Genomic DNA, 68,947 nt, shown 5'->3' on the forward strand with positions numbered 1-68,947 from the left:
CTTGCATTTTGATGCTCTAGGAAATATGTTATGTTTGGCACTCAGTGTTTTCGAAGCCCATTAGAGCTAGAGTTTTGGGGACACAAGATACCACTATATATATATCTTGTGCCTCTTCTAAACCTAGGGGGAGAAAAAAAGAAGCTAAGCTAAGCCAAAAATTAAGAAAAGAGAAGACAAGAGGAACTCCACAAGATCTAGAGACAGAGGCAAGCAAAAGGCTCAAAGGCAGTCAAGAGGGATCTGCAGCTGAGCAAAGAGCAAGAAGGAGACAAGAGAGAAGTAGTTAGAGAGTGAGAACCAAAGACAAGAAAAGAAACAAAGTTCGAGTCTTTGTGTTCTTAGAGTGTTTTGGTATTGTACTCTCCTTCTGTAACCTCCTTTGTCATTCTCAAGGAAGTGAGAAGTGACTGGAACTTGTAAGCTTTGCTTGTTAGTGGAAGTTGTGGGAGAGAGATCCCACCCCAGAGGTACCGCAAGGGAACTGGGTGAAAAATCTTGTCTTTAAGTTTTTATTGTTCAACACAAAGATTCAAAACTTTAACACTCAAAGGGTAGGAAAGTTAGGTGTATGGGTAAACCTAACCAGTAGTATCAAAACTAGCAAGTGATAGCTGTTTGGTTGATAGAAGGCTAAGTCTGAATTTCCCTAACATAGGTCCACTAGTCATTTCTTAATAAAGCGTACCTTATTTTACTCATCTATTTATTTGATAAGTATGAAAAACTTGAATTGAGTACGTAGTAGTTTATATGATGATGTGCTTATATAACAATACAAACACTTTAACTAATGCATCAAACATAAGGATGTTTTTGATAAAGTAATTAAAAATTTAAGGGGGTGTAAGACTTCCATGGTGTCTAAAATTCGTTCAAAAATATATAAGAAAAAGAGAAGCAAAAGTTAAGTTTCTACAAGAAATCTATCAGTCTCGCTTTTTCTTTTCCTTTTCAAATGCTTTTGCTTTCCTCCATTTAGAGTCTTTGGTGAATCTATAATTGAACAATCTGTTACGTAACTAAGGGCATCATTATCCATTGTCCTTAGAATGGTGTCGTAATGATTTTTTATTGTTATTTTTAGCTTATGACATTTGTAAGAACTTTTTGTTGAAATGATGATTATTGGTGGGACTTAATCTTGGTCCTTAGGAATTTTTTTTTTTAAATAACTAGTAACATATATATAAGATAAAACTTATTTCCATTTTACATTTAATATAACACACAAATTATCGAAATATATTAAATTTAATAGAAAATTACAAAGTTCTTATTACATTACATTGTAAATAAAAACATACAGAGAGAATTAAAAGCAAACACACGTTTTATTCAATTCATAGAAACTTTAAAATTACATTGGGAGATGTCCAAATTTATCCCATATATTTTCAACCAAATCTGCTTTTAATTGGTGATGGCAGATGGTTGTTTCCTTGTTGTGTATCACTGGCTCTCTTTAGACGAGCCTCACCTCACCTAGTTACCTCAGAAGCAAAGGAACACACATCAGAAAAAGAACACACATATCACCCCAAAGAACACATTTCACTAAATATACACGATAACAACAGAACATGAAATATAATTTAAAACCATAAATCAACACCAGTAACTACAATTAAAATTTTATGATGGATTAATCAAGTAATCAAAGCAATGAACGAGTACAAAATTTATTTCAGATTAATCAAGTAATCAAAGCAACCGTCGGGTAAATCTTTCTATCAGATTAATCAACTAATCAAAGCAATGAACGAGTAAAAATTTCTATCATCAGAGTTTAAACACAAACCGAAAACAATAAAATTTCCAACCAAGTTTATCGAGAACCAACTACATGCAAATACTGAATACAGAGGAGGAACACCCACCCTTCCACCTTCGAATCGCAGAATATGATGTTGATGAGAGGGGAGAACCGTCAACAGAACCGTGGAGAGATCCGTCGGGAGAAGCGTTGAGAGACCGGTCGAGAGATCCGTCAAAGAAATCCGGTGGAGAAGAGAGGAGAAGCCTCGGGAGGAGATCCGTCGAGAAGAGAAACCTCGGGAGGAGATCCGTCGGTGGAGAAGACAGGAGAACCGTCGGGAGGAGATCGAAGAGAGGAGATTCGTCGGTCGAGAAGAGAGGAGATCGAAGAGAGGCGATTCGTCGGTCGAGAAGAAGAAAAGACGAGAAAATCAAATCACAACACTTACCCAAATCGATTATCCCCTCCCCGGTTTCATCGCCCAATCACACCAAGCCACGTATCACCTAACGACGACAACAAAAACATCTTAAGTTAGATATGTCCTTAGATAATTCTCTCTTTTTGATTTAAATTAAATGTCATTTATGCTAAGGACATCCCATTAGGACGCCGTTAATCTTGCCCTAAGTGCTTGTGAGTTGTGATAAACTTAACGACTAGTCGTCGACCTATAAACATTATAACAATCAGACCAAATATAAATGAATCGTTTTGTTTGCTAATTAAGAAAACAGCAAGATAATTAAGTATAGGCTAATATAAATCAAACTAGGGTTGAAATGTTAACTTGTATGGTTCTGCGGAAAATCTCGTCTTGCACATGTTTTTGGCTATTTTTGTTTGCAAGCCATCCAATCACCGTACGTGTCTCTTTGTTCCAATGCTTTGTAGAAAAACAACATGAAGAAGACTCAAGAAAAGAGGATGCTTTTAAGTTATAACCAACAAAAGGATGTAAAAGCTACCTACCGTTTTTAAAAATTTTCAATTCAAGAAGGGATTTACGTGATACTATGAATCTTTTGAAACTTAAATTTTACGAATGCAGATCATAACAAAATTATTTGATGGCGAGTAAGAAAAGGAGGAACTTGGTTTGTCAACTAATTAAATCCAGTTACTGTGGTCTTCGAATTGTTTTTAGTGTCAAAAAGTTCAACAATGCAAAGTTACTTTTATTTGATCATGATAAGACGCATTTGAAAATGTTTATAGCGTACGTTTTTATAAAAAAATCACATAATTATATAATACACATGACGTGCACATATTCCAAACTGAGTGTGACATACTTGAGACTAAACAGTAAATTAAAACACGAGAATGGTTTAAACCAAAAAAAACACGAGAATGGAATTATGGAGCATGTTAGGGCGAGGCCTTTCATCACAATTATTATACCAGTTAAATAACCCAATGAAACCCTAGCTTAGTAGCTTTAGAAGACTCTGCTACCACCGGCGGTATATAAATACTAAACACTTTCGTCTCCATAACTAGCCATCTCTTTTATTTGTTCTACGTTTGTCACTTATTCTCATTCAGTTTACGTGATTTTAATTCATGGTTTTCATTGCTGAGCCATTTTTAATGTCACTGCAAATATTTTCTTTTGTTTTTACGGTGATTTGTTTTTTCAAATTAGATCGGAGAAGAGAGCAGTGATTATAAAATACAAGAATCAAAAATTTCTGATCTGCTCATTAACTGGGCATGATAGACTCATTATACACCCATAGAATATGAGCTCTCTTCTCTGAACATATTTTCTTCATCTTCTTTGTTGGTCTTTACCAGTTAGATTGTACTTACCTAGCTTACTCTGGGATGTAGCTACCTTTTGTCGTCTATATAAATTAATCTATAACAATCTCACTAACTTATAACACTAAATTAGTGGATCACAAAACCTTAAATACAGACTAAACCAATTTTTGTATGTAAAATTATAGCACAAAGGATAAGTATAACGATGAGGGATAAACTGTAGAATATACTCGGACAACTGATTATTATTATTTTTTCCTTCATTGATGAAATACAGAGATTACAACATATGAACACAGAGCCCGCGAGACTCAGGTCACCCGGACAACTGATTATCTTAATCATGAGAAAAGAGGGACATTTCTTTTGGTTGTTTATCACTTTTTGTCCGTCATGTAAAATCTCAAACGAACTGTAATTAATTAACACATGATTTGACACTGACTTTGTATTAACACTAGTATTACTGCCTTAGAACGGGTATAATTTTTGGTTGCTTTTAAATTATTTAAAAAATAGAATTGTAATGTCTTAAATCAAAATTGAACTTATTTTAAACAAAAGTTTCTGAAGCTAGGTAACACCTAGAAGTATTATTTGTATTTGTTTTGTAAATAATTCTTCATTAAAATAAATTTATTGGAATTAATATTAAAAAAAAAACATGAAACTAATTAACATGCATACAAAATAGTCAATATAATAGACTTACAAAAATGTGTTACAAAAAAAAAAAAATAGACTTCCAAAAATCTGTAGGATTTTTTTTTTCAAGCAAAAAAATTGTAAGAATATGCTATGTTACATTAAAAAAATAGATTTGTTAAATAGTCAAACTATAACAAACAAATTTGTAAATACATAAATTGCATCATCATAGTTATTGATATTTTTGCCCTCAGTAGACTCATTTGTTCTTAGATCAATAGCTTCCCCGGTAGTTTGGCTTCGTCACCGCCGGGGAGGCTCTTCCTCCTCGTCATATTTCCTCTCATATGGCTTATTCTATTCTTTTCAGTGTTGTCATTTTCTCATATTTTATGTCCTACAGTGTTGTTTCTTTGGATTAGGACATTGACGGTCTCGACGATACAACTTTTTGGTGTTCTTCGTTCATGCTAGAGTAAGGAAGGTATTTTGAGAGAAAGGAAGGTGTTTTGGTTCTCTTCACCGGTCCAGTCTCAACTTGGTGGTTTCAACTTTTTCTCTCGTTCTCACAGAGATTTTGATAATTGGTTCGTCCGTGGTGGAGTTTGTCCGGCCAGATCTGTGGCTGGTGTTTCCAAATCTCGTTTTGCTATCCCAATTGTGAGTGGTGCATCATTCAGCTCCCATCAATGAAGTATTTTGGGTGGGAGTCTTGCTCGGTTATGAGATTTGAGTCTTGTTATTTTCTAGGTAGTTGGTGATCGTATGTTTTTGTTCTTGCTCTCTCTTTGGCAACAAAACCGTCTATGGTTAGTTTATTGGTTCTAAAGTTTGGAGTTCACTGGTTACACTTCCCGGTTTGCTTGTCCTTCGGATTCAGTTTGTGCTTCATTCTTGTTAGAGGAATTAGTCCTTGTTTCCTATTTTATGGTGGTTTCTATCTAGGCGTTTACTGGTCGTGTCATTTGTTGTTGTCCGACTTCGCCGCATTCAGAGGTGTGATGAAGATCAGTAGGTCTTAACTTGTGGGATTATGAGCCACAAATTCATGGTGATGGAAAGATAGTCTCTCATTATTTGGGAGGAGAAAGATGCATCATGTGGCTTATCGTGGGCATCAGCTGCTGAGAGAGAGGTGAAAAAGCAACTACGTTGTTCTTGCCTTGTGTGTATGACTCTCACATTTGTTTGAGATTAATTATAGATGCCTGCTGGTGTCTTTTTATATGAGTTTTTATTGCTGGCCGGTTTGGCTCAGGTTGTATGAATATGTTAGTGCAAGATGACACAACAATAAGGTAATGCAAAAAGTAAAGTAAGAGACAAACAATTACAAACAACCCTTAAGCTTTATTAGAAATCGCCTTGTACACTCTATTACAAGTTCTGCTTAATCAGTTTTACACAGTCTGTTACACCCTAACAACTGCTACTGAAAGATTCCTAAGCTACCCGCTTGTGTCTCTCTTCCGTCGAGTACTTCAGCCACTGCTTCAACACGACCCAAAACACTTCCAAGAGCTTCTCTCTCTTTCTATAAGATCAGCCCATGTGTCTCTGTCTCTATACAGACGACCCCATAGCTATCTTATAGTTATTCTCCATGTTCCCGAAACCCTAGTTTCCAAGGCAACATGTATGAACATCTTCCATAACAATAAGTGCAACTTTCCTTTTCTTGGAATGCACTTATTCCTCTTTCTTTAAGTCATAAACTTGTTCCTCAAGTTTATTCATATTTCCATATCTCCAAGATACTCTCTTGCTCTCCAAGTCTACACGACTCCAGCTCAACACCTTGACTCCACATGGTCTTCACCACTCACTACGACGTATGCTTCAGCAACTACGTCAGCGACTACTTCAGGGCAGACATCTTCAGAATACTTTGATTACAAGTGTTAAAAAAAAGACACATCATTTGTTAGCCATGAGATTTGATTTCAAAGCTACAAAAACAAAATAGAAATTCTTAAAGTGTAACATATGCTTGTGTTATATGTTTGTTGCAGAGAAGACTCTTTTGTTTTATTTTGTTTGACTTTTTCTTCTTTCCTTTTCATTTCTTGGATGCAAAATAAATGTAAGTAGTTTCAAAAAAATAAGACATACTTATAAAAGAGTTGAGATGATTATGGTTACCTTCGTTGCTGATAGAGCTTTAACTTTCAATTTTCATTCTTTTGTAACTTTGAAACATGAACACATTGATGTACCGTTTTACCTGAAATGAATAACTAAGAAATTATTAATTGAGAATAAGAGGAAACTGAATCTAAACTAAGAGAAACATTTAGAAATATTTAGAATTAGGAGTAATCATAACTTGTATGGATTTTTTTTTATCAGTGGATCAACAATGAAGAAACAACGATGAAGAAGAAAGTAAAATTAAATAAGATACAAAGGTAAAACAGAAAAACAACTATAGAACGTGATCAAATAAATGGGAGAGATAATGTGAGAAAATTTAGGGGTTACTTTGTAATTATCTGCCCTACGCTGCGAGATCTTTTTTATTTTTTATTTTATTGTTTATAAAATATTTTTATTTTATAAATGAATAATTATATTAATATAAGATTTGTATCTAAATATTTAAAATCTAGACTTACATTGTATTTTTTATATTTTGGTTATTGTATAATAATTATTTATTTGATATTAATCTTTAACAAATTAGCTTCCAAGTTAATTTTTCGCACCTTTGCTCTTGAGTTGGTGGTGTAAAATCTCAGTGTTTTTTAATTTTTTTTTTGAGTTTTAGGTTCCAGTTTGTGGTCTAAAAGACTCTAATACTATCCTCTTTCCATTCCATAAAAGTATTTTGTATTTAAAATTTGTTTCAATATAAATATCAGTTTTACATTTTTATATATTAAAAATCACTTTAATCCTTATTTTTACCTTATGTATCGATCAAATAAAAAGTAATGTGGAATTATAATTAAAAATAATATAGAGAACTTAAGCATTTTCTTAATATGTGTATTTGATCGCCGGTTTATAACCAGACTTATGTATTTTGATCCTTATTTCGATTTCGTATTCTATCCTTCTTACTAAATGATATACGCTAAATTTTTGTTATCACTTTTATAGTTATACTTCATTATTCATTTATACAAGAAAACAGCGGTATTCTGACGGACATTCCGACGGAAAATAAAATCCTCGGAATATACCGAGGAATTTCCGAGGAAATTCCGAGGAAACACAAAATTGGGGTTCCTCGGAATTTCCTCGGAATATACCGACGGAATTCTGAGGAAACCTCAGTCCGTCGGAATATTCCGAGGAAATTCCGAGGAACAATGTGTTCCTCGGAAAAAACCGATGAATTCCGAGGAAATATTATAGCCGTTGGAGAGCCGTTGGGGGATTTTACAAAATTCCGAGGAAATTCCGACGAACTAGCCTTTTCCGTCGGAATTCCGTCGGAATTTCCTCGGTATGTCGGCAGGATTTAATCTATATATACAAGCACTCCTCTTCCTCTTCATTCACTCCATATCTTCATCCTCCCTCTTACTCTATTTACACACGAATTTGATTCATAAAAAATATGTCTTCTTCAAATTATTTTCGTTCTTGGATCGATCGACCTCATTTGGATCCGAACACGAGATTGCTTACGGAAGAATACCAACGAGGTATAACCGAATTCATGGGGTTAGTTCACCGACAACCGGAAGCAAAAACAGGTAAGTTAAGATGTCCTTGCTCTAATTGTAAAAATAGAAAGGTTATTAAAGAGTGGGATGTTTGGACTCATCTATATTTGAGTGGGTTTACACGAAGTTACAAAATTTGGTATCATCATGGGGAAACTGATTATGAACATGGTAGTACTAGCGAACCTCAGCCAGCGGTTAGATTAGAAGAACCAATTAGAACGGATGTAGATTATGGTGTAGGTACTGAGCAGATGGTAAATGATCATTTTAGAGGGGAGATTTACCCAATGCAGAAGCTAGGAGATTTTATGATATGTTGGATGCTGGAAAGCAACCATTGTACGAAGGTTGCAGAGATGGTCATTCAGCTTTATCATCTGCTACAAGATTGATGGGCATTAAAACAGATTATAATTTGGCTGAAGACTGTGTGGATGCGATTGCTGATTTTGTAAAAGGTATTCTACCCGAGGATAATGTAGCTCCTGGTTCATACTACGAGGTTCAGAAACTCGTAGCTGGTCTTGGTTTATCGTATCAGGTAATAGATGTATGCAGCGACAACTGCATGATTTATTGGAGGGCGGATGAACAGCGGGTTACATGCAAATTTTGTGGAAAGCCTCGTTATAAAGATACGAGTGGAAGAGTTCCAGTGCCATATAAAAGGATGTGGTATTTACCTTTGACGGAAAGGTTGCAGAGGTTGTATCTGTCTGAACGCACAGCGCAACCAATGAGATGGCATGCGGAGCACTCAACAGATGGTGAGATCAGACATCCTTCAGATGCAAAAGCGTGGAAGCATTTCCAATCAAAGTATCCCGACTTTGCGTATGAGAGAAGAAATGTCTACCTTGGATTATGTACTGATGGTTTTAGTCCGTTTGGCAAGAGTGGAAGACAGTATTCTCTATGGCCCGTCATTCTTACACCATACAACCTCCCCCAAACTTGTGCTTGCGACGAGAGTTTTTGTTTCTCTCGATTCTCGTTCCCGGACCAGAGCATCCTAAGAGATCACTTGATGTGTTTCTTCAGCCACTAATATATGAGTTGCAACAACTATGGGCTCAAGGTGCTGAAACATACGATGTTTCGTGTAAAGAAAACTTTCAAATGCGGGCAGTACTAATGTGGACAATAAGTGATTTTCCAGCATATGGTATGTTGTCTGGATGGACAACGCATGGAAGGCTATCATGTCCATATTGTCAAGATAACACTGATGCTTTCCAACTAAAACACGGAAGGAAAACGTGTTGGTTTGACTGTCACAGGAGATTCCTACCACCTGATCATCCATATCGTAGGAGTAGGAATTTGTTTACGAAGAACAAGAGGGTGTTTGACAGTCCACCTCCGGAAATTTGTGGGAAAGATTTGAAGATACAACTAAGAGATTTTGGTGCAGAAAGGACGCCAGAAGTCGGTGGACATGAGCGTTTTCCGGTAGATGCTGTTGGAGAACTACATAACTGGCACAAAAAAAGTATTTTCTGGGATCTGCCATACTGGGAGGATCATCTGCTAAGGCATAATTTAGATGTCATGCATATTGAGAAGAACTTTTTTGACAATCTCATGAACACGATCCTTAATGTTCAAGGTAAAACAAAGGATAATTTGAAGTCAAGACTGGATTTAGTCGATATATGTGCTCGTTCAGAACTTCATGTTGATGAAAATGGTAGGGCTCCTTTTCCCATATACCGACTTGATGCAGCGGGAAAAGATGCGTTCTTTGATTGGATTTCAAACGATGTGGAATTTCCAGACGGTTACGCATCAAATTTGCGTAACTGTATCGACAGAAAGGAAGGAAAGTTTACTGGCTTGAAAAGCCACGATTGCCATGTAATGATGCAGCGCCTCCTTCCGTTCGCCTTCAAGGAACTATTACCACGAAATGTTCATGAAGCAATTGCAGGGATAAGTGGTTTCTTCCGCGATTTATGCACGAGATCAGTGACTCTTGAAGGTATTGAAAATTTGAAGACTAACATAGCCGTGATTCAGTGCAACCTTGAGAAGATATTTCCTCCCTCATTTTTTGATGTTATGGAGCATCTTGTTATTCACCTGGCAAGAGAATTGGAACTTGGTGGTCCTGTGCAGTATAGATGGATGTATCTGTATGAGCGGTATATGTTCCATTTGAAGAAGATGGTGAAAAATTTAAGTAGGGTGGAAGGTTCTATAGTCGCACAGATGATCAATGAAGAAACTTCAAACTTTGCCGAGTACTACTTTCCAGCAGAAGTTCAGACCAAAAACAGAAGACCTGCTCGGCATGATGATAGAGGCGAACGGGCAGCATATCATGTTACGGTTCCAGACATTTTCACAGATGTTGGACGACTTAGCGGAAAACCAAAGGACCGTCGACTTACTGAGCAGGAGCGCAGTCATTTGCAAACATATTTGCTCACCAACTGCGAAGACGTTCTTCAATATGAGAGGTAAATAAATGAGCTTACAAATTTTTATTTTAACAAGTTGAAATTTAAATCTTAATTAATTACATTATTGTCATCATATACAGGATTTTCATGGCAGAAAAGCGGTTCGAGTATAGATACGCCACAGAGGACGAACTAGAAGAAATGAAGCAGAGAGAATTTAGTGGATGGATGTTTACTTATGTGAGTGCTTTAAACAAATTAAAATATATTTTATCACATATTTATACTAATTCACATTTATTGATATAATATATATATATGTGCTATTAATAGGTGTCTGCTGGTTTGGCCAGAGGTGAAACATTTGACGATTGGATACGTGAGATGGTCGTTGGACCAAACTTTGTTGTGAAGTCATATCCGAGATTTTGTACTCGAGGATATGCATTCACAACTCAGAAGAGGAGACGTTCGAGTACGACTTATGATGCTGGCGTTTGTTCTGCATCAGGAGATGATGTATACTACGGACACATACATGAGATTTTGGAAATTAAGTATTTGGGCATGGTTGGATTGCGCTGTACTGTTTTCTATTGTGATTGGCACGACAACACCCCAGATCGAGGTGTGAGAACAGATGCATTTGGTGTTACATCAGTAAATTCGAGGCGAAAGCTGCAATATTATGATCCTTTCATTCTTGCTTCTCAGGCCGATCAGGTAATTAAATGTTAATTATTCAGAATGATTCATCATCATGTGTATTAATTTATAATTTTTCTAAATGTTACAGGTTTGTTATATCAAGTACCCCCGGGTAAGGAACAGAGATGATCCATGGGTTACTGTTACAAGACTCAACCCGAGAGGCCGAGTTCAGGGAAGTTCTGAGCTGGAAGACCCACTACAACCAAGCACATCCGGCAACTTAAGTGCAGCAGAAGATTTAGCTGGAGTTGGCCTTGTAGTCGATTTAACCGACTTTGGAGAGGAAGCCGTCGTTCACGTAGAGGATGAACCAGTGATTGGAGAGTTTCACGAAGATCCAGATTCAGATTCATCTGGTGATGATGACTCGGAAACAGACTACCATTGAACTTATTTATTTTTATTTTTAAAGAAATACCGAGGAAATTCCGAGGAACACTTGATATAACCTCTTTCCTCGGATAATAGTTATTTGGTTTATCTAGCAAGGCAAAGCTGAATACGAATTAAAAACTACTCAGAACACAACCAAATAAAACGAAGAAACCATGTAAAAGAAATACGAACTCATAATTAAGAAACCCAAAAAAAACTCAGTTCAAAATTAACAGAAAATAAGACCATAAAACGTTAGAATAGAAAAGAAAATAAAATAGCCGGTGATAGCTCCTACTCCTCGTCTCCTGCTCCAGATGTTCCTGCATCGTTGGGTCTCTTGGACCTCTTTCTTACCCTGTGTGTACCACTCGAACCCGAACCAGAGGTGGATGGAGAGTTGTCCCGATGAACTACATCATCCTTTTGGCAACGACACGGCCTGATACGTGAAATGGCAGCCCAGATCTTGTGTAGCATGTCGTTGTTTGTCTTTATGCTCTGATCTCTCCAATGTTGTTGCTGGCGCGAAGTGGCGTTCGGTGGAAGCTCTTGCAGCTTGTACTGGCTGGAGTCTGATGGGAGTAGCTGATGGGGTTGTGAATCATCTGGAATGGCTTGTGCAGCCTCATCTTCTCCTTCTTCATCAACCACGCCCTTGCCTTTGGTCTGATATTTTGGCGTGAAGAAGGATGGCTTGTCTACTAGTGCGGTAGCAGGGGGTAGGAACTCAACTGCAGCCTCTGAAAGTAGAGAAGTGAGACCGATCTGAGGTAGGTGGCAGTAGAGTGTTTTCTTCGCTCGGTCCTGGAATACGTAGACGTAAGGACCATCCCGATGGATCCTCGAGTGGGGACCAGCTATGAACTCCTTACTTACTAGAGAAATGACATCCAGGTAGTTCCAAGCAATGTTGTTCGATCTGTCCAGTGCTACCTCCTGGTTCTTGCAGTCTACACCCACATGTCTAAGGATCCGAGTAATCACTGCACCAAATCCACATGCATTGCTCTTTTTTTTGGTTACTTTCCCCTTGTATCCTGCTAAGTTTGCGGCCAGCACCGCTCCCATGTTGAAGGCAGTAGCAGGTGGGAATGTAGAGTTTCCAAATGCCGGTAGCAAATGCCTCACACCTTGGTACAGGAGGCACAACTCCCATTGCGTGACTGATGCGGCTGTGGTTGTCCCGTATAGCAATGAGCCAATGAGGCGTGTGGCATATCTCAGTACTGGGCTCCGGATAAGTGACTCCTTTGCCTGAGAAGATCTATAAACCCCTGTGCCAATCGTTTCCCAGAAGTTCAACAGCTCTGAAGTCCAATAAAGACCAGATGTCCTCTCCCCTGCACTCAATCCAAATAGTCTGCAGAGGTCTGTGAAAGATACCTCATAGTATACTTTCTGCACTACGAATGCCAGAAAACCTTCCTGATGGCTATCATCGGGACGGGTGACGTATGCGGATGCTATGAACTGGCGTACCAACTCCGGATAAGTGGGTTCGTTGAGGTTGCATAGTTGGCCTAGACCCATGTTCTGGAACAGTCCTTCAATGTCTGCTTGGATTCCCAATATTGTCATCGTCTCAGGACATGCTAGTTGTGTAGCCGGAACGGCTACCTTCTTCATGTTGTTGTAGTGGGTGGTATCAGACTTATCCCACTTCTTTGGCCTTTGCTTCTCTCGCTGAGACGAACCCTCTTCTTGTGTGTTCTTCTTTGCTGACATTTTCGTGCGCTTCATTCTCTACAAAATAGAATCATTGCTCTCAACATGGTTATAATCAATTAAGAACTCAAAGCAACATGAAAATGAAAAGCGAAATCGAGTTGTGATAAAAAAAAACCAAATTGAAAAAAATTCTCAATCCCTAAATCATCTCAAATCCTGTTCCAAACTCGTTGATCACAGACAATTGTGTTCTATTCCATGTTTAAACATCTGTTTCATGCATATTTGATCAAGGAATCAACACGGAAATAAGAAATTCACAAAACCCAAAAAATTGCTCAAGAACACGATTTCAGAATGTGGAGATTCGCGGAGTATACCTGTCTTAGGGTGAAGACGAGTGTAGGAATCAGGTAGAGCTCGAAAAATCAAGTGGAATGGAGCCCAAAATTGTTCAAATCGGATGATTATAGAGAGAGAAAGGGGGGGCGAATTATAGGGGAAATCGGAGGGGATGAGAGTTCTAAGGTTTAGATCCAGAAAAGGTCGGGTTTTGCCTTATAATTCTGTTTTCCGAACACGCATCGATCGATGCGTTTTTGTTCTATAACGCATCGATCGATCACAATCTTACGGCCCGGTCCATCTTTGTAATCGATCGATTTGTTTTTGTTCAGAAACGCATCGATCGATGCGTTTTTAAAAAAACATACAAGATTTTCCGAGGACATTCCGAGGAAAAATTGAGATTCTCGATCGATCGATGGGATACTCTCATCGATCGATCACAATCTTACGGCCCGGTCCATCTTTGTAATCGATCAATGCGTTTTTGTTCTATAACGCATCGATCGATGCGTTTTTTAAAAAACATACAAGATTTTCCGAGGACATTCCGAGGAACAATTGAGATTCTCGATCGATCGTTGGGATACTCTCATCGATCGATCACAATCTTACGGCCCGGTCCATCTTTGTAATCGATCGATTTGTTTTTGTTCAAAAACGCATCGATCGATGCGTTTTTAAAAAAATATACAAGATTTTCCGAGGACATTCCGAGGAACAATTGAGATTCTCGATCGATCGATGGGATTCTCTCATCGATCGATCACAATCTTACGGCCCGGTCCATCTTTGTAATCGATCGATTTGTTTTTGTTCAAAAACGCATCGATCGATGCGTTTATTTAAAAAAAATTACGTTTTGAAACCCCAAACACTAGTTCCTCGGAATTTCCTTGGAATATTCCGAGGAAATTCCGAGGAAGAAGAGGCTTTCCTCGGAGTTCCCTCGGAATAATCCGAGGAAATTCCGAGGAAATAGGGTTTTTAAACTGAAAACAACGTTTTGCCGTTTGAATAACACCTATATAACCCTTATTAAGTGTCTTACGTTCATTATGAAGACAAAAGTTTGTTCCTTACCGTATAATTAACACTTTTCCGATTGTATGAACGAAATCTCGCAACATAAGACAAACACTTATACCTTTTAAAGAACGGTAAAGGGAATACTTTCAATTAGTTTTGAAATTTTTTATTTCGTGGTTTATGCTCATCTATACAAAGAATCCTCAATGGTATGCATTACAATTGTATAAGAAATGAAATACGGCAAAAAAAATTGATGTTTTGAAACCCCAAACACTAGTTCCTCGGTATTTCCTCGGAATATTTTCATTTTACCGGACAAATATTTCGCGAAAATTGAAATTAGAATTCCGACGGAATTCCGACGGATAATATCCGTCGGACCCTAGGTTTTATAACCCCTAGCCACTTCTTCTTCCCCATTTCTTTCTTCTTCCTCTGCGCAAATCCTCTCTTCTCTCCGGCGATTTCCCCCTGAAATCCGACGATATCTCCGGCGATCTCCCTCTTCTCTTACACAAATCATGTAAGGACCCTATCCCACTCTCTTAGGTTCTATTTGTTAGGTTTTTGTGTGGTTTTGATAGATTTTTTTAGGGTGATTGGTTAGGATTGTGATTTGGTTGTATAATAGGTTTAGAATTGTGATTTGGTTGAATGATTTGTTTTGTTGAATTGATTTAGAATTTTTGTATAATTTTTTTTTCTATTTATAAAATCGATTTTTGTATATAAAATCGATTTTTGTATTTTACAAAACGATTTTTCTATATAAATTCGATTTTTTGGACTTTACAAAAAAAAAATTTCTATATAAATTCAATTTTTTGGATTTTACAAAACATTTTAAATATCTATAAAACTTTTTTTGTGATTAAAAACTATTATTTGGGATTTAAAAATATTTTTAATATATATATATTATTAAAACTATTTTTTTGTAATTATTAAACTATTTTTATTTATTACAACTATTTTTTGTTTATTAGAACTATTTTTATATATTTATTAAAAATTTTAAATATATATAAATCTTTTTTTGTGATTAAATTATTTGGGAATTTTTTTTTTAAAAAAAATTAATTTATATATTTCTGTATTTATTAAATATATTTTTTAAATTTACAGGTCTCATGATGATCAGACCCGGCCTCGACAGCGTCGTGGTCGTGGTGGTACGGGGAGCCAGTCTCGGGATTCCAGCCATTTTCAGGATTCCCCTTCGCCCCACAGCTCCAACCATACATCTCCCTCTGCTGCACCCGCTCCTGCTCCTCTCGCTCCCGCTGCTGCATCCGCTCCTGTTCCTCCGGGTCCTCCGGGAGTGATGCGTGTTGCGGAGTTGGTTCAACAGCCCGGTCGTGACCATCTTCCGTATCTCACTCCGTATCCACATGGACGGGGTCAAACATGGTAATTAAACATTTTTTTTTCTTTAAATTTGGATTCATTATTAACCGTTTGTTCTTTTAATAAGGTTCAACCGATCCGGGAACGGGATCAGCGCATGGATCAACCGTATGATGTACTCGGCCCTCGACAGTGGACATCCGACTTTCACTCACTTCCCAACCGACAAGCAGGTTCTGTGGTTTCGTCAGTTTGGGGTAAGTATTCTAATTTTTTACTTATATTTTTAATCTTTAATATAAATTTTCTACTAATTGTGTTTTTTTTCAGCAAGAGTTCAACTGGAATTCCGATGAGACGCTCTTTATCTATCACCACTTCGTCCATAAAGTAATGGACAACTATGGGAAGCAGATCCACGAGTGGAAGAAGAAGTGGGAAATCAATAAGGTTCGATTTAATTTATTAAACCATTTTTTAATTTATTAAACTATTTTTTAATTTATTAAAAATTTTTTTTTTTTTATTAAAAGGTCCCAAAGTCAATGAACGACACGGTCTGGAAGGAGTTGTGTGCGCATTGGGATAAGGAAGAGACGAAAGAAACTTCTTCCACCAACTCCACCAACCGCAAGAGCGACCGTAAAGGGAAGGGCATCTACAAGCATAACTTGGGTGCTCAATCTATTGCCACTCTCGGAGATCGCATGGTAAGTTCAACCGCTTTTTCTTCAATTATTTGAGTTTCAGAATTTAAATTTATTGTGCATTTCTTCTAATTTCTAATGTTTTTTAATTTATGTTTTTTTTCAAGGCGGAAGAAAATGATGGCGAGCCGGTTGATGATCTCGCCCTAATGAGGAGGGCGTATACCAACAAGAAGACCGGCCAGATTGATGACGGTCTTGTGAGGGACGTGGTCGACCTGGTCCAAACTCAGGTGGTAGACGAAGTGTCTCAGCTTCAAACCGAGGATGACGCTTCGACGGCTTCGACCAACTTGTCCCGGTTTCGAATCAACGAAATCGTTGAATCCGTAAGTTCTTTGTTTTTAAAAGTTCAATTCATTTATTTCTTGGTTTAAATTTCTAAATTTGGTTTTTTTCTATTCAGTCGGTTCCAAAGAAGAAGGGACGTTTGGTCGGTTTGGGTCGTCGCACCCGGTCGGTTCCCCCTTCTTCTGCACCACCGCCCTTCGTTGATCCAGAAGTACTTACGGCCCAGTTGAAGGACAAAGATGATCGTATATCTTTGTTAGAGACCCAGATGGCGGCTCAACAGGCGGGCTATGAGGCACAGAGGAGGCTGAACCAGCAAATGATGGAGATGATGCAGAGGATGTACCCGAACGAGGTGTTCCCGGACGTGCCAGACCCGTAGTTTTTTTTTTTTCCACAAACTCGGAATGTTTTATTTTTATTTGTGAAACTTTGAATATTAATTAATATGATTTCAATTTTACTTTTAATTTCATATTTTCGAATTTAAATTTCAGAAATTTTATTTTTTTAAAAAAATTAATATTTTTTACATTCCGAGGAAATTAATTATAAATTTTTCACTTGATCGATCGATGCGTTTTTGTTCAAAAACGCATCGATCGATGCGTTTTTTAAAAAAGGTTCGGGCTATACCGAGGGACAGGTTCCTCTGTTTATTCTGAGGAACTTTTCCCTCGGTATATTCCGAGGGACATCTCCCACGGAAAATTCCAAGGGAGCTGTCCCTCGGAAAATTCCGAGGAACTGGTCCTTCGGTATATACCGAGGGAAAAGTTCCTCGGAATAAACCGAGGAAAATGTCCGTCGGTATACTCCTATCGATCGATGTATATATGTCCAAACACGCATCGATCGATGAACTTCCGAGGAATTATACCGACGAAGTTCTCCCTCGGTATCTTCCGAGGACATTTCCGACAAACTAGTGATCCTCGGAATTTCCTCGGAAATTTATTTTTTCGGAATTCCGACGGAAAATTCCGAGGGATTTCCGAGGAAAAAATAAATTCCGAGGAATTATTTCCGACGACGTGTTTCGTCGGTATGTCGTCGGAATAACGATATTCCGACGAAATTCCGACGATTTTTTCCCTCAGAATCCTTGATGTTTTCTTGTAGTGTTATGTATTTTGATCCTTATTTCTATTTCGTATTCTATCCTTCTTACTAAATGATATACGCTAAATTTTTGTTATCACTTTTATAGTTATACTTTATTATTCATTTATTTTTTAAATTGAGTTTAAGGTTAAGGATAGAAGTCCAATTCATTTCTTTTCCTACGCTTTTCTGGTTCACCAAATTTAAAATTCAACATTGTAGTAAATGTCCTTCACTTCACTTCAAATTTAAAATTTAATATTGTAGTAAAATAATTAACCTTTGTTAAAATAATATATTTTGTAAAATGATTTTAGTAAATATTCTCCATCATCAATATTAGCATTGGCTTTTGAAAAATATTTTACATAGAATATATTATGTGATATTTTTGATAAAATTCGTCACATAAATGTTCGTGCATTCTTTATTTGCTGATGAAGTTGCTCTTTTATTTTGAAGAACTTGGCTACCTACTTTAAGAATGAGACCGACCATCTGCATCATAATTAGACCAAAGCTAGTATGATCGACTCTTCTTAGCAGTAAGAACCAAAGCTAGTATGACCGACTCTTCTTGAGTTTCAAAAATAATTACTCTTGAGGGAGTTTCAGCTTAGTTTAAACTTAACAACTCATCAAATAATCCCATTATCGGTTTGATTGTTTGTGGCTTCTTCACCCGAGGGAATTATGGATTTTGAATTTGTGATCTTCTGCATGTTTGAATGTCACTTATGATCCCTAATAGTGTCTATATGGTCTTCGATTTCACCAATTTAGTAATAAATTGTAATAACCTGGTTTACTATAATCTGTTTGGTTTGTCTAGTTATATTTTTTTTATCAAACCAAAACTCAATTCTTTTATTCACTTTAACCTAACCTGTGTATATATTCTATAAGTATATATATCTTCTTCTACCTAAAGCCAAGCTGCCATCTTCTTTGTGTAGTAAACACTGATGCTTCTCACCACCACCTCCTTTTTCTTATCTTCTCTTCTTCCCCTCCTTCAGACTTCGTATTGTTCTTGGTTCGTCCCTGAAATCCTCCTCTTCATCTCTGATCGTCACCACCATTGTTGTCCATAGAGTGATAGAGTTATCTCATCTTTACTTTTGTTGGTGTTACGCAGTGGAACTGAGACGTGGAGGAGAGAGTGACGTCGGAGATGCCGCTCTTCACCATCACTCGACGCTGGAATCCTCACAATCCACCGGAGATCCGCACCGTTACCATATGAGCCGTACCAAGCCACCAACACCAAGATCCGAGCAAATGAGATCACCATCCACTCTTGCTTGCGCACCAAGCGTTTTCTTCTCCACTTTCAGTCGATCGCTTATCTATATCAATTGTCTTGAGCCACCGACCGTCGTTACATGAATATAGATGGATACATATGGAAGGATTTTTTTTAAGATGACGGAACGAAAGACTCTATGAAAAACTAATAGAATTCAGAGAATAGATAGTTGACATGTAGAATTTGGAACGATGTGTAAACAATGAATTGTTTTGATTGGCACTACAACTTTTTTCATTTATTTTATATTTTAAAAATTTTAGGTTATTAAACTTTTATTTGAATTTTTGTGATAATTAGATATCAATAGTTGGTGTTCTATTTCAACTTTGAGCAAAATTTTAAAATTTTGAGCATCTTTATATATTTCAAAAACTTATGCTAATTTTGAGAAGATGCAATATGTTTGTAATGTATAGTTTTGTTTTTGTATGGTATTGTGTTTGGTGGCATTTTTTTCTTTATGTTTTAAAGACAACTGATACGTCTGTTCTTTATGTTTCTGGTTTGACTCCCTCTCTATTTAACTCATGTCTTCCATAAGAGTTTTCTTTCTTGTTTTTAATGTCGATGCTTTTCAACTCTCAGAGAAAAACCATAACAGAAGCAAACTCAGTTCTTGATCCCTGTCAAAATAGCATCTAATAACTGTCATAAACATTGAATTTCATTTTCACATCTTTGATCCGTCTTTAGCGCCTGCAAAGTAATGAAAAAGTTAGTTTAGTTTCAGCTATTTTTACATTTACCAGAATAATTAAGTAAGATGTGCCAAAACGTGGGTAAGAACAAATCAGCAATAATGAGTACGATGTACAAAATCGACGTAGCTTGTGTCTACCTTATTTTGTAGACTCTCTGTTTGAGACACTTGGACTTTGCAGAGGATGAAATAAAGCTTTTTGACATAAGCATGTGTATGGATTAAGAGCTTGGTTTTGTATTAACTGGACTTTTGCTATCAGTTCAAAGCCTCAGATACATTTCTCATTAGATCTCTCTTTTTTTTATCAACTCATCAGATCTCTCTTAATACACCAGAACTTCAATAAGTGAAGTCACAAGCAGCTGCATATGTATTAGACTGTAGTACTTCGTATGCACCAATGCCAAGAGATGTTTCTGCAAGAAAGTCTGTTGGCTCAATTTTACATCACGATGAACCGCACAAGCACAGCATGACCTTTCAAGATCTCAGGCACATTAGGCAGCACAACACCACAGATCTGCCAGTCTGTCTTGTTGTCACATCCATCTTCACCATACTCTCTAATCACATTCGCTAAGTACCGAGTATGTGCACTTGTGGTTACACCATTAGATAATCTCATCATAAACTTACCACCTGCAAAAAAATAACGAAGAGTCAAGAAGAAACCTTTAAACTGAAATCTAGATAAGAAGAAATCAAACATACACAGATTCTTCTTTCGATGGGACTAACCAATCCACTTGAGTCTAACATCAATATCTTCTTTAGAAGACGTATCACTATCAATCTCTTCCACATATAGAGCTCTTCAATCCCATTCTACATGGACAGCTGCTTGGCTCCTTCTCGATCTTGATCTTCTCCTGTGGATTAATTTCTTTTCAAAACTCTTTGAGAATGAAAAACCTATACCACAATTCGAGTCTCTGCTGTAGTTGATCTGAGTTCACTACAATGACGGTTCCACTACAAGAAAAATTGCTTTTGTTAGCGGCCAAAAAACGCTATCTAACGATACGATAGTGGTTTATGAAGCACTCTATCGTCGTCCGTCATAATAGGTCAAACACATTAGATAGCGGTATTTTGTACTGCTATCGTATTGTGATATATTATAGTTTTTTTTATATGCAATTAAATATACTTTAATAGCGTTTCTTTTCTTGTTATTATTTGCATTAAAATTATTTATTGTAATTAATTATTTAAAAATGAAAAAACATAATTAAAATTTAAACTGGATTATATATTTAAAATATTTTTATTATTTAAACTGATTTATAATCAAACTGTTTTACAAAAAATATATGGTATACAAATTAAAAAAAAAAAAGAATCTAGGTAGAAAAAAAGGTCTTAAACCAAAAAATTAAACTAATAGTATTTATAAATCCAAGTAAAATATGCAAATCCGAAGGTTTTCCCTCGGATTTGAGTCTTTGTATTTTTAACTAAAAAATCCAAACAAATCCATTCAAATCCATTATAAAATCAAATATATTAGTAAATCCGTACGATTGAATAACACTTGATTAGATACAGAATTTATGAATCATTAAACCAATAACACATGATTTTAATACAGATTTGAAAATCATAAAACCAATAACACTAGATTTAGTTCGGATTTTCAAATCCATTAAAATACAACAACCAATAACTCCTACTAAGCTTAAACATAACCCTATTTACTAACTAAACCTAATAAACCTAACTAAACCTAATAAACCTAACTAAACCAATCTTCTAAACACCGCCGTCTTCAACAGCTTCGCGCCTCCGCCTCCTCGTGCCTCCGCCATCTTGTTCTGAACCGCATCTGCCTCCGCCTCCACCTCTGGTTCGTAACACCTATGACACATCTCCGCTATGTCAAAATTCTCCTCTGGCGCGCATCCCTTTCATCAGTATTCAAGATCTGTGAGCAAAAGCAATAGATTTTACTAGAAAATAAAAGATAAAAAGATATGAAAACGAAAAAAGAAACAAACCAAGGAGGAGGAGGCGAGGTCATGGTAATGGTGGCTTCCTGACTTGAGCAGAGGTGGTGAGATTGAACCTGTGACGACATACGGCAAGTTTGAGAGATCCTGAGATGAGGATTGAATAGGCGATGAGAGAGGAGGACTGCAGAGGTGATGGGAGAATATGAAAGAGGGAGGAGGATTTCTGATGAGTTATCAGTGAGCAAGAAGATTGAAGAGATTGGTGAGAGAGATGAGAAGACGAGAGATCGTGAGAAGAGATGAAAGAGATAATGCCAAAAAAATAAAATTAAAGTGAATCATTTTTGTCCGTCAGATTGAGTATATCAACGGTGGAGATCAAATATAATAGCTATCCTCACCGTCTTGTTTTAACCAATAAGAAATTTTTCGCTTTGTTTAATTAATTGGCCAATGAAAAAAAAGGAAAAAGATTAACAAAAGATTGTGTTATAACCACTGGATTAAAAGTAATCAATGGTCATAGATTAACTAATCAAAAACTGTTTTTTATTTAATAGTTGTCTTGAAAATTGTAATTTTATTATTTAACTAATTTTATTTATATAAATATTAAATTATCATTTACATTTATAAAGTTAATATTAAGAACTATTGAATTTTACATTTAAAGTATAAGATTTTAGAGTAAAGGTTTGTGTATAAGGTTTAAAGGTTAGATTTAAGGTTTGGAAAAGTAAACTTGAAAAGATTATATATTTTGTAAGTATTATCTTTTAGTTTTCATTTTATTAGAACTTTAAAATACTAGATTTGGAATTTTTTATTTAAAAATTAGTGCTTATATAAGGTTTGGATATGGATATATGGTTTAGGGTTTGAAGGTATAGTATAGGGTTTAAAGGTTAAAGGTTTTGGGGTATTGATTTTAAGATTTTGAGATTAATTTTTGAAAAAATATTAATTTTCTGGGTTTATAACTAAGATTTGAAGTTAAATTTACGATTTGATGCTGAAATATTAGAGTTTCAAGTTTGTATTTAGAATTTAAGGTTTAAAAAATTGTTTAGAGTTTAGGGATTCAAAAAGACAAAGATAGCATTTTTTATTATGTTTTGCTATTAAACGTAAGTGTTACATATAAAACCATACGATTTCATAGCGTTTTCATATATATCATTCTATCATAGCGTTTCCAAATATATAAGCGCTATCTAAAACTAACGGGTATGTCAACCATAGCACAATCGGAAAAAACGCCATGCTGCCGTGCTATTAAAACACAAATGTCTTGTAGTGTTCTTCTGTGTCTTCTCGAAACCTAACGGTTGCTGTGTGTTTTTGCGGTTGTGATATGAACCAAGCTATGAAATACAACGACATGAGGAAAATCAATGACTTATGCAGTTGGAAAGTCAGAAAGCTTGGGTGTATTCAGAAAGCTTAACATGGAAAAACCAAATGTTTTCATTGATCATTCAACTTTTTTCAGTTAACGACATTTCACTCTAATATGAATCTCAAAAGCTAGTGTGTGTCTCTAGAGAGAACCTTGCTTCATTGTTGTGTTGATTTGTTTAGTTTTGTTTTGTAAATTTTTGTTTTGTCGAGTGTTAAATTTTGATTAGTCAAGTGATTTATGCCATTTACATTGGACTTAGACAAATAAATGAGAAATCATATATGGGCTTTATATTTGAAGGATCTATAATCCTATGCCCATGATCCATGGATTGTGAATGTTTAAGGAGAAAAATAATTTATCTTCCTAATTAATTAGTGAAGAAAACTTTAGCTGGAAATTAGATCAACTAACTAAATACACTAGAGCTGTTTATTTATCTTCCTAATGAAAATATTACCCTTAGATTTTCTTAATTATACTAGAAATAGCCTTAAAATGACGAAGTCGATCGAAATAAGCCCATTGAAATATTTACTTATATAACATCAGAAGCCCATTAAGGCCCAGCTAAACCCTACTTCTAAATCCACCGTCAGATGTATAAATAAGTAGCTAGTAGAATCGCCGTTCTTTATGAAATTCGTCTCCATCCGCGGTTCACCCCTGCAACAAAGGCAAATTAATACTACCTTCCATACATCTTTTGAAATTCCCAGTCTCGTTTCTTCTTTCTTTTACCATTCCATGTTTTTCTTTAGGTCGAGATTTAAAAAAATTAGAGGCGATGATGACAAAAAACATTTCTCGATACTGAACTGAAACTTACTAGAGGGACCAAAACCACTCTTGTAATCTTTCTTGATGTTTGTTGTTTGTGCGTGTCTGAGCCTCTCTGTTTACCTATTACCACTCTTAATACTAATGTGTACAATCCGTCTTTTAGACTTTGCTGGTGTTTACATTGTGCCTTTCGTTAATCAGATCCGAGAAAAAAAATGGTTATTGTAATAATGTTAATCTACGATTCAGTTACACGTTTCTAATTAGGTATGTATTTATATTTTTTTCAGGCATGGAAGAAGCAGTTCAGTTATGTCTGGCAGCTAAATCCAACGACTTGAAAAAGGTTCAAACTTTAATTACCTCCGGCGCCGACGTTTCTCACTTTGACGGCGACGGTCTAACTCCGTTAATGCACGCCGCTAAAACCGGAAACGCCGAAATCATCTCTGCATTACTCGAAGCAGGAGCTCCATGGAACGCTCTGTCCCCGTCTAATCTCTCAGCAGGAGACTTCGCAATGGAAGCAGGACACCAAGAAGCGTTCGATCTCCTCCTCAAAACCGGAATCCAATCCGAGCTAATCTTGGGAACAATCGCCCGCAAAGAAACCAAGAACGAATACTCCAACCAAGAGTATCTCCAAGACCGAGTCACCTTCAGCGAAGACAAGATCATGGACAACGAAAGCAAAGGAGTGATGATGTCTTGGGAGAAGCCGCTAATGGAAGCTCACGCTAAAGCCATCTGCACCAACGGTGGCTCCATTCTCAACGTCGGGTTCGGTATGGGACTCGTCGATACAGCGATACAGCAGTACAATCCGACCAAACACACGATCATCGAAGCTCATCCGGATGTGTACAAGCGTATGATCGAGTCAGGTTGGGGCGAGAAGGAGAACGTGAGGATTGTTTTCGGGAGGTGGCAAGATGTTCTTGGCGAGCTTGATGAGTGTGGCTACGATGGGATCTTTTTCGATACGTATGGAGAGTATTACGAAGATTTGTGGGAGTTTCATCAGAATCTACCCAAGCTTCTGAAGTCTGATGGGATTTATTCGTATTTTAATGGGTTTTGTGGGAGTAATGCGTTTTTTCATGTTGTGTATTGTAATCTGGTGACGTTGGAGATTGAGAGTTTGGGGTTTAGCACTCAGTTGATTCCGTTGCCGGTTAAGGATTGTCTTGGTGATGAAGTTTGGGAAGGTGTCAAGCAAAAGTATTGGCAGCTTGATACTTATTATCTACCTGTTTGTCAGTTTAGTGAGTGAAGTTTTACAACTTCCAAGTTTTGTAATCTCTTTGATACTTTTAGTTATGAAAGTATCGATTAGCTACTAATTTTTTTTTAGTAGAAATTTGCCAAAATATAATGAAAACAGTCTTTTTGCCACATCTACTTCTACTCTCTACTGCCAAACCGAAAGGAAAGAGTTCCTTCTTGGGGCCATTCTTACTGTTCAAGCTAAGTTTGTTCTTCTCAGCAATCTTCTTAAACACATGGACATGTGTATGAGGCTCCCCATGCTTCCTCTTATTCCTTTCCCGCCACAGCGTATGAATGACGCTTTGCATTGCATACCTGACACAGTACCCTTTCTCCATAGCCATAGTGTTTTCCGAAACGATCATTTTGACTTCAAGCCACTGAGGTGAGTAAGACCGTTTAAGTATCCCTTTAGTGAGGTACTTCCACACTTCGGACGAGTATGAACAGTCAAAGAACATGTGGTCTTGTGTCTCCGGAGAGGAGTTGCAGAGAACACACTTTTGATCCTTCCACCCCATTTATCCATCGTGACATTTTGTCCATGGTTGATAGCTGATCCAACATTGCTAACCAAGTGATGAAAGCAAATTTAGGAGTGGCTTTCGAGAACCACACCCCCTGAACCAACTAAATTCTTATCTGTCTTCTCTCATAAGATACCAGGTCTTTTTCGAAGAGAATTGGGACTTGTAGCCAGCTTTACTTCTCCATAAACTAATGTCTCTTTTCCCCAAATCATATTTTCTTCTCAAAAAACAACTCTTCTTCAACTCTATTTAGCAGCTGTGTTCTATGACTTCTCCTTCTTCCATCCATGAATAAGGCTTCTTCCACTGTTGCAGCTCTTCTGATTCCCATATGGATAACACCTTTGTCTCCTGACAGCTTTGATAGAACCTCCAGCTCTTACCAATAATCATACTAAAAAGAAGTGGTTCTTCCATCACTTATCTCCACCTTATAAGAATTTTCTTCCACGTCCAGGAACCCAATTGGCTCTTACCATCAACTCCAGGTAGTTTTTGCTATTGGGCAGCGTCTTATGGACCCACTGATTCTATAGAGACTTTGCTCATAGTATATTCTCCAAATGAACTTTAAACCATTCACAACATTTACTTCTTTCGATGACTGTACATTTATATTTTTTTTTTGGTAGGAACTGTACATTTTATATTTTAATTATATAATTCATCATGCGCAAAACGCATATTTTATTTTAATTTTTATTAAATCATTAACATTAAAGTTTGGTAGTGATAAATTTACTACAACGAGCAAGCCGAGAGTCATAACCGCTGGCGGTACAGGTGAAGTACGATAAATCAAGCCTCGGATATCACACCACTAAAATATAAGTATTATTATAAACCTGCATGCACAGCCCCGCGAGACCATCCCAAGTATATTTCAGTTACAGGATCTTTAAGTTAGTTTACGGGTGTCAATCCGGTCCGGTCCGGCCCGGTCCAAATCCGCTAAGCCCGTAAATATTTGAGCCCGATCCAATCCAAAAATATTTTGGGCCTAGAATTCAGAGCCCGGCCCGGTCCTCATAGGGCTATAGGGCTTTTCGGGTTTCTTGGACTTTTGAAAAAGTAATTTGTCATTGTCACTTCTATCGTTTTAATACATATGAATTTTCATCAAAAAAACAGTTTCATTTTTTTGTTTTAAATATAAATGAATTTAAACTTTTCTTCTTTATAAAAAATGTTTTACTTGTTCGTATGTTTTAAAAACATATTATAGGCAAACCAAATTTAATAAGATTTAAATAATCAAATATAAATTAAAACTAAACATATACGAGAACAAAATTTATGATAAACATGATCAAACGTCTCATACGTTGTATATTGAAAAAAAACATGTTGTACATGAAAGAAGAAGATACATTTGCAAAGTTTAAAATGTGACAAATGATTAAACAATAAAATGAATTAATAGCTTTTATATTTGCTTTATTAGAGTTTGGATAAAAAAAATTAAAATAATATCTCAATATTAACAATCGTTTAGATTATAAAAAGTATAATATTTACGCAAAAGTATAAAATTTCGGGTTTTCGGCTGGTCCTAGCCCAAACACGCTTAGACCCAAAATATCCAAAGTCCAAGTGGCTTAGCCTGGAAAGTCCAATTTGTTTTGGGCTTATAAAACTAAACTCAAACCCAATAATTTTTAGGACTGGACGGGCTCGAGCTGCGGACTCCGGCCTAATTGACATGTCTAAGTTAGTTTAAGGTAGAAGTTATTTCAAATTTGAAGCCATATTAGTTTAAGTGGAAGAAGATCCATGTCAAGGAATCTACAAGACCATTAAAGACTAAAGCCCACCCGTCAGTTCTTCATCTCTGCAATTACTTTAATGGATCTCACGAGCGCTGAAAAAAGCCTTTTAAGTTCCTGGCACAGGCCCAAATCTAGTTCTTTTCTCCGGGCGTTTTCCGTGTCTTGTTATTAACTTATGGCGGCCAAGAACATCCAACACAGTTGGAGTCAAATTATCAAATGCTGCCGTTTGCGAGATGCATTGTCCAGAGTTTTCTCAGCAAACGCCAGTTCGTATCTCCATCTTCCCAATTCTACTCTCGGTTTGACCTAATCCACAGAAGTGTTCACGTTTCCAGAGCTCTCGAATCCAACTTCAGGAAAAGCAACGGTACTGGCTTAGTCTGTCTCGAGAAGCGCCACGACGATGGTACGAAAACCTCCAACCACGACGAATTCGCGAGCGACGTCGAGAAAGCATACAGAATCCTCCGGAAATTTCACTCTAGAGTTCCGAAATTGGAACTAGCTCTCAACGAATCCGGCGTTGATCTCCGCCACGGGCTAATCGAACGCGTTCTGAATCGCTGCGGAGACGCCGGGAATCTAGGTTACAGATTCTTCGTCTGGGCCGCGAAGCAGCGGCCCGGGTATCGCCACAGCTACCAAGTCTACAAATCGATGGCGAAAATCATAAGCAAAATGCGGCAGTTCGGAGCCGTTTGGAGCTTAATCGAGGAGATGAGGAAGGAGAATCCGCAGCTGATCGAGCCGGAGCTCTTCGTCGTTCTCGTGCGGAGATTCGAGGGCTCGGAGATTGTGAAGAAAGCCGTCGAGGTGCTCGACGAAATGCCTGAGCCGGACGAGTACGTGTTCGCGTGTTTGCTCGACGCGTTGTGTAAGAGCGGTAGCGTTAAGGACGCTGCAAAGCTTTTCGATGATATGGGGTTACGGTTTGGGCCCGATCGAAGCTATTTTGCTTCGTTGTTGTTCGGTTGGTGTAGAGAAGGGAGGATGATTGAAGCTAAGCATGTTTTGGTTCAGATGAAGGAAGCTGGGTTTGACCCTGACGTTGTTGATTACACTAACTTGCTGAGTGGTTATGCTCACGCTGGTAAAATGGCTGATGCTTATGATGTTTTAAAAGATATGAGGAGAAGAGGGTTTGTGCCGAATGCAGATTGTTACACTGTTTTGATCCAGGCGTTGTGTAAGGTAGATAGAATGGAGGAGGCGATGAGTGTGTTTGTTGAGATGGAGAGATATGAATGCGAGGCTGATACTGTGACTTACAGTGAATTGGTAAGTGGGTTTTGCAAATCAGGGAAGATCGATAAGTGTTACTGTTTGTTAGATGATATGCTTAAGAAAGGGCTCGTGCCGTCCCAAGTTACGTATATGCATATCATGGCGGCTTATGAGAAGAGAGAGAATTTGGACAAGTGTTTGGAGTTGATGGAGAAGATGAAGCTGATAGGGTATCATCTCGATCTTGACGTTTACAATGTCGTTATCAGATTGGCTTGTAAGTTGGGAGAAGTAGATGAAGCTGTTCGGTTATGGAACGAAATGGAAGCGAACGGTTTGCGTCCTGAAGTAGACACTTTTGTTATTATGATCAATGGATTAACGAGGCGAGGTTGTTTACTCGAAGCCTGCGAACACTTCAAAGAAATGGTGACTCGTGGACTGTTCTCCGTTCCTCAACACGTAACTTTGAAGTCATTACTGAACTCTGTTTTAAGAGAGGAGAAGCTCGAAATGGCTGAAGATGTTTGGAGTTGCGTCACGAGCAAAGGCACTTGCGAACTGAATGTATCGGCGTGGACAATATGGATCCATGCCTTGTTCTCGAAAGGTTATGTGAAAGAGGCATGCTCTTATTGTGTTGAAATGATAGAGATGGACTTTATGATGCAGCCTGATACATTTGCTAAGCTTATGAAGGGTTTAAAGAAACTGTATAATAGAGAATTCGCGGTGGAGATTACGGAGAAGGTGAGGAGTATGGCAGCTGAGAGGGAGATGAGTTTTAAGATGTATAAGAGAAGAGGTGTGGAGGATTTGAGTGAGAAAGCCAATGCTAGAAAAGATAGACAAGGGAAGAAGAATAAGCGGACGACTCCATAACGGCAAGTTGAAGAATGCGTGTTGTTTTTTGAGACTTAGTAGTGTCGGCAGAACGGCAAGAAGTCTTAGATTACGAAGAGGATAAAACGACGTCGTTTTGGGAGTGACGTGATGTATGACATTAACACTGCGAAGCTCTCCGCTAGTAGCTAAAGAGCTCTTAAAGAAGAAAAGCTTTCACACACGAAATTTTCTCGGATCTGAGATCTTTGGATCCAAACATCATTTAGTTCGAAATCAAGGTGTGTATGCTTTTCCTTCTCCTCTTTTGATTTCTCGTAGATACTTTCTTTTCTGTTATTTGTAGCGTCAGCTCCTTGTTCCATGGATCCACTGTATCGATGGTATTGATTTGTTTCTCCAGATTCATGTTCGACTTGGTGTATTATTGTTATTATGTTGCTGAAATGATGCAACGAATCTGGTTTTGTTCGTCTAGTAATTTGCATTCCAGATTCGGGATGCTCATTTTTTCATGGATCTGTTTTAAAAAAAAAAAAAAAATTCTTTCCATATTTGGTAAAGATATTGATGCGTGAATGATTATTCCATCGCTGCAGCTAGTTCAAATGTGTTCTTTGTGCTTTTACAGACATAAAAGTTGTGGACTGATAGATTTTAATGTCTGTTTTTTTTTTTTTTTTGCTTTGAAGGTCTAAGAGAAGCTTAGAGGGATCTTAGTCATGTCAAGAAGGCAAGTAGGTTCCACGAGGCGTGGAGGGGATAGTGGAAGCTTTCCATTTGTAGGAGCTTTGCACTCTAAATCACGTTCCTCTCCTCTGCTTTCTATTTGCCTTGTTCTCGTGGTATGATGAAATGAGTCCCTGCTTACGTTAGTGATTCCTTTCATAGGATACAAATTGACTTCTTTTTTTCTTTCAAAACTGTAATTATTACCAGGGAGCATGCCTTCTCATTGGTTATGCTTTCAGCGGTCCAGGTTTGTTTCTCTTCCACCGAGTGATTATGTTATGTTTGTTATTTCGACTTGTAAGCCCTAATTGGAGGTTACTGTAATGATAGGTTTGTTTAAAAGTATCAGAGAAGTCAGCAAGATCACAGGTAATATTGTCACTCAGATAGTTTCTCTTTTGAAATTAACCTGCAAGGTTGCGTGACACTTGACATTAACTGTTTTTTAAATTTTGTACAGGTGACTATTCATGCACATCAGAAGTTCAAAGAGCCATTCCTATTCTCAAAAACGCTTACGGAGATAGCATGCGGAAAGTCTTGCACGTGGGTCCTGAAACATGCTCAGTGGTCTCTACTCTGTTGAAGGAAGAAGAGACTGAAGCATGGGGTGTTGAACCATATGATGTAGAGGATGCAGACTCCAACTGCAAAAGTCTTTTGCGTAAAGGCCTTGTACGTGTGGCTGACATCAAGTTCCCTCTTCCTTACCGGTCAAAGTCATTTTCTCTTGTGATCGTCTCAGATGCTCTGGATTACCTCTCACCCAAGTATCTGAACAAAACCGTTCCTGAACTTGCACGGGTTGCTTCGGATGGTGTCGTTCTCTTCGCAGGTAACTAAAACCCCAGCCTTTCTAAACGGCTTAAGATTTTGAAGTATCTAAAGAGATTTAAATCAATTAAAAATCTTGATCAATTATAGGTAATCCTGGTAAGCCAAAGGGGAAAGTTACAGACTTGTCGAAAGTCGGACGACCGGTAAGTTCAAGAAAAACCACACATGACAATAGTCAAAGTCTTTCATTAGTTTGGCGTTGATGTAGTTTAGGTTTTATACATGTCCTGTTCGGGAATTTGATGCAGTTTTGCTGTTTTTGCAGGCTAAAATGCGTAGCTCGTCGTGGTGGAACCGTTTTTTCTCACAGACGAATTTAGAGGAAAACGAAGCAGGAAGCAAGAAATTCGAAAAGGCAGCTTCCAAGGTTTCATACAAACCAGCTTGTCAAGTCTTCCACCTCAAGCCATTACATTAGATAACATTATTAGTATTATTACTACTGGTCTTCAAACCAAATACATCTCCATCTCTTTGTTATATGCCTTATTTGCTCTATAGAAAGAAACAGAAGTTCAAAAAAAAAAAATGTATTCCATTCTCAACGTTTTGATTCATAATTTAACTATTTAATAAATTTAGCCTGCATTTATTTCTTTAAAGCTACGACATTATCTGATACTTCCTCCGTATCAGTTTAACTGGTGTTTAAGAATTTTGATTTTGTTTCAAAATAAATGATGTTCTCACAATTCTAGGTGAAATTGAATGTCATTTGAAATTTTTGTCCAATTATAAAATACTGTATCTTTTTCTTACTAGTTGAATTAGTTTTATTTAATGTTATCTCTACTATATAAAAAAAATTAAATTAGAGGATTTCTAGGGATGCCACATCAGTACAAATATTTAAAACTAATCAAAGTTATACATCACCACACTAAACGGGAGTTTCATGAAAAATATTTTGAAGCTCAATTTAGACTCGTGGCCCAAATTCTCTTTCTTCTCCGTCTTGCCAAAGGAAACTTTAACGGCGATAGTTCTTGCGTTATTTGGTGAAACGCCTTTTCCCACAACAATGAATCATCAACCTTGCTTCATTATTTTTTTCATTAATTTCCCAATACCAAACAAATGTTCTCTTCACCTTCCCCGAGCTTCCCACTATAAAATCAACTCTGCCTATAAGAAAAAGCAGAAGATATCGCACCCATGGTTTTCAACGATGATGCTACGGGTTGGGAGAGACCATAATTATCTTCAAGCTCATACATTTTTGGGAAGTTTAATTGCAACACGCAATGGAAAATCTCTGATTGGTGTAGAGATGCTGGTCATCTACGAACAGGTGGGATTCTATTTACTATTCATATATTCTCTCTTTTCAAGAATCAGAACCCCAGACTAATTTCATTAACACATGGCTCATCGCCTGATTGTGTTGTTTAGAAGCCACATATGAAAATATGTATCAGGCTTCCTCTATCAAAGTAATTGTTAGTGAAAAATTCAAAGTTTTATGTGGGATCATATTATTTCATCTGTTAACAATCAAAACCAATCACGGTTCTAGGTCGTTCTTTCTTTAATTATATGAAGAGGATTTTAATCTACTTTTAACTTTATTTGGGTTTAGATTGTGGATGGAATCACTTTGTTGTAAAGTATATGGTACAAGTTGAATTGATGTGGGTTGTAGAGCTACGATATTCTTAGTGTTCTGTCATGATTAAATCTTCTGTCTTTCTCTGATTGTTATCGGTGAAAGTTATACAATCTTTTGGCTTTAAAGATTCTGATTCATGTGTAAGAAAGTTCTTAGTACATTAAAAACGTTTACACTTTTCTTATCATGAAAAAACAGAAACTTTATTACTTGGATTGTTTTTTGTTTGCTTCTATGATAATTGTACTTGCTTCGTGAGCTCAAGGTGGTTATACAATTACAGGTATTTGATATTACAGAAGTGAAACCCATTGTACGGTACAGTTTGACGTTTTTGCAGCGAAACGAGATGAATGTGCAAGAGAGTGCAGAGAAAGGATGCAGTTTATGGTGAGTAATATATATGCATCTTTAATCTTTAGCGTATGGGAATTAGATTTTTCAAGTTAGTGGCAATGATGATGATGATAGATGGCAGGTGGTGATGATCCAGTTGGTTGGGTTCCTGGTTGTCTCGGTACAACTTGGCTCTAAAAATTCTTCAGTCCAAATTGTATCAAGAAACATCAAGATTCTACCAGAGAGGAGCCAGGTTTTGATTTGTCTACACTTGATTGATATCTAAAAAACTTCTTGCACAATAATTTGTAGCTTTTGTTTCTCTGATTGAAGTGGTTTTTAATATCTCCATATGTTTAAAGTGCAGTAAGAGTTTTTCGTTGGTAGCTTCGTTCTTTGCTGCAGCGTATGTAACAAAAGCGAAAGCATATTCCCCCCCCCCCAAAAATTAGAATTCAGCTCAAAATTGTAATGTCTGCATCAGCAAAGGTGCTTCAAATGTATCTCGTATCTCGCATGGAGACAACAGGTCTGTGAGACATTCTGACCTCAGGTGATGGTGATAATAGGTGCCAGGTGGTTTTAGTGGCAATGATGATGATGAGAATAGGTGGCAGGTTGTCATGGTCAAGTTGGTTTGGTTCGTGGTTGTCTCGACGAGATACACAAAGGATGGCATGATGCTTTTGACATACACAACTTTGCTATGTAACTCTAAAATTCTTCAATCCAAATTATGATAAAAATATATGTTTTATACATGGATAATAACTTGATCGTAAAATAAGAAAACACGATGTTCAACCAAAAAAAAGCAAACATAAAAAATATAGCAGTGACAAACAACACTAACTTTTATATTGTGTATCTAATTAAGATACTAAGTCTATTACATTGGGTCAATTATTTATTCTTTCGCAATATCTAAATCAAATTTAAGAAAAAAAGTATAACAAAAAATTAAAGTAAATGTACAAGAGTACAAAAATAAATCATGATTTGTGTAGATTCAAAGTATATACATAACTGTTTACAGTTTTGGTGTGTATAACTATTTTCTTGATGATATATTCTTTGATTGTTTTGGTCTGGAATATAAACCTAACATATTGTTTTGTTCCATTTAATTATGTAAGTATACATGTTTTATGATGTTATGTTACTATGTGGAAACTGAGAATGAGATATTTTTACATAGAAACATTCAATACATCGCCACTGAAAAGATTAAATGATTTAGTTACTTCTTTTGGTTTTAGTCTTTGAAAATAAAAACAATTTTCAGAAAACATTTGTACGCAGTTTGGTTTCTCTTAATTTCCATATTATTAATGATTACGCTACATTTAAGTTATTTGATTAAATTATGTTTGGTTTACTCTAGCTTATTCGAAATAAATTATTTGTTATGATAGGGTGTTAAACTCAAGTAAAATTCCATTAGAAATGTAATACCTTATTAATTTATAACACTATTTATTAAAATATTTTTGAATAGCATGAGTGACATTTCAATAAATATTTTTTTATAAAAAATTCAGAAAATGCTAAAATAATTTACAAAACATAATTTGTTAAACACTAAAAATTAAGGAAAACTTCATTATAACTTGAATATCTAATATAAACTGAAAACATATCTTTGAAAACATAATTTTTGTTACATAAAATATTCTAATTATTATTTATGAAATTATCGAAACTTTTTATATATTACTTTAAAATATAATTATTTATAATGTTATCACATTACATTTGATTTTTAATTGATTTAGCTTGGAGGTGGATGTATTACTATCGCGAGAAAATAAGTTATTGTAATAATATTAAAATCTGATACTAGAAATAAAAAATATTTGATATTCTTACTTTAGATTTTCTTAAATTTATCAAATTGCAATGGAAATAAAATAGAAAAATATTTATCAATGTATTTTTTCTTAGTTTTTATTTAATAACTTTGTATCTAACAAAAAAAATGTGAATGGTCTTTTCAATTTAAACCAACAAAATTTAATAAAATTTACAATATATATGATCTTAGAATAAAAACAGTTTGAAGTAAATTGTCAAATGTTTTATAAAATTGAAATATATTTTAGTATAAAATAGTTTTAATGTATAATCACCCGTCCGTAGGGCGGGCCAACCCCTAGTTTTATGTAACCAAAGCCAATTACATAAAAGTTTGTATTTTCTTAATATTTGTGCAAAACCTTAAACACCTCTTAAAATGATAAAGAGGGAGTAGAACTTAGTTCTCTATAGGCTATAGATTGGTTGGCCATTTGATTGGTCTAGTGTCTAGATAATTTATAATGAATCTTGTTGTGTTTTAAGATCATAGAGTAACAGAACTAAAGAAAAATTAGATCGCTAATTGACACAGAAATTAAGCGTTAACTCAAGATTTTATTATGCAAGAAGAGGCCTGTTTACTGCCCACTCTCTATTTGATCTTGTTATACGAGCTAGACCCAATAATAATATGTATGTATGGGTAAGTAAATGATACATGTTGGGTTTTTCGGTTGACTTGAGCCCAAACACAAGCAAATCTTATGATATATAAATTAACGGCTCAATGAATCATTTTTTCCATTTGTACTGAATCTAAAGTTGGTCACAAAAGGTGAACTATTTGTCCAAAAGTAACATAAAAACAAAAATTACAGCGTGGATTTTATAAATATGGAAAACGAGAGGGAACACAAAAGCACAGGCTGGTATAAAGACATAAACATATGTTGACCATACTGTTTGTTAACTTGGTATCCAACGCAGGTGGGACTTTTTGTGTGTTTTATCAAAGTTTTTATCTGATTTATTATTGGCATGATCATATGACCTACCCAATCGAAATATACAAAACCATCTTGAGCATATATAAGGAGCAACATTTTAATTGACAGCCTATGAAACATGTAATTCCTTTTTTTTCCAATGACAAAAGAGAGCTCAAGTAAAATATGTGGATAAAACGTTTTGATCCCTGTTCTAGACTAACACATATAAAAGTTCGTCACAATACAATCTTCCACTAAACTACTTTCGTTGTTAACATTCTTTTTTAATAGTTTCTATCTGTTTCTTTTTCCCATATTTACTGCATAACATTATGTATTTTTAGAAACCATGTTTCTTTATATAGAAATATATTGAACTGTTGTAGTCACTAATCTTTTAAAGTTTATGAAAGAGACGATTTTGTAGAGATATTATTAGTAATATATCTTAATATGATATCAGAGTCTGATCCACGCAGTCCAACCCGATCCACATTGATCTGGTCCAAAGTTGGCCGATCGATCTTTGTCCAAACATTCCGAAATCGCTCATCCCTAAATGGTGTATTAGACTCAAAGTGTTCCACATCGATAGTTTAAAAAGATCTTTAGTAATATATAAGATAGATGAACCACTTCACTTATGACCAATATTGATTTTAGGTTGGAAGTTCGTTATATTTACAATGATAATCATTGGTTATGAGGTATGACTGGAATCGCATCCAGAGATACAACCCTCACTTAGACGAGAGAAGGAATGAAGATTCGACCAGCAAACAAGCTAAGACACTAAAACATTCAAGAAAATACAAATAAAAGTATACTACACAATACATATCAGGTTTTGAGAGAGTGATGAATGGGACCCATGTTTGTCAATTTCTGGAACATGAATGGTGGTTATTAAGAAAAACCAAAATTGGAAAAAAGAGAGATCACGATGGTTGTCACAAAATGTTGTTGATGTAGGGATTTGGAGCGGGTAGGGTCTCATAACCTACACTTTTCACATGCATTGTTAAACCCTATTTCTACTGCATCTCCATGTGCCTCCCCTAGTCTCTGCTTCCTCCTCTATGATTTTATAAAGAAATTTAATTACAATACAATATACTCCGTCTGTTCATAAAAGATCCATATTCTAGAGAAAACTTTTGTTTCAAAAAGATACATATTTTATATTTCCAATGTAATTTTTGTCAACTAATAATGAGAAATTGTGAAGTTCAAAAACATTAATTGCTTTTCTTAAAATCTTATTGGTTTAAAAATATAAGAAATATAAAATTACATAAAATTATGCATTTATAGCTAAGTTTTAATACTCCCTCCATTTTTGAATATAAGTCGTTTTAGAATTGTGCACATAAATTAAGAAATCATTATTTTTTTATATTTTCTAAACAAAAACATCATTAATTATTTACCTAACCACAAATCAACCAATAATAAAATAGAATGTATATTGTCATTGGTCATATAACATTAAGTGTTAATAAATTTTACTTAAAAAACAGAAAACGTCATATAATTTGGAACATCAAAATTCCTCTAAAACGACTTATATAAAAAAAACGGAAGGAGTATGTTTTATTAAAAAGTGTGAAAATTCTAAAACATGGATCTTTTAGGAACAGAGAGAGTATTTAATTACACTTTTCTAATTATATCTTTATTTGGGTCCCTTTATTTTCCTCTGCTCCATTTCCTCGAATGTAATTTATTATATAGGGAATATAACAACTCTATTGTTTAATGTTAAGAAAATAAAAATTTGGTGTTCTTTCTTGATTCTTTAAAATGTATGGAATCTAACTTATATCGTATTAATTATATGATTGCATCTATGAGTTGATATGATATCTTTTGGTAGTTCCAGAAAACGCAATCAAGAATAAGATGATAAATACCGAAATATATGGCTTCATCATCATGAGAAGGATAATTTCACATGCTAATTTCAATGAGTCGTTTTGCATTTTAGCATTATTAGGAGCTGTTATTCAAGGACCCATAATGGCTGCACCAATCAAATCAATTTGAGCTTTATAAAATCTTGAAAGAGAATCTGAGAAAATGGCAACCTCTTATTAATTATTTTAAAACTCAAAATGCATTTTAAAATTTATAAATTTTGAAATAATAACGATTTTCTGACGTCAGGTTTTATTATTTTTAAGAAACAATTAGACCCTGATCCGCGCGCAAGCGCGGATATGAATTTTCAGTTTTTAATTATTTATTTTAGTAAATGATGTATTCGTAATATTCGTTCATATTATATTCATTAAGTAAATATTTTTTTTTTGCATCTTAAACTATCTATTTTTTTACGAATGTGTGATATCATATAAAAAATATATAAAAATGAGTATAGAGTTAATTAGATAATTTTAAAAACATAAATTTTTCTTTCGTGTGCGATATCATATAAATAATGATCCGTCCAGTTAACAAAAATCATGATTATTTTATGTGTAATTTTTTTTTATTTTGACTATTTCCTCAAAACTATATTAAATTTTACATATTTTAATTAGAATAGTTTTAATATCTTTACCTTTTTATTTGAAATGCAACTCAATATTTTTTTAACAATTATAACAAAATATTTAAAAAAAAAGTTTTAGAATCTATTTGAAAAATATGAAAATTACATTTTAAATAAAAATTATCATAAAATATGATAAATTTTGATGTAAACGAAAACTCAAATTATGTCAAAAATAATGATATTCAATGATAATAACAATTTTAATTGATTATTTTTTTAAAAATACATTTACAAAAATATTGTTTGAAAGAAAATTCATTTATCTTTCAAATATAAAATGAAAATATAATAATTGAATAATAAAAAATATAAATAAAAACCGTAAATTTAGCAAATGACAACTAAGTTATATTATGCTAAAATTTTCTTTCTAACAATTTATCAAATGACAAATGAGCTATGAGCAAATAATACCATATAATTTTTAAAAACATAGTCATTCTTAAATATTTTTTGAATAAATAATTATTTTTAAATTTAATCAACTGAAAATAATATCCGTACAATTGTGTGAGTCAAATTCTAGTTTTATTGATGCATGTTATATATTAGTGCTGCATGTTTTAGATAACATTTTATTGATGCACGTTTTTAAAAATCTCCATTATTAAAATTATGCACGTAAGGATAACTCATGAGTTTTTTTGGTTGATTAAATGACATTATGTTCAAATTTATTTAAGGATATTTCATTAAGGTAACCGAAAAAGAAAAACAATAAAATAGAAAGTTTAAATTCATTTAAACATATTTCATTAATGTAACTGAAAAGACAAGTAATAAATTAGGCAGTTTTATTCATTTTAGGATATTTCATAAATGCAACTGAAAAAGACAAGAAAAAAAAGGAAGTTTAATTAACGAAGTAAGAACATTTTCAAATGGGTACTTCTCTTTTAATAATATAGATTGATATTATAATATACCATAACTACCAAAGAATATTCCAGTTAAGTTAGTTGATAGTTGTTGACAAAAAAAATTAGTTGATAGTTGGAGTCAAAGTTAAATTGAACAACGTCGCCTAAAAAACTGGGGGCATATACATAAGTTAGTTACTTAGTTGATAGTTTTATAAACCAACAGCTACCAACATTGGCTTTGATCTCGTTCACCTGACTTTGTTAGTTAATATTTAAAAGTATATAACTCACTGGTTTGATTTACCATCTTCTCTATAAATAATACATGTATATGCATACGTATACAGGATCAGTTTGATGAGCCATTCCATATTCTTAAAGCGATTCGATGTCGGTATGGCACTACGTTTGATCCCACTTGTCTCTCTTCCCTTTTCTTGTATGTCAGTTTCCTTGTTTTCCAATTTTACGTTTACCACCCCTATTTTACTTTATTAAAATACCATATAAGTCAAAGTGTTGACATTTACGTACATGTTCTTATAAAAAAAATTCTTAACTTCTTATAAGAAAATTTCTTAAAATGTCAATTTTATAGACAATGATTTCTGGTAATTTTACCATATCTATATTTAGTAATTTATGAATTAGAGGCAATGGTGCATTAGACCATCTCCATATCCAATGCAAAATTTATTTCAAAATGGAGTGGATTAATCAGTTGTGAACAAACAAAAAATACAGTAATGTTTTTTTTTGTTCACAACTGTATAACTCACTCCATTTTGTAGTAAATTTTGCATTGGAGTTGCAGATGCTCTTAGTATTGAAAAAAAACTGGGACATACCCGCAAAATTCTATCTATCCTCATAAAGGTTCTTTTTCTTGCTGACTTCATGAGTGGATTATTAAATAACAATCATAATAAATTCAAATTCTACAATCTTATATATTAAAACAGAAATCACAACCTTGATTCATGTGTGATTTTTTAAAAATGGACATATTCATAGAAAGTCATGTTACATTTAATTTCTAATTTTATCATTTAAATTTTGGGCCTACCAGAAATTTTAATTGGGCTATCAATAATTGAATTTAAACAATAGATGATCCATCGGATTTATAGATAATCTAAATTAAATAGATATAATTTAATGTTGTAATACTATACCTCCATATGTTAAATATTTAAATATTTGTCGATGTTAACTTTTAAAATTATAAATATTTTTTTGAAATAAAAAAATCATATTATCCAACAATGATTAATCTTTACTACCTTAAACCAATGAAAAGAAAATTTAAAATATATAGTTTATTTTAAAAATTAAACAAAAAATTAAAAGTTTAATTATTTACTCGATAATATAAATCTATGAAGCGAAAAATTTAATTTTTTAAAAACTTTCTAAAATTGTTAAATGTTACAATATCTTTGAATATGACAATAAAACATTATTTTACTAATCTTTATATATATAGTTACGATTTTAATAATGAAATAATAATCCGTAAATATATATATAGAAGAAGATATAAATACATGTGAAAGTTTGAAACAATCTATTCAATGAAAAAAATATACCGTAAACTTATTATGTTTTAAAAATTGATAGACACATATCTATATTATAATATATACTAATTTAGAATTAAAAATAAAATATTTATATAAAAATAAATGAAAACAAAAATCTGCGCGGTTATGCGGATCGAGATCTAGTTAAACCATTAATGGCATATGAGTTTGCTTTTTTAATTGTCATGTTTAGTCCCTAGAGGATGGTCATTATAAGGACGGCCCGGCGGTGACTAGAAACGCGTAAAGGCTAATCATTTAACTTTCATTAGTTTAATACGTCATAATGATCTTAGTAAACGAACAGATAAATTAAGGCATTAATATCCAAATGTGCCATTCAATTTTGTATGTATAGTATTGGAAGTTTTTGAAAACATCCAGTACTTAGAGTTAGATTTATTGTTGTATGTCTGAATGCACGATTAATGATGGATGACTTATTTTTAAAGAACTATTGCAAATAATAGCAGACTAGATTAAGATCCGCGCCTTGCGCGGAATGAACATTGTATATATAAATATATTTTACATATTATATGTTCTTTTATATATTATAAAATGATATATATATATTGGATAATGAAAAAATCGGTAACTATTACGTATATAGTTAAATTGGTGTGAATACGTAAATAATTTTTATTAATCCAAACAGTCACTTTTTCTATTTTCTATTTTATATAACTAAATTTACATAATATATACATAGATAAATAGTATATTTTAATATTGATATATTTTTAAATGATGCGTTCTACTTATTTGAATCTTTTATAACAAAAAATTTAAATCGCTGATAACAAATTTTCATTGTGCAATGTTTTTGAAAGTTTTAGTAATTTATAATTTTTGTAAACATTCAAAGCAAATTTTAAATATTAAGTTATGAGTATTTGTTCAAAGATTTTATCAGAAAAAATTGTTCAAAAGAAACTTCAAAATTAAAATATTTATGTATTTTCTATGGTATATAGATTAATTAAAAGATATTATATATATATATATATATATATATATATATATATGAGACTTTCTACTTACATAATTTTGTAATAATTTATATCTTGTCATAAAAAAAAATTAAATCATGGATCATAAAAATTTCAATGTGAATTTTTTTTTAAAAGTTAAAAATATAACATATACGGAAAAATATAATTTTTTTATTATATGATTAATGTGATTGTTTTATTTATTTTAATAATTTAAAGTTAAACAAAAATTATAGATAATGCACTAATTTGTATCAAATCTTTATGATTCAAAATCATTAATTGTCATATATATTTTAGCCACATTAGGTACTTCTGTAAATTTTTATTTAAAGAAAGACTTGAGAATATTAATAATTAATTTATGGTTAGTTTAATAAAAAATTTATTATATATTTAGATGGACTAACCTATTTTTCTAAAGATTCTAAGAATCATTGTGGTGATGACACATGGTTAACTCAAATGTTGTAATACTTATATTTTAATATATAGAGGATTGATTTATTAGTCATATAAAAACAATAAAAAAGAAGTTGCCTCACATGTCTTAACCAACATTTACTAAAACTATGTTTATGTCTGGGCGGTCAAAAAAGTCTAACTAGTTTCTGATCCTATTGTCACACTTTATTATTCTTGGATAAAATGTCGTAAGATTGTTTATCTATATATACCTCTCAACATACCCATTGCTTCTCCAAACACATCTCATCACTTTTCAACAGCTTAAAGTCTTAAACACTAAATCAAGATCTCTTTTTCTCTCTTTTTTTCGACCATAATCTCTTTGACTTAAAATCAGAAAAAATGAAACAGCTTTCGACAAAAGTGACAAGCAATGGTCATGGACAAGACTCATCCTACTTCTTGGGATGGGAAGAGTACGAGAAGAATCCTTACGATGAGATCAAGAACCCTAATGGGATGATCCAGATGGGTCTTGCTGAGAATCAGCTATGCTTCGATTTAATCGAGTCGTGGTTAGCTAAGAACCCAGACGCAGCTAGCCTCAAGAGGAACGGTCAATCCATTTTTAAAGAGCTTGCTCTCTTTCAAGACTATCACGGCATGCCTGAATTCAAAAAAGTAAGTTTCATTTGTCTTCTTCAAATTCAGTAAAAGATACTAACCAATACTTGCATCAAAAGTAACATATCATTTTCTCTATTCTCATGAATATATTCTGTTTCTTTTAGGCAATGGCTGAGTTTATGGAAGAGATAAGAGGAAATAGAGTCACGTTTAACCCGAAAAAAATTGTTTTAGCCGCTGGTTCGACCTCTGCGAACGAGACTCTCATGTTTTGTCTTGCTGAGCCTGGCGATGCTTTCCTCTTGCCTACTCCTTACTATCCTGGGTAAGTTATAATTATAACCCTAGTCTCACTTTACTTGGTTTCCAAGTAAACTCATTAAAACTCTTTGCTTACGTTTTGGCTTTTTGATGATATATTACAGATTTGATAGAGATCTTAAATGGAGAACTGGAGCTGAGATTGTGCCAATCCACTGCTCAAGCTCTAATGGCTTCCAAATCACGGAATCAGCTCTACAACAAGCTTACCAACAAGCCCATAAGCTTGGTCTCAAAGTCAAAGGAGTTCTTGTCACCAACCCATCTAACCCACTTGGCACTGCGTTGACCAGACGTGAGCTCAACCTTCTCGTTGACTTCATCACTTCCAAGAACATTCATCTCATTAGCGACGAGATCTACTCAGGCACCATGTTCGGGTTCGAACAGTTCATAAGCGTGATGGATGTCTTGAAAGACAAGAAACTCGAAAACACCGACGTTACTAAAAGAGTCCACGTCGTTTATAGCCTTTCCAAGGATCTTGGACTTCCTGGTTTCCGCGTGGGAGCGATCTACTCCAACGACGACATGATCGTTTCCGCAGCTACAAAAATGTCGAGTTTCGGTCTTGTCTCTTCTCAGACTCAGTACCTTCTCTCTGCATTGCTCTCAGACAAGAAGTTCACAAGCCAATACCTCGAGGAGAATCAGAAACGGCTCAAGTCCAGACAGAAGCGTCTAGTGTCTGGTCTCGAGTCCGCGGGGATTACTTGCCTGAGAAGCAACGCAGGTTTGTTCTGTTGGGTCGACATGCGACACCTCTTGGACACGAACACATTCGAAGCAGAGCTCGACCTCTGGAAAAAGATTGTCTACAACGTGAAACTAAACATCTCGCCCGGTTCGTCTTGCCATTGCACCGAACCGGGTTGGTTTAGGGTTTGTTTCGCTAATATGAGCGAGGATACACTCGATTTGGCCTTGAAGAGGCTCAAAACATTCGTAGAGTCCACAGACTGTGGACGGATGATATCAAGAAGCAGCCATGAAAGGCTCAAGAGTTTGAGGAAGAAGACAGTCTCTAACTGGGTTTTCCGGGTTTCATGGTCCGACCGTGTACCTGATGAGCGATGATTTTATTCATCTCCCTAAGTTTGAGACGACAAACACACAAAAAAAAAAAAAAACTTCCAAGGTTTCTTCTTCTTCTTTATTTCCTTCATTTTTTTTTTATATTTTGGAAAAGTATTTTTCATTTTCCAAGATATATATAATATCATTATGTATGTGTAATATTCATAAATGTCTGGGTGAGTTTTTATGCAATTTTTCGTTCGGGTGTAAAATCGTTAGTATAAGTGTTGGTTGTTTAAAAAGTGCACTCAGTCCGAATGTGGATTTGCAGTGGCAATATATATAAAATATGTATCCCGTTAATGAAAAGTTTGCATGTATTGTGTAATTCACTCTTTTAATATATGATATTTATTTGATTTCGTAAAGTATGTGCTTCTACCCTTTGTCAAAAAATGTGCTTCTTTAATTTTGATTAAATTCTGAATCAATTTCTGAATCCCGTTAATAAAAAGTTTGCATGTATTGTGTAATTCACTCTTTTAATATATAATATTTATTTGATTTCGTAAAGTATGTGCTTCTACCCTTTGTCAAAAAATGTGCTTTAATTTTGATTAATTTCTGAATCAGTTGTGATATATTTGTTTTTTGACTATGAGTCTGTAATGACCGTTAACGTTAGTAAAGGACGTTAGTGAAGGCAAATATCAAGGAGGCCTAACTTATTATGTTAAAGTCTTGGACTAACCTTTGACTTTGGTACGTTACATTGCATAAGATTTTGTCCGAAAAAATCCGAGTATTCGTGACCTGTTCCATTTACTCGAACATTCATTTTTCTAAATATTTATGGATCATTCGATTCGATTTAATTTGTTAATTATATTAGATAAAAAATACTTTATGTCAAAATATTGAATAAACATATTTTATTCTTTACAACATACCATCAAAAACATTTTCAAAAAGCAAAAATAAATCAATGTCACAGATCATAATATGATTAATTTAATAAATTAACATTTTAACATAAATTATCAAACAAATCAAATAATTCAGTGTAAACGAGTCTAATATAAAACATATGAAAGCATTTGACTCAAAGAAAAAATCATATTGGTATGGAACTCAATACTGAAAACAACTTCAAAACTGACCAAATTTACACTATAAAATGTATAAATATACATAAGATATATTATATATCTATAAACTTATGGACTGAATATATGATATTCAGCTTTTTCAAAAATAGTATTTATGTTTTGCTTTATTGTTTATGAATTTACATTTTGATATTTGCTTTGCTCCAAAGCTTTACAAACATCCAAATATTTTGAATCGAATCAATACGAAAAACATATGGAATCAAATTTAACAGAAATAAGCCAGTCTTACAACGTCACTTTTTGTTTTCTTGAACACAAGTTTATAGTCACCAAAACTAAGAGCATCTCCAACAAGTATTACGAGGAGTTCTCAGTATTAAAAAAATAAAAATAAAAAATTAGGAAAGAAAGAGCAAAAATTCTTAATTTAGAGCTTTTCAGAAATTGTCTACATACTTAAGGGACATATATCATTTTACCAGATAAAATAAATGATTTATCTAGTTTTAAGAAAATGAAACAAAAATGAATGATTATAATACTAATATTTTTTTAAAGAAAAATTGATGGACTCTAACCAAAGGAAGTGTTCTAAACTTTTCTATTAAACCAAACTAGATTCACTAGGTGATGTATTATGTATTAACTTTTCTTTTCAGGTCACAAGTTTGAATACCAATGACCAAAAATAAAATTAACCTAATCTAATCTCTGTGAAAATATTACAAACCTTTTTAAAAACATAAAATACTATAAAACTAAGTTGTCGAACTTATTTGTTGCCAAAAAGACTATTTTGTTTACCGTTGGCCAGAAGAAAAGAAGTAATCTACCTTACCTCATTTAGGCATTACTCTATGAGATATTTTCAAGATAATTGCTTGGATTCCAAAAGGTGATAGTTCATATTTGGTTTTCTTACTTCTTCCTAACCTTTTGTATTAACTTATTTTGGATCCCTCTTATATGGACATCACTTAAAGCAGTAGTTCATGGAGCCTTAAAGATTTTCTTAGTGAATCTGGATCAGATTACAAATGTATCCGTCATAAAATGCCAATGATATTGACATGATATTGTAAGATTTATACCATACAAATATAAATGAATTTGATGAAATTTTTTGTCAAATTTGATGAGGAAGAATTTTTTAAAAATAATTTAATAGAAATAATCAAGTCTGATGAAATGAAATTTTTTTTTAAAATAAAAAATCTTCTCAATAGTGAAAAATTCAAAGATTATCATTTTTTTTCTTCAAATAGATCACCAAGGGAAGCCTAAACAATTTGCAAGATGCAGTATTTTTATTTTTCTACAACTTATAGAAACATAGTCTAAATTTTTTCAGAATATAAAGAAAATTTAAAATTGTGCCAGTTGATGTACATAGATTAACGAAATCCGTAATTTAACTTTTTATTTTGCTAAGTCCTTAAGATTAAGTAAAAAGAAGAAACAAATTTGATATAGCAAAATACTAAGATGAACAATCGATCTGTAATCCATTTAAAACATATATTGGATCATTTTACAACTGTTTAAACCTATACAATGATCGACTCTTAAAGCGATGCTAACAAATACCATGGTCCAATGATTACAATGATTAGATATTTAAAAATATAAATGCAATTCCAATCATAATTACTAAATGTCTAAATCAATTATTTGGGAAATGTTAGAAATTAAAAGTCTCCAATCATTTAAAGAGAAAATGCACTATAACCATTTTATTTATTTTGTGTAATTTATATTGGATAATAAAGTAGGACAAAGTGTCATGTCATAGCCTAATCATTATACAGTATAAGATACCGGTCAAAGATTATGATGCTAAGCCTACTATAGATAGAATATATATAATATTTACAACTAAATTATATATAAATCGCAAATGCCATGAGCTTTGCTGGTACTACTACGAAGACTACGAACTAATATAAATACAACTTTACTAACCGAAATTTTATTTAACTTGACCATGATACTCGGCTATACCGGCCGTAACGGCAAATGATCCTTACATGTGAAGAGCATTAACTTGGTGGTTGAGTCCCCCAAAAAATCTGTCTGTCTGAATTAATAAATAATTCGATTAAAAATGTAATCGATATATGTATGTACTTTCAGAAATACTATAGATTGAGAATTTGGTTGGATTTTTTTTTTTGCTAAATATGTAAATATAATTAAAAATGAAAGATTAGTCTACAAGAGTAGTTAATCTATACAAATAGAACCCTGGCAAAAAAAAAGGTAAAAAAACAGGATTGATAAACTTAGACAAGAAGAAGCTCAGAAGAGGTCCAAGATGGGTCATATGAGTGAACTCAAAGGATCAGACAAGCCATCTACACATGAGGTCCTTGAATTTGGTTGGATTTGAGAATCTGTGATGAGTAATACTGATTAAGTCATCTACTTTTTTTTTTATAAATCCTATCGGTTGATTCGGTCGATTTCAGGAGGAACACACTTAGTGTTACAAAGTGAACTGACTACCATACTGTTTGATCCGAGTTTGGAATACCTTCCGACTAATGCCAGAGGATGAACCGATCATCTGTTACAATCCACCATGCAAACCACTTGGACCGAAACTCAATCTCAGACTGGCCAAATGATGATAATTTAATTCACAAGAGAAATCGAACTCATGACTGATGTGGATACACACCAAACCTCAAAAAATTGCCACTATGCTACCATCCCTTGGTTAATTAAGTCATATACTTAAAAGTCTTCATCGCATATGACCGACCATAACTATACAAACTGAGATTTATGTAGTCCTTGTACCAGAAACTTTCATCGTTTATCATGGTCTTTACTCGCAAATATTATTAAGCAACATGGAATGATAATATCATATTATAAGAATTAAATCGGTACGTCAACTTAATTAGTTGCAAACTAATCATATAGAATTTGTTTAATGGTATATCATTATGATGTTAATATTTATGAACTGTTTTAAATTGATACGTAAATGTTGATTCCAAGATTAGTGTAAACCTAATGTAACGTCGCTAAGTAAGTAAATAAACTTAATTTAATGTCATGAAACTTAATAATCTGAAAATCAGTTCCACCAGTAAGAGCATGATTAACCCATGTTTCTTAGAATGGTGTTTTTAGCGGATGTCAAGAAACTGTTTCTTAACTTTTAACTAAGAACCGGTTATTAAATAAGAATTTTAAGAATCAGTTATTATCTTTTTTAGTTAAAAGTTAAGAAACAGTATTTTAACTTCCGATAAGAACTCTACTCTAAGAGAATGATTAATCCGGGGTTCTTAGAGTGAGATTTTTACCGGTTTAATCATGGTCTAAAGACTCATAGTCAAGAACTTTGAGCGCAGGCAATTAACTAAAATGAGCAAAAAAAATTTTTTGAAAAATGAATGTAAATAGAGCAAACTTAACAAATTATTGAGTGGAGTTTTCTTCAAACGGTTTTAAGGGGATTCAACTTTCATTACGTGTGATAGATTGGATAAGATAATGCGTAAGGACGGTCTCATACTCGTTACCTGTCGAGTTTCTTAACTCACCAAGGGCTTTGAATCATATTCAGTTTAGTTAGGACCCAAATTCTTTTAATATATAAATGAATTTCTGTATCAACGTATTGATTATGTAACATCCAGAGTTTGAACCAAGCTTTGAGTCACGTGGGCTTCATGAGTAAGGCCATATAACTGCACATGCCATGACACAAAAACATATAACATCTACATATATACACATATAGTGATCAAAATGCCACTGCAAGAAAACAAGCGATTTCTGACGGCTATATTCGTCGGTATTTTCGTTTGTTTAGGAGAATTCCGACGAAATTCCGACGAAACTAATCGTCGGAATGAATTCGTCAGAAAAAAAAAAGTTCGTCGGAGATTCGTCGCAAACTACGACGAAATTCCGAGCGACACCGACGCCTGATATTCCGACGCAAATCCAACAACACATTTCGTCGGGAAAATGTTCATCGAAAATTTATCGGAAATATGTCCGACCATATTTGTCATCAGAAAAGTATTTCTTTTCCGACGACACACATCTCTCGGAAATTTCCGACGAAACATTATCGTCGGAAATTTCCGACGAAACATTATCGTCGGAAATTTCCGACGAAACATAGTCGTTGGAAATGTCCGAGGAACGTAGGCCGTCGGAATTTCCGTTCCTCGGACATTTCCGACGAAGACGTCGATCGGAAATATCCGACAAATTTCCGACGATATATTTTCCGTCGGTCTTTTATATTTATTATTTTTTAATAAATTGTATTTTATAAAATTTTATTTTGCTTTAAAATAAAAATCTAAAAAATCGAATTTATAAAATTTTATAGAAAAAAGTTTTGCATAATTTAAAACAACGTTTAAAAGTTTTTACATAATTTAAAACAACATTTAAAAGTTTTAAAAATAGAAAAAGAAACTAAGAAAATTCAGCAGGAAACAAACGCTTCATCTTCTCCAATATCTCTTCATTTGTCTTCTTCTGACCCGCTAATTCAGCAAGAATTGTGGCGTTCTGCGTCTCCAGCGCCGCAATCCGATCATCCTTGTTTCTACAGCTGTATAATCATAGGATCAGGAGGAGCAAACGAAGCTTGTGAAGAGGAAGGACAAGAAGAAGCACGCCGAGCCAAACCAACCAAACGACCTTTCTTCTTTGGAAACGCATTAAAAAAAATATATATATATATATATATAAATATTAATAATCAAGTTAATATAGTAATGCAATTATAAAAAAAAATTATCTCTTCCACCATTTCGTTAATTCGAGCTCGGGTCATGTTCGTCGATACGACAGAGGAATCGTCATCTGAGATAGGCTGAGAAGCAAGTAATGCTTCTTTCTGGGTTTGCACAAAGTCTATGACATCTTTGATGACGAGATTCTGAATTTCCCCCATCTTCTTCTTAGTGTACGCCTCTTTCATAACTTCGAGATGATCAACAGGATTACCCGCATTTGCTTCAACCTAAATACAATATTAATCAACACATATATAAAAAAATAATTGAAAAATATATATATAGAACTTACAAATTCATCTTCCTTAGAAGACATACTGCAAGCACCGAGGTTGTGGACATAAATGCCTTCCCCGCCACGATCGCTCTTGCGGTTGGCTGAGTTTTTGTTGGATTTGTCTATAGTGTCCTGGTCCACCCAATGATTCTGCAAATCTAACCAAACCGTTGGGTTGATGAATTTTGGTGTCTTTCCGGCGAGCCATAGCTGCTTCTACTCATATATCTGCTTCGTAAAAGTTTATGTTACCTTTTCGTGGAAAGCTAAACGAACAGTTTCCGTGAGGCCTGACTCCCAATTGAAATGTTTCTGTCAAGGAAAAAAATTAGATAATATTTATTAAAAATTAAAACTCAAAAAAAAATTAAAATTTATAAATTACCGCAAAGTTACGGAACCACAAATGGCGCTCGTCGTTAGGCATCACACTGTAGGTCGGATATCCCTTTCGGAGCATGGAATACATCATCTGGTTGATGCACCTGCTAATGTCATTTTTCGACTTGTTGAACCTTAAAAAAACAAAGATTTTGTTAGATATAATTTTTTTAAAAAAAATTAAAAATTAAACTAAAAATTTAAGAAAAAAAAACTTTACCAAGCTGTGTATCCTTGTGGATACGGATGGAGCACTCGAAGATGGTCTCGACCAGGTTGGAGAAAAAGGAGCCCAACCGGCATGGTATCAGGCTCATATGGAGCAGTGGGATCAGCCGGTGGAACAAATGGAGGAGGGACTGGAGGAGGAATAAACGGGATTGAGTTTTTCTCATGCGACGAGCCTGAAGTCTGGGTATGACTCCTCGAACTAGCCCCACCTGAACTAGCCCGACCACCTGAACTTGCCCGACCCCAACCTCGGGGTGCAGAACGACGTGGTCTACTACCACCATCCTCAGACCTACCAAAAAATAACGATTAAAAAAATATTTATTTATTTTAGTTTATAGTTGTTTGTATACAATAAATTTTTAATAAATTATATATATATATAATCAATGCTTTTAGTATTATATATTAAATTATTAAAACGTTTTATAAAATATAACAATATATAAATTTCCAAAATACCAAATAAACCACAAATTCTATAATTTTTAAATTTTAATAGTTTATATAAGTATAATAAACAGTGTATATATATATATAAATGTTTTTAAAAATATAATTAACATATATACTAAATTATTAAAACGTTTTATAAAAATTAGTAACAAATAAATTTCCAAAAATACCATAAAACCACCAATTCTATAAAGTTTTAAATTTTAATAATTAATATAAGTATAATAAACAGTATAAATATATATATATATATAAACGTTTTAAAAATATAATTAACATATATATTTTACAAAATATACATAAAATTCCTAATATCTACAAATCTAACATTCAAAACCTAGAATCTACATATAAACCACAAAATCAAACATGCAAATTCCTATATCCATTCAATCCTAGCCATTCTATATAAAAACATTCAATTCTATATAAAAACCTCTAAATCTAACATGAAAAACTATTAAAATTGAGTTGAAAAGGGTTAGATGACTTACATGATTGTGGAAAGGGATTTGAGAGAGAGATTCGCCGGAGGAAGCGAGATTCACCGGAGGGAGAGAGATTCACCGGAGGGAGAGAGACTCGCCGGAGGGAGAGGGCTTCTCCGGAGGGAGAGGGGTTCGCCGGAGGAGAGAGAGAGAGAGAGAGAGAGAGACGCGCAAGGAAGAAGAAGAAGTGTCGGGTTATGTTATTAAAAGATATCCAACCAAATTCCGACGAAAGAGGCCCGTCAGTTATAATTCGTCGGAAATGCGTCGGAGTATTAAGTTTTACGCGGTTAACGAAATGATTTCCGCGAAAAAAGTTCGCGGGTTGTGAAATAATCCGACCGAATTCCGACGAAATATTCTTCGTCGGACAGGTTTCGTCGGTAATTCGTCGGAATATTGCGGAAACGTGTCGCCGAAGAATAATAATTCGTCGTTATATGCGTCGGTAGTTTCCGACCGAAAACCGATAAAACTTTCTACGGTTTTCCGACGAAAGAAGGTATAGGGTTTCAAAACTTCAATATAATGCTCTAATACAAAACTCTTATAAAAACTCTTATAAAAAAAGATTGTTTTAAAAAGAATAACTTAAAAAAATTGGTTTAACTTCTTCTTATACAAATTAAATATATATGATTAGATTTTGAAATATGTTTGTTGTTTAAATATATAAGTGTTATGAAAGATGTTTTGAATAAGTTGATATATATACGTACATATAGAGTTCTTATAATTGAATAAATTTAAACCACTCTGAACATTATATTACACATCTAATATGTGTTATTTGGTATTTTAGTATCCACTTTTACATTATATAAGAAAAACGAAATTATAAAACTACAATTCGTCGGAAAATGGTCAGAAATTTCCGACGGAATACCGACGAAATTCCGACGGAATACCGACGAAAGTATTTATACCGGGTTTCAGACCTCAATATAATGCTCCAACAAAATACTTTTATAATAAACAGATGGTTTTAATGAAAGATGTATAAGAGTTAATGAAAGATGTTATGAATAACTCCAATAACTTATAATTAAAAATAACAACTCCAATAACTCACATAACTCCTCCAATAACTCATATAAGTCTACTAATGTATAAAAAACAACTCCAATAACATACATAACTTCAATAACTTATAAAAAACAACTCTAAAAAATACAAATCTACTCAGAATCTATAGAATCTTCAGAATCTTCGTCAAATTCTCCAACCTCAGGCTTTGATTCCGAGTGCACAACAACATCATCTCCAAACTCTGATAAATCGACAACGAGTTCAAAATTTTATGAATTTTCATCTGGACTCACGTTGCTGGTAGAGCTTGGTTGTAATGGTTCGTTATCACAACTTCCATGTACTCTTCCTCTTGGTTTGATTAACGTTACAGTGACCCAGGGATCGTCTATGTACTTTACCCGTGGGTAAATGATGTAGCAAACCTGTAAATATATTGTAAGTAATTAGTAATACTTGAAAACGATAACTATATTGTTAAACCATTATGAATAAATTGACATACCTGATCAGCTTGTGAAGCAAGAATGAAAGGATCATAATATTAAAGTTTCCTTCGCGAATGAATCGATGTAACACCAAATGCATCAGTTTTCACTCCTCGACCTGGAGTGTTGTCGTACCAATCACAACAGAATACAATACACCACAATCCAACCATACCAGGATACTGAATTTCCAAAATTTCCTTAATGTTGACATAGTACACATCGTCACCGGATGAAGACGAAACACCAGCATCATAAGTTGTCCTAGAATGACCTTTCCTTGTGAATGTGTATCCTTGAGTGAAATATTTTGGAAATGATTTGACCACATAGTTTGGTCCCCGCACAAACTCGCATATCCAATCATCGAACACTTCAACTCTAGCCAAACCTTCAATCACCTATGATGAAAAAATGTTAGTGATAAAGTTATTTCACAAAACATATAACTCTTTTTTCACATGTACACACTCACATAATTAAGAAGCCATCCAGCAAATCCGTTATGTCTGAGTTGTTCAAGCTCCTCTTTTGTGGCATGTTTGTAAGTCAAACGCAACTCTGTCATATAAACACTATACAAAAATTATGTTATTAGTATGAAATAAAAGTTACTGAATATTCTTACAATGAAATAGGAAAAAAATATTTATCTCTCATACTGTAGAACATCTTCAATAGTTGGTGAGCAAATATGTTTGCAAATGAGTGTGCTCTGTCTCAGTAAGTCTTCGCTTTGTGGATTTTCCACTAAGTCGTCCAATTTCCTTAAAGATGTTTGGAATGTAAACATAATACGTTGCCCTTTGCCCTCCATCATCATGCCGAGTAGGTCTTCGGTTTTTTGTGTGCACTTCTGATGGAAAGTAGTTTTAGGCAAAGATTGAAGTTTCTTCATTGATCACCTGTGCGATTATAGATCCTTCCACCTTGCTTAAGTTTTTGATCTTCTTCTTCAGATGATGCATGAAACGCTCAAAAAGATACATCCACCAGTACTGCACAGGACCACCAAGTTCTAATTCTCTAACGAGATGAATAGTAAGATGTTCCACAACATCAAAAAATGATGGAGGAAATATCTTCTCGAGGTTGCACAGGATGATGGGTATCATAGCCTTCAAATTACTAATACCCTCTTCACTGACTTCTCTACTGCATAAATCGCGGAATAATGCACTTATCCCTACACAGATAAAAAAAAAATTTCATAAGTACAATTATATATATATTTAAACATAAATAAATATGACAACCAATGGAAAATGTAAAAAATATACCTGCAATTGCTTCATGAACATTACGTGGCAATAGTTCTGAAAAAGCGAACGGAAGGAGACGCTGCATCATTACGTGACAATCGTGACTCTTCAAGCCAGTAAACTTTTCTTCGCTTTTATCCACACAGTTACGCAAATTTGAAGCATAACCGTCTGGAAATGCCACTCTATCTGTAATCCAATCAAAGAACTCCTCCTTTGCAGCTGCATCCAGTCGGTATATGGGAAAATGAGTCATACCGTTCTCATCAACGTGAAGTTCAGAACGAGCACAAATATCGACTAAATCCAGTCTTGACTTCAAATTATCCTTCGTTTTACCTTGGATGTTTAGGATTGTGTTCATCAGATTGTCAAAAAAGTTCTTCTCAATATGCATGACATCTAAATTATGTCGTAAAAGATGATTCTCCCAGTATGGCAGATCCCAAAAATACTCTTTTTGTGCCAATTGTGTAGTAGTCCAACAACGTCGACTCGAATATTTTCATGTCCAACCTACATCTGGCGTCCTTTGTGCACCAAAATCCCTTAGATGTTTTCTCAAATTTTCCCCACTAACTTCTTCAGGTGGACTGTCAAACACCTTCTTGTTCTTCGTAAACAAAGTCCTACTTCTACGATATGGATGATCGGGTGGTAGAAATCGCCTGTGACAGTCAAACCAACACGTTTTCCTTCCGTGCTTAAGTTGGAAAGCATCCGTGTTATCTTGACAATATGGGCATGAAAGCCTCTCATGTGTTGTCCATCCAGATAACATACCATAAGCGAGAAAATCACTTATTGTCCACATAAGTACCGCCCGCATCTGAAAGTTTTCTTTGCACGAAACATCGTATGTCTCAGCACCATGAACCCATAATTGTTGCAACTCATATATCAGTGGCTGAAGAAACACATCTAATGATCTCTTAGGATGCTCTGGCCCAGGGACAAGAATGGAGAGAAATAAAAACTCTCGTCGCTTGCACAAATTTGGCGGTAAGTTGTACGGTGTCAGAATCACTGGCCATAGAGAATATTGTCTTCCATGCTTCTCAAATGGGCTGAATCCATCAGTACATAATCCAAGATAAATATTTCTTCTCTCTTGGGCAAATTCTGGATATGTTGATTGAAAATGTTTCCAAGCTTTTGCATCTGAAGGATGTCTAATCTGACCATCTGTGGAGTGCTCTGCATGCCATCTCATTGGTTGGGCTGTGCGTTCAGACTAATACAACCTCTTCAATCTTTCCATCAAAGGCAAATACCACATCTTTTTGAATGGCACCGGAACTCTTCCCCTTGTATCCTGATAACAAAGTTTCCCATAAAATTTGCATTTATTTCTGTTCTCATCCTCTCTCCAGTAGATCATGTAGTTGTCGATACAAACGTCTATCACCTGATACGGTAAACAAAGACCCGCTACAAGTTTCTGAACCTCGTAGTATGAATCCGGTGCAAGATTATCCTCTGGTAGAACACCTTTAACAAAATCAGCAATCACATCCACACATTCTTTAACCAAATTATAATCTGTCTTAATACCCATCAATCTAGTTGCAGATGATAAGGGTGAATGACCATCTCTACAACCTTTATACAAAGGCTGTTTTCCTGCATCCAACATGTCAAAAAATCTCCTCGATTCTTCATTGGGTTCTTCCCCTCTATAATGATCATTTACCATATGCTCAGTACCTACACCATAATCTACATCCGGTTCTTCTAACCTATCAACAGGCTGAGGTTCGCTAGTACTACCATATTCATAACCATTTTCCCCATGAAGATACCAAACCTTATAATTCCGTGTAAACCCTCTCATATATAAATGAGTCCAAACATCTCATTCCTTTATAATCCGATTATTATTGCACGAAGAGCAGAGACATCTTAACATACCATTATTTGCTTCTGGTTGTTGTTGAACAAGCCTCATGAATTCTCCAACGCCTTCTGTGTATTCTTCCGTAAGCAAGTTGGTATTTGGATCCAAATGAGTTTTATCCATCCACGAACGATAATAATTTCCAGAAATCATGATTTTTTTTTTTTGGAATTGTAGTAAAGAGAATGAGGAGAGAATGAATTGTGAATGAGGGAAATGAGGGAGAGCACGTATTTGTAAAGGAAAATTGTCGACAGAACCGAAGGAAATCTGACGGAAAAGCATCAAACCGTCGGAAATTCGTCGGAAACTGTCAACGGTAATAATATTCGTCGAAATTTTGTCGGAAATAAAACGGTTAAAAATTTTCCGTCGGTATTTTCCGACGAAATTCCGACGACAATATAAAATACAAAACTTAAAAATCACTCGCGTAACGGTTATATACATTCGTCGGAATTTCGTAAGAATTGTCCGACAAAATTCTGACGAAAGTTAAAAAATAGAAAACATATAAAAACGCCGCGTAACGGATATATTCTTTCCTCGGAAAGTGGTGGAAATTTTGTCAAAAGTTACCGATAAATTAATGTTCGTCGGTATTTCATCGAAAATTACCGACGAAATACCGACGAATGCGAAAATAAACAGTTCATCTGTATTAGGTCAGAAATGCGTCATAAATTTCCGACGAATTTCGTTTGCCGTCGGAATTTCCGTCAGTTTCATGTTTTCTTGTAGTGTGCATATGCATTACAAATACGAATTGTAACGATTTGACTTTTCTCCATCTTGACTTCGAGCAATAGGACAAATGATTTGTATTAGAAACTACATAAACTATACGCGTGGACCCGTTTGATGTCCATCATATATGCATGAGGGGCCATCTATGCATGGCATTGCTACTTGCATGACACATGCATAAACATAGACACATAAAGAAACGGAATTAAAACTTCATATATTATAGAAGCTTTAGTGTGGCATGTGGGTCACGTTAACGTTTCTCGTACTTGATGCATAGTTTATGAATCGAGAAGTCATTTAGCTTATAAAAAGATTGAGAGACGAGCATATTTCCAATTTTGTTATATTTTATTATCATTTAGCTTTAACTAGTGTTGGTGCTTCGTAAATTCATCTACTTAATATGTGCACGATTAAGAAGATTCATCGCACATTTGTTACTTAACAAACAAGAACCAAATCACACAAAGATTTGTTTCTTTGGCTTAGATGCACCGGCATGAATTATAATATAAAACGATTGATTAATGCTCATGGAGTTTATCAATGTTCATCCTCTTCTTCCCATATTTTTGAACCTTGTTTACTCCTAAATAATCTATTTTTAATTTATTTTTATTATAATACAAAGATAATAAATTTAGTCGGCTCTTCCTCCTGCCTTTCAATCTAAGTATTAATGACATATGATGCTTAATTCTCAAATTCAAAACTACCACTTGAGTAGTGTTACAAAAAGAAAAAAACTACCACTTGAGTCTTTGCTTTAACTAGTCACCACTGTGGTCTTTTTGTCGTCACTGATGGGCTTTTATGGAGCTCACAAGACACATTTTGTTCATATCTAAGAATGTGCTTATATGTTTTCCATTTGCATGGCTTTAATGGGCCTTACTAGTGGGTTGAAGCGAAAGGAACCGTTGGACTCGAAGGCAATTTATTGGATGTTTTGATTTGAATTTTATTAATAAAAATAATAAGAAAGATATTGCGAAAATAATTAGTGAAAACAATATTTCATTATTTTATTTAAAAGTAGTGGAAATTTTCCCGTATCCATCTTTTTTCTCCATAAGCAGATAACAAGAAAAAGCCAAATCTCATGAAAACAATATAATAAATTAATTAATAAAAAGTTAAGAACACGTATAAAACAATCAGACGACGCGACATTACTCCCATTCCCACAATACAACATTTCATTATTTTATGTAACAAAAACAAAAACAAAAACACAGTTGAAAGATGATTGTCATTATAAAATAGAAACAGTCAGGGTGAATAATATTAACGTGTTAGTGAGTGTCAGCATCAGCTGCATTATATATTTATTTATAAAATTATTTAGTACGTTGGGTTCTTTTTGACAACGTTCCAATTTTAATGGTTAAACAAAGGAAATAAACTATAAAAATATACAATAAGGTCGTCGCGGGGCGAATTGTCGCGAGGCGAATCAAGGTTTCATATGGTGTTGTTTTACTTATCGTCTAGAGGTTTGACAGAATGTACCATTAATCAATTAATTTAATTATTAATCATAAGGACCGTATATTCATGTATCAATAGCCTCCTCATTCATATATCGTTTTGTTCCTTGAATTCTTCTCAACGATAATTATTCCTTTTTCCTTCTTTTCATATATTGCTTTATCTTTTTACCCAAGATGGCTATAACTATATTATGATGTATACTAGATCTCAATCAATTCGTCCACACGGGTGTTTGCTTTAATTTGTAAGAACATTATAAATTCATAACTAATTGGTAATTGTTGGATTTTAAAAAATATGGTCACATTATATATATTATTGTTTAACTATTATTGTATTTGTAATACGAATAAAGGAATACTAATACATTCATATATATTAACTTTTTTGTTTCATCGTTTATTTGATATTGTAACCCAAGTATAATAGCTATTTCTAGTATTGTATATCTAATTCTATTTCTGTGGTCAATAAAAAAAATTAGAAAGAAGGTTTACTCAATCTATTAGTTCCTTTGTATTGTATTTTTTATATATATTGAAAACAATTTTATAATAGCTATTGGAAAATACATTAGTAAAAATTAATTTTTGAATACATGTATATTTTTGAATCAACTTTTGTTTTGAATTTTTTTTAATGATTAATTCAGACAAAATATGTTTTTAGTTAATTAGATTGGACCAGTTGCACAAAAGAAGTAATTAGATTGAGTCATTTTCGTATATTTTAAATTTGGCCCAAACAGATAATTTATAAAAATATAATGGACTTCAATTTTTTTAAAACATAAGCTTTTTTTCTTAATATTCTGCTACCCATATTTTCAAACAACATTATATTTATTTTTAATTATATTATGTTTCCAAACATTTCCAAAGGTACTTCTACTTTAATAAAATAGAAGATATAATTATTGCAAAAATATGTTGTTATTTATTTTTTCATGTCACTATTAAATATCATATATGTGTCATCATATAATTAATCATGTTTTTGACCTACCATCATATAAGTAATCATATAATTAATAGTATTTTATATGTACCATCATATAAATAATCATATATATTATATTTTTTAAACTTAATATAAAATATAAAAATCATAATTTACGTTGGTGCTTGAAATTGCTTTGTATTGTATTTTTCCTAAATATATTTAAAACATTTTTATAATGGTTATAAAAAAACATTTTAGTAAAATCAATTTTTGAATATATGTATATTTTTGAATCAATTTTTTATATAAATCAATTTTAATTTAATATTTTGATTTGAAATATGTATATAAAATTTAAATTTTGTTTATTTTAGACCAGTCATTTTTCGTATATTTTAAAGATGACACATATATATAGTTTTCATAATATAATGAATTTCCAATTTTTCTTGATAGCATAAATATATTACTTTTTTCTTTAATATATTGTTATTCATGTTTTCAAACAACACTGTTTTTTTTAACTGCTATCTATGTTGCCAAACAAAAGCTTAAAGTACTTCTATTTTAATAAAATAGACTCATCTTTATGTGCATAGTTTTTTTTTTTTTTTATCAAACAACTTTCATTGAAACTTAAAAGAGTTCAACTCCATCAATGGAGAATACAATATGGCTACATGGAGCCAAACAAACCAAAGCATAGACCAATACACTGGACAAGCAAATGAGAAAGCTTAAACAACAAGTACTCAAATAAAAGCTTAAAGATAGAGGTGATATCACGAGTTCAACCACCGGTGTCCCCGAAAGAGGGCAGTCAATCAAGAAAACTTCTTCAAATTGACATTCCTGTTTGAAACAATAAAGGGGAGGGATGAAAACCTCCATGGTCAAAGAGGTCAGATAGTTGACACCATCTAAACGAGAGACGATAAACATCTTCACTTCTGTTTTAAACAGAACCATCTTCAAAACAATGCTCCCTATAACAGTTTCACTAATAACAAGTGATAGATGTGGGAGGACGAAACACTCCTTAAAGGAGAAAAGGGGGCAATTACTGCCCAAACAAACCAGATTTGCTGGAAGGATACATAACTTAAGAACTTTCACTCCAAGCTGCCACAAGAGGAGAGAATGCCTTATCATTGCAAAAGCCATTAGAGCAAAGGTGGAAGGAAGCCTGCATACTGCAGTAAAAGGACAACATCTGCATACCGCAGTAAATGAACAACTGCATACTGCAGTAAAGGACCACACATATACCACAAAGGTACTAACAAAGGCCACAATAGCATAACTAAATGCGACCGAAACAGTTGAGACTAACAGAGAAAAGCTCGGATTCAACAAACCCAGTTCATATAAAATCATCAAACCTAGCTTTGGATCTGAGAACTTATGGGGAAAGGTAATTGTGGCCCAGAAATCGTACAACCAAAGGAAACCCGTGACTAGAGTATCAGGTGGAGGATCAGGAGGAACCGGTGGATCTGGAGGATTTGATGGGAGAGCAAACTTCAAATTCGAATCTGGTGGATCTGAGGGAGGGCGTGGAAGGGAATCTGGACCTGCTACGAGCGGCGCCATGGACAGAGAAGAAGGACTGGAAGAGGAAGAAACTTCTCGTTGATACGCGTGAGGCGAAACCAACGGCGGCGAAAGGGTGGTGAAACCCTAATCGCCTTTGCTATCACCTTTTTTTAGAGAGCGTCTTTTTTTCTTTAACGATTTATGTGCATAGTTTGAATGGTGTTAAATCCAGTTTACGTGTATATATATATTAACTTGTTATATATGTATATACCAATATACCATAATTATTTTTTGATAGGTAGAGAGATGAGGATTGCTTTAATAAAATTATAAAGGTGATATGGCTAAGCTATACGTATAGCATACAAGCCATGACACGTCTTGCTATCCAGTGATGCAAGTGCTTACATACATAATCTTCATCACTATCTCTAGAATCTCCTAATTTTCACCCCAATATTATGATTAATTAATTAAATTAGTTATAGCATAATTTGGATTTAAGTTATGTATTGATTAGAGGCGGATAATTTACATAAGAGTTGTCGTTTTCCTGTTTGTAGAGAATGTTTGGAACATACAAAATGACTTGTCTTTCAGAGACCAGTTTTTCAATTATTCCTTGAGAACACACTTTTATTCTATTGTCCTTAAGTGTATGTATGTACAAAATTGAGATAAACAAAAACATTCCTTCCTCTTAACTATTATATATTTACGTATAGTAGTAATCAATCAAGCACAGCTGAATAAACCATGTATAATATGTCGTTTTCTAGATTAAAACTTAAAAGGTTTTAAATGTAGTGGACTGTTAGATATTGTTTGGTTGACGGGTCGTCATATGACTCATATCATTACCGTTTTCCTTGTGTGTTAGTGCAGGTACTTAGTTCAATTTCTATTTTTTTTGTTAACGGATACATAACTTCAATTTCACAATTTTGTTTGATATATATATATATATATATATATATGTATATTAGTATATAATATGAATTAAATTACTTATTCTATTACAATTTAAATCAATTTCTAATTAAAATGTACACAGAACGATCGTAGATCACTAAAGCCCTTTCTCAAAAAAAAAAAAAACGATTGTAGATCACTGTTATAAAGCATCATATATATATATATATAATGCATGCATATACACGTGTGCGTAAGTAAAACGTGAAGCGTGAACCATCTCTTAGACTTAGTGCCGTTTATTGTCTTTTTGACTGGGTTATTTGCTATGCATATAGTCGTTGTTTTAAGTTGAGTTGATTACATTAAGAGAAGGGCGGGTATATTTTTGTTCTAATTTTTTTTGAAACATTTAATTTTTATATTTATGTTTTAATCATATTTGTGTTTTTTTGTAATCCTATTTGTGTTTAATATTAAATTAATTTAATTTAAATTTTGGTAGAAGTATTAAATATGTCAAGTTGCATAACTATACACTGTGCTATATGTATTTCAGAAATTATTTTTAAACTTTATTCCTGTAACATATTATATTTTCTTAATAGTTACCTAACATAATTAGTCAAAAATATTCGTATAAATGTTTTTTTTTGAATCGACCGGAAAATCAAGTCTTGTACTCAATTAGACATGAACTATATACCCGGATAATTTATAAAATTTTATATTCGAAAACCAATATTAAATCCAACCCGTCCCAACCCGCTCCAAAGAACGAACATTTTTTTGAAAAATGTAACAAAAAAATTATTTTAATTTATTATGTTAAATATATATATATATATACACATTGTAAGTATATTAATTGTATACGTTTAGGGTCAGTGTATTAATTTCATTTTTAACATTTTAATTTTTTTTAAAACTGTTTTATAAATTTAATTTAATTATTATGCCAAATTCTTGTGTAGGTATTAAGAAAGTTTATTCTTTTATAATAAAAATGCGTATTTTTTAGTTTTGAAAACCTATTTTATTATTTTTAAAAACTTTTTATTTCTATAAATTGCAAGTTTCATTTTTTGAACTTTATTACATCTATACATTTATTGTTTGGATTTTTGATTATATAACAAAAATAATTTTAATTTTACCGGGTTTGCGAAGTGGATTTATATCATTTGCTTCCAATGTAACATGTGTTGATTAAATGAGCCAGTGAAAAGCTATTCATTATTTAATGAAATATGAAGCTGGGTTCGCTAAACAGCCAAAAATTTGTCCAACTTTAGGTCAATTTATACTCTTTCCGTTTTGATTTAATTATCGTTGCAAGGAAAAATTTTCGTTTCAAAATTAGTGTTGTTTTACAGTTTCAATGCAAAATTTATAAATAAGATTCTCCACTTTATTTTTCTATTGGTTGAAATATGATTAGGTGTATAGGTAATCGTGTTTTTATTTTAGAAATATACAAAATCATATGTTTCTTTAATCTGTATATATAAACTTAAAACGACAAATAAAATGAAACGTAGAGAATATATCTTTTTCATTATGATGTTCGCATTAAAAGAAAATAGAAAAGTCAAATCATTAAAAAGTTTTCTTCTTTCTCTCTCCATGTAAACTTAATTCAGCCCATCTTTCTTTATTCTTTTTAGTTTTCTCATCATTTTTTCTTTATAGTTCTTAAATTTACAAAGAAAACCACAAACAATTAAGAACAAAAAAGATTTTACACAAACTAACACTATACATAATTTTTTCAACATTCTGCGTTTTTAACTGAGTAGAAAGAAGTCACGACGAACCACCCCCATCAAAGATCTCTACGCTGAGAATAAAATATAATTTTTACAAAATCTGCATTGGTTAATTAAACAAAACAATTTTAAAATGAAATAAATAAATTATAAGTTCTCATAGATGATAGTTATCAAAAAATGAAGTTTTGAGGGTTCCTAGAATATAGGAAAAAATGAAGAGGTCACGTAAGAGGAAGAAATATGTAGATTTAGATGTAGTTATAAAAGAGTTGGTTTATTATTTTTTTTTTTAAATAGGTTGGGAAAAATTGTTGTTGAACTGAACATATATCAATGAGTCACACTGCTGTTTTAATAGAATAAATTATTTTAGAAATATACAAAATCATATGTTTCTTTAATCTGTATGTATAAACTTAAAACGACAAATAAAATGAAACGTAGAGAATATATCTTTTTCATAATGATGTTCGCATTAAAAGAAAATAAAAAAGTCAAAGCATTAAAAAGTTTTCTTCTTTCTCTCTCCATGTAAACTTAATTCAGCCCATCTTTCTTTATTCTTTTTAGTTTTTTCATCATTTTTTCTTTATAGTTCTTAAATTTACAAAGAAAACCACAAAAAATTAAGAACAAAAAAGATTTTATACAAACTAACACTATACATAATTTTTTCAACATTCTGCGTTTTTAACTGAGTAGAAAGAAGTCACGACGAACCACCCCCATCAAAGATCTCTACGCTGAGAATAAAATATAATTTTTACAAAATCTGCATTGGTTAATTAAACAAAACAATTTTAAAATGAAATAAATAAATTATAAGTTCTCATAGATGATAGTTATCAAAAAAGAAAGTTTTGAGGGTTCCTAGAATATAGGAAAAAATGAAGAGGTCACGTAAGAGGAAGAAATATGTAGATTTAGATGTAGTTATAAAAGAGTTGGTTTATTATTTTTTTTTAAATAGGTTGGGAAAAATTGTTGTTGGACTGAACCTATATCAATGGGTCACACTGCTGTTTTAATAGAATAGATTTTTTGACTTTCTATTACACCTAAAAACACTTTTTACATATAACACACTTTGTGGATCAGCGATAAATTGCCGACAATTTTGTCCTCAACGGAAACGACACTTGTGAATGGGTGATTTGTGGACGAGTGATGCGTGGTTGGGTGATTTGTGGACTGGTGATTTGTGGATGAGTGATGAGTAATGTGTAGAAATGTGATGTTAATGTGTTTATAGTATATAACGTGGACAAACTCTTTGTTTTGATTCCATAAAACTATACAACAATACGTGGACATAGACTCATGTTACTAAAATTATACCATAAACGTGGACACAAACTCTTTTATCTCCAACACAAGCACTTGGCTTCTTTGATAAATTATATGCAATTAAACTTCAATCAAGATGAAAAAGAGATGATATTGTGAGTATGAGCGGAGAGAAAAATTGAAGAAGCGTTTACCTTCTGAGAGTAATAGATCTTGCATGTCAAAGATTTACGATCTAAGGAATTTGCGCTTTGTTATGATGTGGATGGATGTAAATTTAATTAGAGTTTAATTTAGATCCCGCTTATGAATGGGATCGAAAGAATATTATCCATGTCCACAACTAGTTTATAGTTTTGTTCACATGTCCATCTCTACAACTAATTTATAATTATGTTATCCACGCTTTGGTGTTCGCGTCCACATTTAGTTTTTTTTACACATTAATATATATATATATAATAAATATATAAAAATAGATCTTAAAAGATAGAGAATTTTTTATATAATTTATTATGACAATTATTTTTGTTTAATATATATTAGAACTGAGATAAAAATAAATAAAAACATAAAGTAAAATAAGAAAAATAATAAAATGAAATAAGAAGAGAAGATAGATTCTCTTTATTTTAGGGTCGTAAGAGTTTTTTTGACAAAAAAAAATGTGTCTCAAATGATAAATGTCTTGTAGTGTAATTTGAATGTAAGAAAGTGTCTCTAGATGTAAAAAAAATTTTTAAGTTAATATAGAATATGAATGTTTCGTCAATGATGCATATGTAGATATTTTACGAATGATCATTTACGAGAAATACACAGCAGACTTGATCATATATCAGTAAACCAACATTTAATAAATAGAACCTTTTTTTTTAATCAAAAAAGTTCTATTGATTAAATGTTGGTTTACTGATATATGATCAAGTCTGCTGTGTATTTCTCGTATAGCGTTAAGGTTTTTTCTAATTTGATGGAAAACTTTTCGAGTAGAAGATATCCCTTTAACAAAAAAAAAAAAAAACTTTTCAAGTAGTTCTTTTAAAAAAAATCTATTTTCAAGTAAAATAGCAATTGTTTCTTTTTAACAAAAAAAAAATCTTAGTGTGTAATAACTGTCAGCATAATAAAACTTGTTTAATATATTAAATTATAATAATTATATTAAAATTCGAGGATCCGGTTACAAGCCGACTCACACGAAATTTCCCAAATTAAACTATTTTTTATCTTTTTTTTCGTGCAACAGAATACTTCGATTAAAAGAAAAGACTACTAAGACCCAACGTTTTAGGATACAATGGTGGAGAGTTGGACTTTTGCGAGCCCATCGGCCAAGCCATTTTCAGTTCGTGGGATGAAACCAGAAATCGGTGAATTAGAAGAGGAAGCTAAAGAGTCGGTATCCGATAGAATACCGAAGAGATCCATCGTCCATTTTCTCTGTGTGATTGCTCGGTGGAGCACTTGGAACTGTTCGAAGACAGATATTGGTGAAGCCTAAGGAGGCTGTATTAGGGAGGACTCCTCTAAAGCTATCTCCTTAACTATTTTTTTATCTAATTTCGCTCGATCCATGTCTCCATGTCTATATATGTCTATCTATCTGGAGTGAAAAAAATGGGTAGAAATCAAATTATTTTATTTGGAGGTTTGAATGGGCAAAGATATGTGCCAAATTTAACCGGGCCTCGTAGTCTGGTGGTAAAGGAACCTCGGCTGAGGTGCCCGCCACCCGAGTTCGAGTTCCGGCCACGAAGGGTATTTACATGGGCTGCCTCTCGCCCTCCAGACCACTTCGCGTAACCAGGGACTCTTAAGTGGACGCTTAAAAATCCTGTAATGGCTTGGCCTTCGGCCCGGTGGGCTAGTCGATCACGCAAAGTGGTCGGATACTGGATTATCAAAAAAAGATATGTGCCAAACTCACAGAAAGAGAAATTTGGATGACATCATTTGATTCTGTGATCTTCAAAACCAAACTGACTAGAGAGAGAGAAAGAGAAAGAGAGTTTCGAATCTATACGCACACTTCCGTTGAATTGGTAAGACAGTTCTTCTTCATTTTGTTAGGTATTTATTTATTCATTCATTTTTAACAGTATAAAAAGGAACCATTTCATATATACTGCATATAAATATATATATATATATATTAATAACTGTTAGCATTAATGGTTCTTTACGATCAAATGATTAAAATACTAATTATGTAAGAAAACTAACATATATAGTTGTGCATACACACTCATGTGTATTCGAGTGTTTGTCGGAGTATCTCGATTAGACAAAGCCATATAGATCCGACCATGTACGTGTCCATGTAGGTGCATTCTTTCTTTTTAATGAATTACTAGATTCTGACCCGCCCTTTTTTAAGAGCGGATATATTTTTTGTTTTACATCTTTTTAAGTCTTTTCAATTGGTAATTTAAATATAGGTCTAATGGCATAAATCATAAGAAATAATATTCTAAATAATGATAAAGATAAAAAAAATAATAGTTGGACCATACTTTTATCAATGGGTCACACTGCTATTTTAATAGAATAGATACTAGATTCTGACCCGCCCTTTTTTAAGGGCGGGTATATTTTTTGTTTTACATCTTTTTAGGTCTTTTCAATTGGTAATTTAAATATAGGTCTAATGGCATAAATCATAATAAATAATATTCTAAATAATGATAAAGATAAAAAAAATAATAGTTGCACCATACTTTTATTAATGGGTCACACTGTTATTTTAATAGAATAGATATGCATATAATTACTGAACCACGTATATATAAGGTGCGCATACAAACGTGTGCATTTACAGACATAGCTGCTTGGTGAGAGATTAAAATGCCATTTTTAACATTTACACCAAAAAAGATTAAAATGCCAAATATCTCAGTAACGATATTCAAGTGTTGAAAGTATTCGAAAGTCATTCGTGAGTTAACTATACAAAATAAGAAAAATTGGTTGGTCGTTTTGTATGACCTGATCTGGCAAAATTTGACTGTCATAAATGTTTTCACTGTTATAAAATGACAAATGTATCATAATTCATGAATGTATATAGGCCTGAGATTTTTATCTGAGATCCGGATTCAATCCGAGATTCGATCTGGATCCGATCCGAAAATCCGGATATCAGGAGGGACCGAATCCAGATCCGGATAGTAAAATGTTGGATCCGTCAAAGCCGGATCCGGATCCGGATATCTTGATTTCTTAGTCCGGATATCCGGATCCGTAAGTTTTATTAATAACTATTTTTAAAATAGTAATATCTATATATAAAAACTAATTTTATTTAATATATTTTCATTTCCGTAAGTTTTATTATAACTATTTTTAAAATAGTAATATCTATATATAAAAACTAATTTTATTTAATATATTTTCATTTTTATAATAGTATATGTAAATTTTGTAATATTATACATAGAAATAATTAAAAACATTATATATTTTTTATTTTTAAATTATTGTTAATATTTTATATGTATTAATATTATTATTTTTATTTATTTTAAGGATCCAAATCCGTTCCGGATA

The 68,947-nt window shown here is 33.6% G+C and overlaps 4 protein-coding genes, 1 non-coding gene and 1 pseudogene across 5 annotated transcripts; all 6 read left to right on the forward strand.

Moving 5' to 3' along the window:
- The first annotated feature begins 3,414 nt into the window (after positions 1-3,414).
- Positions 3,415-3,514, forward strand: LOC125584951 (annotated as a pseudogene).
- A 20,315-nt stretch (positions 3,515-23,829) lies between these two features.
- LOC106346625 (protein arginine N-methyltransferase 2) lies at positions 23,830-25,337 on the forward strand. Its single transcript, XM_013785997.3, has 2 exons — positions 23,830-23,888; positions 24,285-25,337. The coding sequence occupies exon 2, from the start codon at positions 24,287-24,289 to the stop codon at positions 25,265-25,267; it is 981 nt and encodes a 326-aa protein (XP_013641451.1). The 5' UTR covers positions 23,830-23,888; positions 24,285-24,286; the 3' UTR covers positions 25,268-25,337.
- On the forward strand, positions 23,994-24,105 carry LOC125584964. Its single transcript, XR_007321857.1, has one exon. It is a non-coding gene; the product is annotated as a small nucleolar RNA snoR126 (small nucleolar RNA).
- A 2,286-nt stretch (positions 25,338-27,623) lies between the features above and the next one.
- On the forward strand, positions 27,624-29,671 carry LOC106346622 (putative pentatricopeptide repeat-containing protein At5g65820). Its single transcript, XM_013785994.3, is given in 2 exon segments — positions 27,624-27,725; positions 27,728-29,671. Coding segments are annotated over 2 exon segments (2,031 nt in total). The 5' UTR covers positions 27,624-27,638.
- Positions 29,672-30,330: 659 nt separating this feature from the next.
- LOC106346624 (probable pectin methylesterase CGR3) lies at positions 30,331-31,789 on the forward strand. Its single transcript, XM_013785996.3, has 6 exons — positions 30,331-30,477; positions 30,572-30,611; positions 30,695-30,733; positions 30,825-31,199; positions 31,289-31,344; positions 31,467-31,789. Exons 1-6 carry the CDS (start codon positions 30,355-30,357, stop codon positions 31,617-31,619), a joined length of 786 nt encoding a protein of 261 aa, XP_013641450.1. The 5' UTR covers positions 30,331-30,354; the 3' UTR covers positions 31,620-31,789.
- Positions 31,790-42,101: 10,312 nt separating this feature from the next.
- LOC106351310 (1-aminocyclopropane-1-carboxylate synthase 5-like) lies at positions 42,102-46,922 on the forward strand. Its single transcript, XM_013791125.3, has 3 exons — positions 42,102-43,022; positions 43,133-43,293; positions 43,394-46,922. The coding sequence occupies exons 1-3, from the start codon at positions 42,744-42,746 to the stop codon at positions 44,364-44,366; spliced, it is 1,413 nt and encodes a 470-aa protein (XP_013646579.1). The 5' UTR covers positions 42,102-42,743; the 3' UTR covers positions 44,367-46,922.
- The last annotated feature ends 22,025 nt before the right edge of the window (positions 46,923-68,947 follow it).

The sequence above is a fragment of the Brassica napus genome, chromosome C3 (genome assembly GCF_020379485.1).
Source record: "Brassica napus cultivar Da-Ae chromosome C3, Da-Ae, whole genome shotgun sequence".
NCBI lineage: Eukaryota > Viridiplantae > Streptophyta > Magnoliopsida > Brassicales > Brassicaceae > Brassica > Brassica napus.

Excerpts from the sequence above, each read along its gene's own strand:
- LOC106346625 (XM_013785997.3), top strand. The coding sequence starts at position 24,287 with ATGGAAGAAGCAGTTCAGTTATGTCTGGCAGCTAAATCCAACGACTTG.
- LOC106346624 (XM_013785996.3), top strand. The coding sequence starts at position 30,355 with ATGTCAAGAAGGCAAGTAGGTTCCACGAGGCGTGGAGGGGATAGTGGA. Across the intron at positions 30,734-30,824 it reads AGAAGTCAGCAAGATCACAG|GTGACTATTCATGCACATCA; the intron begins GTAATATTGTCA and ends AATTTTGTACAG. Across the intron at positions 31,200-31,288 it reads TGGTGTCGTTCTCTTCGCAG|GTAATCCTGGTAAGCCAAAG; the intron begins GTAACTAAAACC and ends GATCAATTATAG.
- LOC106351310 (XM_013791125.3), top strand. The coding sequence starts at position 42,744 with ATGAAACAGCTTTCGACAAAAGTGACAAGCAATGGTCATGGACAAGAC. Across the intron at positions 43,023-43,132 it reads GCATGCCTGAATTCAAAAAA|GCAATGGCTGAGTTTATGGA; the intron begins GTAAGTTTCATT and ends TGTTTCTTTTAG. Across the intron at positions 43,294-43,393 it reads CCTACTCCTTACTATCCTGG|ATTTGATAGAGATCTTAAAT; the intron begins GTAAGTTATAAT and ends GATATATTACAG.